Genomic DNA, 60,948 nt, shown 5'->3' with positions numbered 1-60,948 from the left:
TACATCTTGCAACATTCATTTCCATAGTTGGGGCTATTTTGGCACAGGTAATTTGCCTCGGGTCATCTTACTAATCGGATAATATGTCTTTTAAATTTTTTGATAACTTACTTTTTTCTTTACAGAATATTTTAAAAGTGAAGTCAATCGATCCAAAATGTCTATTTGTTTGATGGAGAAGCGGTCGAAAGGTCGCTTCTTTAAATTAGTTGTTGAAGAAGTTTACTTCTTTTACTTGCTTTGAATGAAAAACGAGACTCATTTCTAGAACTAATAATAATTGCCTACAGAACTTAATACTTTGATGTAAACTTTGTTGTAAGTGTGATAGATAGTTTTGATGAACTTCTCAAGCTTGTTAGTAGGGATCACTTCATTTTGTATGATATATTGTTGGTTATGCACTATTTTATACTTTATTGGTATTTTATAATTAAAACCTGACCTTACTCAAAAGAATAAAATAAGGTTGATTAGAAATATTTAAATCTTGAAAATCAAAGTAAAAGAAAAATCCCGTCATGAAAGTGCCTTAATGAGGTATCCTCTATAACCTCTCCGATGAGATCTTCCAAAGCTAGCATTATCACCCCTTAAACTATCAATTATTACCACGATGGTTATCCACAATTCAAATTTAGTGTCTATCCCTAGTACTATTACATGGAAAGCAACACAACTCACATCTATATCACTGAAAACTCCTGATAAAACAAAATAATAGATCTTAATTGCCCCCTAGAAACTTTTGTCCCCACTTTAAGGCTACTACACTTCTACATTCATATTCTGGCCCTAGTGTCATTCTACCATTTATGGCTTATCTATCTTAATTTACACTATCTCTTGGGTGACAATAAAACCCCAACATTTGATACATACTTTACCCCCTCAAGGATGCCATCTGAAAACAAAGTTTAGAGGAGGAGTTTGAGAACACATCCTAGTTGTCTCGAACGCATGATCAAATACAAATAAGTGTGCATTCTTTCACATCAGTGGACTCAAATGCACTAATAGGCTATCATAAGCCACGTGCGATCTCTTAAATTTTGGATGGCTTTCTCAGAGAATACAAGAATGATGTGAGTTTGATCTTTAATGCTTCTATCACCTAGAATATATGGCGTTTCGGGGGAATTTGAGCAATGCATGAATCTGGATAAATTTCTTATCGAATAGTTTTATTGCACGATTTAGAGTATGAAAAATTGAGAACATCTCTTAAATATCTTGTATAAGTGTGGTGCGCATCACACCCCTTAATTAGGACTTTACTAGACATGACTTCACAAACTCCCAAGGACACTTAAAACTCTGTGCTTTCATACCAAGTTTGTCACGCTCCGAGCCAAGGCACTATATGTGGCATGCACTCGATACTATTGCTAGTATAATCGAAAGTTCTGAAATATCACATGAGCTACTTCTAACATGATGAATAGAGTGGAAATAATATAAAATAAGATAAATCATGCCATATTGAATTTGCCTTTTTAAATAATGCGGTATTTAGTTAGATCGGGTAGAAATTAATGAGTGGATCCGAATTTAGGTTTAGGTTAATTAGTTTGGATTAATTATTTCTTTAATTAATACCACATTTTAATAAGAAATCTAATTAAATCAACTGATGGTGTCGTGTGTAATAAGGGTAACAAAAGGTCGTAAAAGTTGACTACAACTACATAGATCAATGGAGGGTATTATTATACCTATCTCAATAAATTTAACAATATTTTAGTCTTTTTCTATATTTTCAATTATTCATCTATGTAATACAAACTCCGTCCAACAATACTTGTTCACTTATATAAAAAACAGGTATACAATAATACTTGTCAAATTTAAAAAATCAATGAATAATTTATCCTTTTCTATCCATTTTATCCTTGCTATTAAACACAATTTATCACTAATGCATTAAATTTATTATATTAAAAGGGTAACATTATCAAATCACTCCTATTATTTATTAACCTGTGTGGCAAGTCCATAAAAAACAAGTATTGTTTGATGGAGAGTTCTAAAGCATCATTAATAAGATTAATTTAGTAAAATACACTCCTAATTAAAATATTTTTAAGGGTTGTGCCAAGTTAACAAGGGTGAGTAAAATGAAACGGAGAGAGTCCTACCTCCACTATAATTGGTGCTGCACATTATACCTAGCTAGAATGCAGATGATTTGTAATAACAAATACTGACTTAATAAGGTCTGCTTCACATGTAAAAGGCCTCGTAGAAGTAATAGTAAGTTGGGACCAAATTGGCTTTCTCATCGATAGATTGTTTGTCCATTAACCACACAATAAGTATACCTTCAAGGTAGACAAATATACTTAGCAAGAGGAGGGGAGAGGGAAAACCAACGGGAAAGAAAAACTGATAGTAGACATGTTTAGGGCATTGTTTCTTGGCCGTAAGAAGGCAGACTACCGGTTCTTTCTGCAGAAGAATAATAATGTGACTCGAGCTCCTTAAGGCTAGCAGCTGCCTCCTCTCCAATTCTAGATAACATGCATTCTGTTTTCTGTTTTCTCAGCCTGTTCCGTAAATTCTTCTGTTCTCTGCTCCACATGATCATTTGGGGATGCAAATCATGAAAACATAGCTGTTTGCTTCAACTCCGACACCAACTTAAGCAGTGAATCAGCTGCATGGACCTGTTGTTCATGCATCATTATATGACATAATAGGAGAAATACTGTGTTTTGAAAGTTCAGATTCAAGCACAATTTAAAAGCTTAAAATCTCCGTATTTTGGTGAATTTGGTCTTTGCATCAACTCAAAAAGGATAAAACGACATCAGTCTTGCTAGCAGACACAACAAGCTATGCCAAGGATGATAGATGACGGATACCCCAATAAAAAAATACCTACATCAAAATAATAAAAGTCAAATACTCTTCTTCAAAATCTACATTACATACTCTATTTCTACGAGATGCCGGGAATCCCTCAGCTTATAACCTAAACGTTTTGCTCAAATTGGAGATGCTTAAAAAACCAACGATGTTCTTTATTAGTTTGAGAAATCAAGTGTATCTACGATATAACCAGAAGTGGATACAACAACAACAATACACCCACGGTAATCCTACGAGTGGGGTCTGGAGAGGGTAGAGTGTACACAGACTTTACCCCTACCTCGTAGAGATAGCGAGGTTGTTTCCGATACACCCTTGGCTGAAATAAAACATTTCAAAGCAGTTTGAAAAAGAGACTACGGGAATGAAGGCAGTAACAACAACAAAATAAAGCGAAACGGAGAGCAGTACACAACATACATTCAGAAGAAAGAACAATAATGACAACTCGATAATGAGATAACTGAAGCAAAAAAATTACAAATGCTAACCGAAATCAAAGTACAAGAAACTACAAAGATAGTGCTCTTTCAAATGGTGATGGCCTTTGTTTCGATTGTTCAGCCATATTTCAATAATAAAGCACCAAATGATAAAAAGTTTTTGCAATATGTAAATCCAGGTCAGTGAGCCACTTTTCATGCATGAATACTGTTAATTTGTGATGTAAATCTCATTGAACATCAGACCTATGTAGAAATGGAAAAAGTCCTCATCATTCTAGATGCACGCATCTCCATCATAAATGCTTCTTGCGAATTTCTTACTGGTGGTTCATTGACCTATTATAAGGAGTTGTCATCAAGCAGAAACAAATACATTAACCATCTGCAAGAATATAAGCAAATATATCTCCTAGTTTCACTTCAGCAGTTCGAATCTAGCATAATGGCCTGTGCAGCTGCAATGGAACAAATGAGCAGCGAAATAAGTGTTCAAGACAAAGAAATTATACACTTCTTCCATTATCTCCTATTCATTTCATCTCAAAGTTTAATCCATTATTGTCAATGAAGTTCTCTGTAGAAGTTCGTTCATATCTGATAAAAGAACAACAACAACAACAACATACCAAGTGTATTCCCACATAGTGGTGTCTAGGGAGGGTAAAGTATACGCAGTCCATACCACTACCTCTGAAGAAGAAGAGAAGTTGTTTCCGATAGACCCTCGGCTTAGGACAAAAAAGACTGTAAACAAAGCCGTAATAAAACATGAAACAAGATGAAATAACAGAAATAAGACACCCACAAAGTAGTACTATACACTATTTAACCGAAAGCACACACCTCACCCAAACCCTCCTAACTAGAAACTCCAACCTACAAGCAAAACCCTAAGTCGTAGCACTAATCTAGGACAACCGTCATTGCCCCAAGCGTCTAGGAAGGGTTAGACGTACGCTATCCTTGCATTCCAAGTATAGTCAACAATAATTCCTACAATCAATAACTGGACAAAGACACATTGGTATGGGTTTGTTTGGTACAAGGGATAAGGTGGGATATCCCATAATTAAGTTTGAGATTAGCTTTATACCATGTTTAATGTACAAATTTATACCATCAATTGTCAACCAAACACAGTATAAATCTAATCCCAAACTTAATCCTGAAATATCCCACCTTATCCAATCTAACTACCTCCCAGATGGAATAATTTAGTACAGAAATTATAATCCCACGACTATGATCCCAAAATAAGTTAGTCTGAATACCAAACGACCCCTTAGTCTCAAAAATCGTGCAAGATTTAAATTGCCTTTAACCAGACCAAAACCACCACAACTTGAACACAGATTTATACACACCTTTTCGTACAAAAAATTGAATGAATGGGGAAAGGGGGCATACATACATACATACATACATATACAACAATATTTCCAATATCTGCATCCAACCTCTGCCGCAAACTCTTCTGCTTTTGAGCTGCCGCTACCGCCGCCGCAGCAGTCGGTCCGCCTCCGCCAACATTTCCTCCTTTATTCATTTAAATATTATAGCACTAATCAACAACGGGAAGGAACAGGCGCTTGGGGCAATGACGCAGCTAGTGAGGTTCTAAATGAGGCCCGTCTATTGCTGGTTGAAAACTATTTCCAAACCAATCAACAACACAGAGCTGCGGAATTGAAAGTGGTACTATAGAGTAAGTTATTTAAATTTTGTCATTTATTTAATTTAAATAAATAGGAATATATACTTTTAAAAAAACAGACAATATATCTTTACACTTAACACAACAAGTATATTCACAAAAAGAAAAACGCAACAAGTATCAAATAAGCAACTTAAAATTTTAATCAACAAATTAACATATTATCACCAAGTCAAGTCAAGCTAAGGAAAGATTTGACCAACAAAAACATAACTGAGGGGTATATTTGTTTGTACTTTTTTTTTTTTTTCAAGTTGAGTCAAGCGAATTAAACTAGTATATGTTTTATTTTTAGAAAATGAAATATTTGACATTGATTTAGATTTTTCAATTAACAAAAAGGTATATGTGAAAAGTTTTTTAATAATCAAGGTAAATTTGACGTCAAAGTATGACATTAAAGATAAAATGACCCCAAAATATGATAAATGATGTATTTAGTCAATTTTTTAAAGTAGAGGAATAAAACTGATCCTAAAGTATGATGGTAAAGACAAATATGACCCTAAAATATGATGAATGGTATGTTTATCCAATTTTTCAAAGTAGAGGAGTGAATTTGACCTTTTCCCAAATAAATATTACTTGCCCCTGACTTGGCATTTTCCTAAATAAAATATTTATTAGGTGTGGATTTTACTAACCTAGACTTACTAGTTATGATTGGAAGATATAAATTTGAGTTTTATCCTTTTGTTTGTCATTTAATGATATAGGTAGCATTTGAAAAATATGATAAACTTTACTTGAATTCATAAATTTGACAAATAAATTAAAATAACTATTTTTACTGATAGTGCTGAGTAAAAATGAAACGGAGGGAGCATTTATTTTACATTAGCTTTGTATTCATTTCTGGTTTCATAAATTGAAATCTCCTGGACTTACCTATAGATTTGACCATATCGAGGACTTCATATCCATAAGTTGGTATAGTATGATTATGACAATATATAAAGGACACTTGAATGGAATTTAAATATACATTTGAAGATGGTCACTAACTAGTTTATCTAATGTCAATTAGTACTTTGTTAGAGAAGTAGCCCATTCTTTACGCTTTCCTTTTACAAGTAGTAATATTTCAATTAGGGCTGCATATTGGTCGGTTCGGTTCGATTTTGAAGTTTATCGGTTTGACACATTGATTATCGGTTTGCAATAAAGCTAAATCATTAAGAACCATTAAGATATCGGTTATTGGATTAAACTGTTAACATTTAATTTTAAAATTTAAAGTATAATTTGAAGTTGAGGCAACAACTCTGGCAACATTCAGTTAAATTAACACTCATCTAAAAAGTGTGAACTTTGAACAGTTTTCATAGCATAAAAGATCTAAAAACAAACTCTGAAGAGGAGGAAACACAATTCCGTTCAACTCCAATATAAACCAAATACATATAAACTATCAATAAGGTACAACACCATCTAACAAAATGTGAACTTGAAACAGTTCCATTACCATAGCATCAAAAAGATCAAAAAACAAATCTTGAAGAGTTTTGTTCAACTTCAATATAAACCAAATACACATCAAACCAACAATAAAAGAACAAGACACATCTAACAAGATGTAAACTTTAAACGGTTTTATAGCATAAAAACATCAAAACACAGATCTTGAAGAGCTTAGTTCAACTCCAATATAAGCCAACTAAACAAGTTACTATCCATTTATTAAAATCAGCTATTCAAGTCTCAAGATGACAAGATCGAAGGACATGCAATGATGCAAGTGAGATAGTACTTAATTAGCATACTAAAATCGAGATTATATAGAAATTGAAGATGAAGGAGAAGACTATCAACAACAACAGAAATTGAACATGCAAATGAGATGTTTCAAAAATTGTTACCTGAATTTTTTTGACCTTCAATCTTCAGTAAAAAAATTTGACCTTCGATCTTCAGCAAGTTTTCGTCTTGTCAACAACAAGAAGTTACCAATTTCGAATTTTCGATCTTCAGTAAAATATCTACCTACTGGCCCAAGACCCAAGTCCACCAATTTCGATCTTGTCAACAACAAGATGTTTTCGTCTCTAGATTTTTGAATTTGAGCAACGTTTTCAATTTTGTGAATGTTGAATTATGACTGTGAGGGATCAGAGATGTGAGTATTGAGAGCTGACTGAGAGCCGAGAGGCGTGATGTAGTCACGTTAATTAAAATAATCGACCCGTTAACCCGACACTCGACCCGATAGTTAAAATAACCGACCCGTTAACCCGATAAACAAATTATCGATTCGGATTAACGGTTTGAACCAAAATTTGCACAGGCCTAATATAGTCAACTTTTACGACCTTTTATTACCCTTATTATACACGACCCCATCAATTGATAATTAGACTTCTTATTAAAATATGTTATTAATTAAAGAAATAATTAATCCAAACTAATTAACCTCAACCCAAATTCGAATCCACTCATTAATTTCTACCCGACCTACTTAAATACCGCATTATTTAAAGTATAAATAACACCAATACCAACCCTTTTATAACTAATTACACCCTATCTCACTTTTCTTAAAATCTTTACTCTCTCTCCCTTTTTAATATACATAACTTTCGATTAATATACATATAATACTATGTATATCTGATAATATTTCTGGCGTATAAAAATGAAATAACGGATTCCTTCCTTTAATTATGCTTTTAATTCAACAAATTAAATTAGTGGATTAATGTCTTCCTTAAATTATGTAACAACTGCTGATTTTGAAATTTTGAATTAGTCAAATACATTTTAAAAAGCTCATACGTAATTCACATATACAGAAAAAACCACAGATTTTGTTGATTCTGTTGAAAAAAAAAATTCTTCGACTTCAAGAAAAACAAATAACACTCAATTCACACAAAAAAAAAAAGTGCAGTCACTGTTTATGTTGATAGTGTTGAAGAAAAAAATTTGAATTCGACATCAAGAAGATGAATATTGCTATACTTTTGAGATACGCTGGTAAGTGGAGAACAGAAACGGAATATGTAAATTATAAAAGCGAAGGAATAGTTGTTGCGGAATCAGTAAGTTAAATGAAGTTGATTTCGTCAATTGCTACGGAATTAAACATTGATGAACTTCGAAAAACTATTGAGGTACGTTATGTAGTCGACGGCAATGCTTCACCTTTTCATATCTGTAATGACAATGGAGTACGGTTGTATGTCGAGTTGAAGAAAGTGCAACCAGCCTTCTTGATGTATCCATTGTGCATATCAACAATTGATAAGTCTTCCAATGAGATACAGTTTGATAGAGATACTGGAGCTGTTGTTTGCGTGGAGGGTGTTGAATCAGACACTATGGCTCTAGCAATTGCAGAGACGCATAATCAATATGCGTTGTATATTCTGGAATTCGATCTTGATAATTTTATTTGTGATAGTAAGAGCATTGATATAAAGGTGGAACAGATGTATAAGGATAAAAAGACGCTCGTTTCTGTGATGTCAAAGTATGTTGTGACACATGGATTCAATTCAAGAGCTAAACGTTCAGATAAAAAAAGGTAATAAATTTATTTTGTTGTGTTAGAAATATTTTTTGGTAAACTGTATAGATTATGTTAAGTTAGTTATGTTGTAATTTATTTATGGATTGAAATTGTTATGAACTGAAGCGGATATGTAATTGAAATTTTTTTATCGCATGAAGTGATTGATTGTAGGTTTAAGTAAACATTCTATATTGTTTGTTTATGTTAATGTGGTGTTGTAGTACTAGAACAATGAATAAAAGAATGTGCAGAAAGCAAGAAGCGTATGTAATTCTCAAATGTTTAACATATACATAATATTTCTTATGTATATGTATGTTTCTGATATCAACATTTTAAACATTCGAAATTAGTTTAGATGCATAAGTTTTTTTTTACATTTCAACTGATGACTTATAAAAAATGTCTATGTTGTAAATGTGGAATAAAATCAATGTTATTCGGGCATGTAATATATATTTTTTTCTAGTTTTGTTATAGTTTCTCTGAATAGTAACATTGAAATGTTACGAACATCCACAAAAACTTATTATAGTATATGTTACTGCATATTGCAACTATTTTCTCTGATGCCATAATGAGGATTGTGAATGGATGTTGGAAGCATCTAGCTATCAAAAAAACAGATGTTTTATCATCAGAGATTTAATCCAGAACATTTATGTCGTTTGAGTGATAGGGTTCTGAAGAATATTATGGCGACTACTGCTTTTGTGTGTGAATTCGCGGTTCCTAAATTAGTTAACTATGAATGAAAGTACACACCGGAAGACATCATGGAAGAAATGAAAGTTGTATATGGTGTTGATATAAACTATATGAAGGCATGACGTGCAAAGGAGCGCGCCATAGCGATGCTTAGAGGTAGTCCAACTATGGGTATAGACAGATGTCGAGATACATATACATGTTGAATAATGTCTATCCAAATTCTCACATTGCAATGCATAAGTCTTGGGATAATCGATTTATGTATCTTTTTATAGCGTTGCATCCAATGATAAGGGGTTTTGAGTTTTGTAGACCTGTTGTAGTTGTTAATGGTGCGCATTTAAGTGGACCATATCAAGGGACTTTCCTGTCAGCAAGTACATTCGACGGTGCAGGTATGATATTTTTCATTTATATTTGTTTAGAATTTGTATTTCATTGTAAAATATATGTTGTAGTCTAACAAATTAGTTTTGACAACTTATCAATATTAATATAGTTTATACGTAAATTAGGATGCATTTTACCGCTTGTGTATGGAGTTGTGGATACGGAAAATGACAGCTCATGGTCCTGGTTTTTCAACCAATTCAAAGCTGCTTTTGGAGAACGTGACAACATGTGTGTTGTCTCTGATCGAAATGAAAGTATCATCAAAGCAGTTAGTGTTGTATATCCAAATGTCTCACATCTTGCATGTATTTAGCATCTCTGAAAAAAATATTTGTAGTTACTTTCGAAAAAGCAAAGAAAATATTAGTGATTTGTATTATTCAATAGCCAAGGCTTATCGAAAAGAGGATTTTGACTACCTAGTGGCAAATATTGAAAAAGCTGATTCGAGAGTGAAAAAATATCTACAAGAAGCTGGATATGAAAAGTGGAGTAGGTGTCATTAACCGGTAAACTGAGTTCGGATGATGACTTCGAATATTGCTGAGTGTATTAATATGTGTTTGGTGGAGGCCAGAAAATTGTCAATATATGAAATCTTAGAAGAGGCACGAATTTTATTTGGATCTTGAAACTGTAAAAACAGTGAGATAGCTTCATATACAAGTACAACTTTGGGTCGTAGATTTGATGAAATCTTAACTCTCAATGGTATGAAAGCATTGAGGATGACGGTATGTATTAATTTTTGTGAGTTTTTACCATGCAGTTATATGTATTGAACTTATTGATCCTGTTGCTGTTTTATGAAAAAAAAATGGAAAAAATTGCAATGAATAAGGTGTTTTTGCCCAACTGTTTGATAAAAATATAAAATGTAGAGTAACAAATGATTATGTGTGAATGAGTTAGAAATGTTGATTAGACGGGCTTGTATGATGGGTACTATAGACTACAAACTTATGTATGTTATTAAAAATACATTACAGTGTTATGTATATAATGTACATAAACATAACTTTCGATTAATATACATATAATACTATGTACATCTGATAATGTTTCTGGCGTATCAATGGTACGAAAGCGATGAGGATGACGGTATGTATCAATTTTTGTGAGTTTTTACCATGCAGTTATATGTATTGTTATAATCAAATTAAACATTTTATTTTTTCAAAATGAAATAAAAATTACTGATAAAGTTCAATGCATGTATTTTTTATTCTCTTCAGGTTAAGGCGTCTTCACCGTATATATATTCAGTTTATGAATCTAGACGAAGATACATTATCGACCTTGAAAGTGAGTCATGCAGCTGTTGGAGGTTCCAAATAGACCAAATATCTTGTGCTCACGCTATTGCCGTATTGAAATCTAAACATGTAAAGGAATTTGGTCCATATTATTTTGAATACTACAAACCAGCTACTTTGGTGAAGACTTATGAAGTTTCAATCATTCCCATGCTAGATAGGACAGACTGGAATGTTCCTAATAGTGTACCTGAGGAAGAAGTGTTGCCCCCGATATTCAAAAGGCTTCCAGGAAGGCCGAAGAAAGGGCGGAAGAAAAAATATAGCGAAACACTTTCATCAAGCACAAATCGTTGCGGACGTTGTGGACATGAAGGACACAATACTCGTTCCTGCAATTTCTTCCCAAAAGAGAATTAAGTTTTAGTTTTTGTTGACTCTTGAAGATTAATCACTCGATTATTCTTTTTCTGTTTTTTAGAAATGAAGTTAATCAACAGTTTTTGTTTGCTATTTTAAAATTGAAATAAGTAAGATTTTTGTTCAATTTATGATTGATTTTGGTCAATTTATTGCTCCATTTTTTATGTGTATTTGTTTACTGGTATTAAGTATTTTTATTTTTTTGTAAGTATTTGTCTGCATAGTTAAACTCATCAATTTTTAGATTTAGTTTGAAATTTTAACATTCAAACTATCAAAAAGAAAGTTAAGTATTTGTTTACTGAGTTTCTATCAGATATAGTTTGCCATTTTTTGCTCACATTTTTTTGTGTATTTATTTTTATTTGTTGATAAATATGTCTTATTAATGACAAACAATGCATATTTAAATGTATGTAGCTTATAAGATTGTATGTATGTTAAAAGCTTATAAGATGGATATGTAAATTATGAGTTTGTTCTATGAATGAGTGGTGTTGAAAAATATTCTATGAACATTTCGAAATTTATAAAATTATTTAGACTAAATGCAGTGTAGTTGACATGTAAATGGATTCTAAAAATTATATTTAGGCATAAGAATGAAGGTATAAACAATATGTATATGTTGACATATACACACATTCAAGAAAAAATAAAATATGCTAAGTTGCTATATATAGGAATGAAGAAATATGTTTTGTAGTTTAGAGTACTGTGTATATTTTTACATATACACTCAATCAGGAAGCTAATTTGGTTTGTTCATTATAAGCATAGGATAGTGTTGTGTAGCTGTGTATATTACTACGTATACACTCAAACATGAAGCTAATTTGGTTTGTTCTTTTTAAGCATAAGATTGTGTTGTGTATATTACTACATATACACTCAATCAGGAAGTTAATTTGGTTTGTTCTTTATAAGCATAGGATAACAATTATACACACAACAAACAATACAATAGTTTAATAATGCAATAAGCGTATAATATACATATGACATCATCGGTATACAATATGTATATGTATACGTAGTCGTACATATTTAAAAGAATAAAAACATAAACTTAAATGATATGTTATTTGTATAAAAGAAATGTGGTTTGTAAGCATTTGTTTATCAATATTATTTAGTATACATATGTATATGTAGATTAGTTCATGAATATATATAGAACGACAAATCATGTTCACAAAAGAATAATAAGCAAAGAAATTTTTATCATTAATCCATAAACATTGCTTAAAAAACTGTTAAAACAAATTTATAATAAGAAAAAATTCTAAAGTTGTTGAAAATGCAACATTCCAAATAAAATCCATATTAGTAAGTATTTTGTAAATCATAATAAACTGTCCTCCTACCCAATTCTAACAATGACTATTTCATCAGGAATTAAGTGTTTTGTTCGCCTTGATCTTGGAGAGTCTTCATTCTCACTGACATAATCCTTTTTTGCTTTCTGAAAATCATAATTTTTTAGGAGAGATGTGTATCGCATAAGATGGTATGCCGCTTCAAAATCAACTGTTGGGACTGACATTCCTTCGCTTATGTATTCTGCATTTCCAGCAACAAAAACTTCGCAGTCTCTGTCACAAAAAAATAAACACATTATATAATTGTAACACATTGTAAAATAATATTTAAGAAAACACTAAGTGCAGATTACTTACAGACTATCACAATCTTGTTGAAAAATGTTTTGCACATACTCAACCTCAAATGTATTGGTATTCAGTAACTGCGTCATATCACTCAGTTTATCCCTATATGCATCAAGGTTTGGTCAGTCTGTACGGGATGTTTGTTCAAAAAATTCACTGTCAAACAAAAAGGTTGGGAGCATCATCGCCAAGTTCTGAATCTCGGCGGATGAGTCCATATTTCTTATGTTGGACAACGAATTATAGACGCGTATACGTCTATCCTTTAGAGCTATAACAACTAACACCCAGTGGAAATTCTGATTGCAGTTCATTGGAACATACACCTCATCAACAAGGTGCCAGGGCAACCCAGATGGTATTGAAAATCCCTTGATTATGTTGTTTACTAAATTTTCATTGTCGGCGACAACTACAGACTCAGCATAATCCTGTTGAGTAGAAAGTACCATGTCCGAATCATTAGGATAATATCTACGATATGTCTTCTCCACATAATTCTTGAAAAAATAGTTTGTTGTGGTAAATCGGTGTTCTTGATCAGTCTGTAATTTTGATTTCTTGCGCAAGTGATAAAATATCACATCAATATGCTACAAAATTAAAATACAAAGAAGAGACATTAGGTTGATGTACAATGTGAACATATTTATATATGTATACAAACAGTAAGAATAGGTAAAAAAAGTAAACATAATTGTGGAGTTTATATATATAACTTGCAGGCAGTTACGATAAAATATTTTAATCTGCACAGGTGTATAATGGATCTGCACATACGTATAGTTATTCATTGCAATTCTGCACATACATAGAATGAATCCTACATATACAAAGAATTCAGAGGAATATTTCTTTATCCGGTATTCCATACCTTATTGAACATGATAAACACATAATATGTGAGTCCATATGCTTAAAACATTTTATGTACGTTACAACTAGTAATTGCATTACACATCTAGTACATAGGTTGTATATGAACAATACATAAAAAATAATGAATATAAGCAAGAGATTTTATTACACAGTTAACGATATATATCAGTCATGTATTTGTTTGAAATATACTTAGGTAATGTCATTACCTTAACCAGATGGTACTATATGTATATATATTTAATATACAAATTATATATGTATATGTACATAATAATACACAGGATAACAAACAAATGTTAAATTTATGTATATGTTCTTCACATAAATATGTAATATTCCTTACCTGAAAAATAAATATTTAAAACAAAAGAACAAAGTATGTGTAGAACATATACATACTTACTAATACGTACAAACATAAGAAATGATGAATATAAGTAAGACATTTCATTTAACAGTTAGCGATATGAATGAGCTATGTATTTGTTTGAAATATACATGGGTAATGTTCATAACTTTAAACAGATGGTAATATATGTAAATATATTTACTATAAAAATGTTATATGTATATGTACATAACAATACACAATATAACAAACAAATATAATATTTATATATATGTTCTTCACATGTAGAACATGTGTATATGAACTACAAAGATCAATGTTTTCAAACTGTAACACATTCTTTGTAAGTGTAATATGAATAAGATGCCAATATAAGTATGTATGTATGAAAATTTTTAAAAAGTAATATTCACATTAAAAATACCTCATCATTCCAGCATGAATTTTTCTGCGACATCAAGTAAAATCAATTTTTAGAATGAGCATGAGCAACAACAAAATCATATTGCTGAACTTCAAGGGAAGATGCTTTTGCTTTGTAGTGTTCATTATTCATTTTTCTATAAAAATTTGAATAAATGTATTAAGAAAAATGTGTAAATTGTACATGCATATTCACGAAACAAAATAATATTTGTATTGTTATAACTCACTTTTTTGAATGAAACTTCAACAGACCCTCAAGAACTCATTTTTCGTACTGTTCAATGATAGAACTTGGCATATCGTCATATATTCCATAACCTTCAAATGCAAATGTCTGTTTGAATTCTGTGCTTTCATCCTCAAGGACCTTTGAACCAGATGCAAAGTCAGTTGTATATGGTGACTTGAAAATTCTTGACCTTGTCCTGGTTCGTTTAGCAGGAATTTTTACAGCTAGATGAGCCGCAACAACTGAATCAGGATAATTTGATGGAATCTGGCTATCAAATAGGGAATGCAAGTTAATTGTTTCATCCACCGATTTAGCAACTTCAAGCGGAATATCATCTATCGGTGCTATCAAACCTTGCATTATAGCATCGATCTCCAATTGAGCAGATTCTGAAAGGGTACTCAAGTATTAATCCTATATAAATAATTAGATGTATATAATGTAAGTTTTCTTTAAACAAGTTTGTAAAGAAAAAAAAATTGACTATAAATATTGACAGTGCAATTATGAAAAAAATTTACTTTATGTATTTACCGAATGATCTTTATGGATATTCTCAGGATTTTGTACATTAGAGTAATCCGAATTCTGATTTACAACTGCATCGACAAGAGCATTCAATGTGGCAGTTTTAATATCCTCCATTTCCTGATTCACCATTTCTTCGACATGCGCATTTAATGTGAAAGTTCCAACATCCGAACTAAATCCTTCAAAATCCTGTTATATATTAAAAAACATATACAAAACTAAATAAGTATATTTTTACGAAATAATAACTTTTATACTATGAGATATATCTAACCTTAAAAGGTTTTTATACATTTTATCACAAGCAATTTCTGGGTGCAATGAGTTATTACTGTATCCGAGAATCGAAAATATTTTAAATGTGCACGAAATGGTTATGATGATGTTTCCTTTTTTTGAGGCATTAGCTATGTATATTATAAACATATACATATAACAAATGACATATACAAACTAATAACAAATATAACTATAGAGAACATCAGTCAACGTACACAAGAAACAAATCTAAGTTTTATTTTAATTTTTTCTTTAATACAAAATTTGAAACTAACTATGTGAAACTGCCTTTTTTGTAAAAAATATCTTTTTTCATTTTTGTTCCTCTGTTGGAAAGAATTCTATATCAGCCTGCTCATTTGACGGAACATGTTCCTATTGTATACATTCCACATCATGATCTTGTTGATGCTATAGATGTTGTTTGGAAAAATACAATAAATAAATCATTATTGTTAAATAAGTTATAAAAATATACTACACAGTACTGTATGTTGTCAATTATACACAAAATATTTTTGTTATTTATAAAATACTAACTACATAGTTATGTATGATAAGTTGATATACATAACATAGTTATGTATGATAAGTTGATATACATAACATAGTTATGTATATTAAAAAATATCTATAACTTTAGTATTTAACATGTTTAATGTCCAAAACATAGATGAAATGTATTTGAATATATACATGACTGTGTGTGTATAGATTTTATATCAATATCTCACTTGAGAAAAAGTCATTTTGTAAAAAATACCTTTTTTCCTTTATCTTTCGAACTAGTGACGATATCCATGTCTTTGGAATTGTCTACTGATGGAACTCCCCCAGTTGTAAACCCTCCAAGTTCATCATCCTTGTGACATTAGGATTACATATGTGTAAGAACAACATCATCATAGGAAAAAATGCATAGTTATAAAAACTTATCATTTTTGCATTATCTGCATTAGTTGAAAAAAAATTCGTATGAACAACCTGTTCTTTTGATGGAACATCTTCCTTTTGTAAATATTCCACATCTTGAACTTGTTGATCCTGTTGCTATTTTATGAGAAAAAATGTGAAAAATATTGCAATGAATGAGGTGTTTTTGCCCAAATATTTGATAAAGATATAAAATGTAGAGTAACAAATGATTATGTGTGAATGAGTTAGAAATGTTGATAAGACGGGCTTGTATGATGGGTACTATAGACCACAAACTTATGTATGTTATTAAAAATACATTACAGTGTTATGTATATAATCTACATATACATACCATTGCAGTACTGTATGTTGTCAATTATACACAAAATATTTATGTTATTTATAAAATACTTACTACATAGTTATGTGTGATAAGTTGATATACATGACACAATTATATATATATATATATGTATATATATATATATATATAGCTTTATTATTTAACTTATTTAATGTACAAAACATATATGAAATGTATTTGAATATATACATGACTGTGTGTGTATAGATTTAATATCAATATATTACTTGAGAAAAAGTCATTTTGAAAAAAATACCTTTTTTCCTTTATCTTTCGAACTAGTGACGATATTCATCTCTTCGAAATTGTCTATTGATGGAACACCCCCAGGTGTAAACCCTCCAAGTTCATCATCCTTATGACATTAGGATTACATATGTGTAAGAACAACATCATCATAGGAAAAAAATGCATAGTTATAAAAACATATCATTTTTGCATTGTCTGCATTAGTTGAAAAGAAATTTGTATGAACAACCTGTTCTTTTGATGGAACATCTTCTTTTTGTAAACATTTCATATCTTGAACTTGTTGATCCTGTTGCGGAAAAAAAATATGAAAAAAAATTTGCAATGAATGAGGTGTTTTATACCCAAGTGTTTGATAAAGATATAAAATGTAGAGTAACAAATATAATATTGAATTCATCCGACATATATAATTGATTATGTGTGAATGAGTTAGAAATGTTGATAAGATGGGTTTGTATGATGGTTACTACAGACTACAAACTTATGTATGTTATTAAAAATACATTACAGTGTTATGTATATAATCTACATATACATATCAAGTTATGTATATTGAACAATACACATAATTTTGATGTACAAGATAGAGATGAAATATATTAGGATATATAAATGGCTGTGTGTTTGTATTTTATGTATATTTAGATATATACATAAGTGTGTGTATTTATTTTGTAACATCCATAATTGTATCGTATTAACACTACAAGTTTGATTAGTCAACAACCTGTTTATGTACAATGAAGTATTCTATGTAAGTGAACAATTTTCAACGAAATTAAAGTAAAAAATTCTATCAACAATTTATGTTGTATATCAATATTATAGAAAATTGTGATATATATAAAAAATGATAATGTCACGAATGTACTTCAATAGTTAAATACAAAAATCATTAATTGTGATAAGTAAAATTAGTTAAATTTACCTTCTCATAGGCGTGTTTGATGTGTTTCGGCATGCACATAAGTTTTGCGTGTTGTTTATTTCCTTTGTCATTTGATTCTTCATCTTGTTTAACCATTGCTTTGTGAAGGAAGGTGAATTTTTGATCAACCTGCAAATAAAAAAATAATAAATTTGATAATGTTTGTACAATTTAATTGTACATAGTGTTTGCTATATGCAGAAACTTACATAAGACTGTAAGAAGAACTTCAACTCATTCCACTTTTGGTCAAAACTGTCCTGATGACCTGACTTGTCGGATGATGATGGAGTTAGCATTGGTGCATCAAGATGCTCTGAATCAGAAGTCCGTGATTGATATATTGGCATACTTTTTTCTGAAACAGATGGTGGAGTTTTCTCGCTATCTTGCATAGGAACAGTTGTAGTATCAAATCGGACTGTCCTCCTTTTCTTCGTAGGTTGCGATGTGGATGCATGAGTACTCAGACCTGCCTTCATTAGGATTTCAGGTGGTGGAATAGTACTGAAATCTTCAAAACCTTGATGGTCCATGTCTGATTGAGTATGTATGTCGACAGCGTGTCTTTTATCACTACGATCTGGATAAGTATCATGTGATAAGGCAGATTCATCATTATTTAATTCAACCCCGTCGATTGTTGGCAAATCAAGCCTTTGTACTTCTTCATGAGTTGACCGTAAATTAGTGTACACAAACTGTTAAGCATTAAAAAATGGGTACATTAAGATTCACTGGAAAGTTAGCAGAGTGAAATACAAATTTAAACTCAAAATGTAGTACTAAGTGTTTATCTTGCTGAACATACCTGCCATGAACTTCTCATACTTAACCTTAATCCCAACTACCTTCCAGTTAAAAATTCTAGGAATTACATTACCGACACGCTCAGCTGTAGTACTGTCTACCTCAGAACAACATTCATACATCCAAACATTCAACACATGAGGCATTCCCCCAATAGAGTATAGCTGTTTTTGAACAAAAAACTCTTGTTTCCATGTTGCAATCAGCTTTTGAAAAGAAGCCTTTCCCCATGGAAATTGTTCATACCTGCTATCCTCCACCATCACAAAGTCCGATCGGCTAATAGTAGTATCACGTACTTGAGAAAACAAAAAGGTATGAATAAAGTATAGGATGGACATGTTCAAAGCATCGATATTGTTGTCGAAATTTTCCGCCTCGAATCGCTATACAAAAATACACTTTTTGACAGTATGTTTTGAACTTGGAAAGTACTTCGCCTTTAATACGGACTTAGATGAATGAGTATACAGGTGTTCCTCAATGTTCCCAGTACATTTAAGTTCAGATATTAAAGCAAACTCTGAAATAGTAAACTTCAGAATGGTTCCCTCGTAAACATGAATTTCATCCGAATTTCCTTGCTCTAACTCAACCATAAGTATACATTTGGAAATCTAACCCTGAAAATTACACTGGGGCATGTCCAGAAAGGACACGAAGATTGTTTGATGAAAAATATTGTAAGCTTCTTCACCAGTACAATTCTTTATATCTGAACCAACTACGCGGTTGCAATAACTATCGAAATGCAAAGAATGCGCAGGAATATTTTTTATCTAGTATTTCATACCCTATTGAAAATGAAGAACACATAATATGTGAGCCTATATGGTCAAAACATATACTGTACATAACAACTAGTCATTTCATTATACATCAAACAACATCTAACACATGAACGAATATATGGACATGACATAAAAAATCATGAATATAAACAAGGAATCTAATTACACATATAACAACACATGACATGTATGTGTTAGAAATATACATAGGTACTATTCATAACCATATACATCTAACATATATTTAATAGATGATTTTCTCCTACATCTTCTAACATTTGTATATTTAATAGATATTTAATACGTATGTATATCTATTAAATATACATATGTTCGATGTATATAAACACAACAATAAACAAGAAAATAAAATAAAATACAACTCTTTTGTATATGAATTACACATACAGATGTAATATTTGTTACCTCAAAAACAATATACACAACAAAAAACAACTCATACAGAAATATGATTTACATATACAAATGTAAATATTCAATGCATCAAAACACAGTACACAAAACACAGATAATAGAATGTATCTATATGTTCAACAACATAAAAAGAATAATGTATGTGTACAACACATACATACTTACTAATAGATACAAGCAGTAACTACATATGTATATGAACTACAAATATCAAGGTGTTCAAACCAATAGCATCAACAAAATGTATATGCAGAATATATAGACAGAGTAATTTTGTATTTGCACATTCAATTTTCACACTTAACTTCATACATACTTACTAATAGATACAAGTAGTAACCACATATGTATATGAACTACAAAAATCAAGGTGTTCAAACCAATAGCATCAACAAAAATGTATATGCAGAATATATACACAAAGTAACTTTGTATTTGCACATCCAATTTTCACACTTAACTTCACAACTCCAATAATCAATCACAACAGTTAAATACCATTTTCAAAAAACACAATATACCAATAACAAAAAATATTATAAAAGATGAAATACCTTTGGTAAACGAGGCCGACCATTATCCTTTTTTTCAATTTTCTTGATGATTCTCCAATTTCTTTTTTCGACCTTGAATTTGATGCTTTAGTAATCTTTTTCATCCTGATGGGGTCGTTAAGATTTTTTGATCCTTTTTTATAAAAGTTAGGTTCCTCATTAGCAAATAACAAGGGAACGACATCAACTAGTGAATTTTTTGTCTCGTTATTATCTAGCTGAGTTAGTCCTAAACTAAAGGAAGGAGAATCCTCCATTAACAAAGTACTAAGTTGCTACTTTGTTACTTCAAATAGAAGATTTTTTTTTAAAGAGAAGAAAAATGCAGATGATTAAACTATAATTTGGTAAAGTAGAAACCCATAAAATTAGTAAATCAAAACATGCAACAAAATCTTGTTTGAAAAATCTCGAAAATTTCAACTATTTTTTTTTTAAAAGGAAGAAAAATGCAGATGATTAAACTTTAATTTGGTAAAGTAGAAACCCATAAAATTAGTAAATCAATACATGCAACAAAATCTTGTTTGAAAATTCTCAAAAATTTCAACTAAGTAATGAAATTTTTTCTTAACAATAATCAAAAATTAAACATTTAGAATGTTAAAAGAAGATTCAGTTGAAACTGAAGAAGATTAAATTGAAATTGAATACCCTTGACTAGGAGTTGGACAGATACACGATTGATTTCAAACTTGGAACTGTCGCTTGATTGTAGCCGTACTTTTTGGGGAGAATTAGTGAACGTAAAAAGGGGGTTTAGCCGTACTTTGGGGGAAGATTTGGTGAAAGTAAAAAAGGGGTTTGTATGTATATGTAATTTATGAAGAGAAATTAAAAAAAGTGGTATAAATGTAGTATGTTTGGGGGATATGGGATCTTTTGTAATAAATGAAACATAATATGTGGGTTTATGTAGTTTTTAGTTATTTAAAAAGGCAAACTCAATATCGCAAGATTTATTTTATATTATTTCCACTCTATTCATTATGTTAGAAGTAAGCTCAAGTGATATTTCAGAACTTACGATCATACTAGCAATAGTATCGGGTGTATGCCACATCAAGTGCCTTGGCTCGGGGCGTGACAAACTTGGTATGAAAGCACAGAGTTTAAGTGTCCTTGGAAGTCTATGAAGTCATGTCTAGTAAAGTTCTAATTATGGGGTGTGATGCGCACCACACTTATAATCAGGAGGCTACAGGATATTTAAGAGATGTTCTCAATTTTTCACACTCTAAATCGTGCAATAGAGCTATTCGATAAGAAATTTTATCCAGATTCGTGCATTGCTCAAATTCCCCCGAAACGCCTTATATTCTAGGTGATAGAAGCATTAAAGATCAACTTCATATCATTCTTATATTTTCTGAGAAAGCCATCCAAAATTTAAGAGATCGCACGCGGCTTATGATAGCCTATTAGTGCATTTGAGTCCACTGATGTGAAAGAATGCACACTTATTTGTATTTGATCATGCGTTCGAGACAACTAGGATGTGTTCTCAAACTCCTCCTCTTATAAACTTTGTTTTCTGATGGCATCCTTGAGGGGGTAAAGTATGTATCAAATGTTGGGGTTTTATTGTCACCAAGAGATAGTGTAAATTAAGATAGATAAGCCAAAAGTGGTTGAATGACACTAGGGCCAGAATATGAATGTAGAAGTGTAGTAGCCTTAAAGTGGGGATAAAAGTCTCCAGGGGGCTATTAAGATCTATTATTTTGTTTTATCAGGAGTTTTCAGTGATATAGATGTGAGTTGTGTTGCTTTCCATGTAATAGTACTAGGCATAGACACTAAATTTGAATTGTGGATAACCATCGTGGTAATAATTGATAGTTTAAGGGGTGATAATGCTAGTTTTGGAAGATCCCATCGGAGAGGTTATAGAGGATACCTCAATAAGGCACTTTCATGACGGGATCTCTCTTTTAGTTTGATTTTCAGGATTTAAATATTTCTAATCAACCTTATTTTATTCTTTTGAGTAAGGTCAGGTTTTAATTATAAAATACCAAGTATAAAATAGTGCATAACCAACAATGTATCATACAAAATGAAGTGATCCCTACTAACAAGCTTGAGAAGTTCATATAGTGATCAAAACAATCTATCACACTTACACCAAAGTTTACACCAAAGTATTAAGAAATGAGTCTCGTTTTTCCGTCAAAGCAAGTAAAAGAAGTAAAATTCTTCAACAACTAATTTAAAGAAGCGACCTTTCGACCGCTTCTCCATAAAAAAGATAGATATTTTGGATCATTGACTTCACTTTTAAAATATTCTGCAAAGGAAAAAGTAAGTTATTAAAAAATTAAAGAGACATATTATCCTATTAGTAAGACGCCCGAGGCAAATTACTTGTGCCAAAATAGCCCCAACTATGGAATGATTGTTTCAAGCTGTAATTCCTAGAAGATTTTACAACTTGGCATTGGATGTATGATTATGGTTGAATTGCTGCATTTTTTTGGCTAAAAGGTTAATGACGAATCAAAAAATCAAACTTTATATGCGTAAAATCAACTACCTATTTATCACATAAAATGTTCTTAAATGTATTTAAATTTTGAAAATTGGTGGCACACAACTCTCCATTCCTCCTATGTGTTGATTCAAAATTATCAGCCACTGCAGGAAAGAAAAAAAGAGTGTGTATTTGATACAATATTCGTGTAATATTGTGAAATCGGTTGCTAAAAAAAAAATCTCTCACCGTTAAGAATATTCAACACTTATTCATTAAGTGTTTTGGACAATTCTTCGGTAAGTGTTTGCCAAGGAACTGCAATGACCTCCTCGAAACTACAGAAATGCATAATGCTCTTCAAATCTTGTCCAAATAATCTCTGCAAAGGAAGAAAAAGTATTATATGTACAACTTTAATCATTTCATCGGGAGGAGGGGTGGGTGGAGCGCAACTGATTTACCTCACATACTGTGTGACTTTTCAAATTCATAAATATATCAGCTAAAAATTCCCTGCATTATACACTGTAGAAGACTATATGATTTGTTAATTGTCGGCACCTTGAATTTACCTCTCTATGTTAGAAGGAGGAAATTATCACTTAGTTATATCAATCGGACAATACTTATTTACAAAAATCTAATTATCTCTTACTCGTTATCTCAGAGTAGGACTCATAACTATGGGTCTATCAAAAGTTAAAACCATTAAACATTTTTTTTATGTCCCCAAAAGTCAATCGCTCCCAAAATTTTTATTTTTATTATATACCTAGACTTTATTTTTATTATGTAATTAGTCACTATGCTTATTTATAGTTTATAACTTTATATGCCAATTTAAAGAACCAATTTCTTATTCTATAACTAGAATTTATTTTTATTACGAAAAAGGTATAAATATATTCCTGAATTATGATAAATGGTACTCCCTTCGTTTTAAAAAAATGACCTACTTTAACTTGACACAAAGTTTAAGAAAATAAACAAGACTTTTGAATCTTGTAGCCTTAAATTAAAGTTATGTTAAATGTACCAAAATATCCTTTAATCTTGTGGTCCTAAACATGTCATGTGAAAAGTTGAAATTAAAGTATTGTCAAAAAAGGAAAGGGGTCATTCTTTTTTAAACGGATTAAAAAAAAAAGCAAGTCATTCTTTTTGAAACGGAGGGAGTATATATATGCCCCTAGTTATACTTTGGTTACATTGATACCCTTCCCTTTAATGTTTAGGATTGTATATACCCCTGAACTTAACTGAGGAATACGTGTCCAAATCCTGGCGGCTGACCCATTTTTTAATTATATTTAACGTAAATAATTAAATTATTCAAATCAAATCTCCTATCCGGCCCACACCCGACCCGTTCCATGGAACATTCAGGAGAACCCCACAAAACTCACGCCACTCTCTCACTCTCCCACCCTCTCTTTCTCTAAATAAAAAAGGCAAAATGCTCTTCTGGATCCCTGTATTATGTCGGTTTTGTAAGTTGGACACTTCTACTTACATGTTTGTCATCTGGACCCTTGAACCCACTAAAAAGCAATATTTTAAACCCTATTTCGGTGTGTGTAACACACTTGCCTCCACGTCAGCTGCCACGTCATTTTTAAATATTATATTAAATTCCACATCAGCTTCCACATCATTTTCAATATTACATTAAATGCCACATAAGAAAATAAATATTTAAAAAATAAAAAACTAAATTAAGAATTAAAAAAAAATGGTGGGGGCTGGGCTTTCTCCTCCATCTCCATGGCTGCACCTGCCTCGACACCTTCCAAAACCTGTAAATTTTCACCACCACCACCACACAAACACAACACCATTGCAGAGGATCTCCCATTGCAGCCTCAAGTTGTTCCCATTGAAAAACAAATCACACACAACACGCCATACACACATAAGCTGATATATACACACAGCAATCCACACACATCCAATTCACAGATTCACACACACAAATTAAGCGAAAAAGGGAAGAAATCAGAGAAGACGCAAAAAGAATGGAGGGAGAATAGAGAAAAATCGATAAAGGAATTCAAAGAGGGAAAGAATTGAGAGAGAAAGAGGAAAAAACAAAAAAGAGTGACCGGAGAGAGACGCAAGAGAGAGAAAGCGCACGGAAGCTCCCCGTTTTCGATGAGTTCTCGCCAGAAAACCATGTCATCTGCTCCATCCCACCAAAAATCCGACCCAAAGCTCCATTAACGATCTCAAACCGCTAAATTCGACCACTATTGTCGATTCTGATGTATTATTAAGCTTTACTATGCTTCCAAAATAAATTAATTTATCATTCACAATGTGTGCCCACGAAATCCTTCAAAAAATTTATGTTGGCCAAATGTTTGTTGCTCCTTTTTCTTCAATTCCATTTAATTCTTCTAATTTTTTTTTCTAAGAAGGATAATTCTTCTAATATTTATGGTATAACTTGTTTCCGTATTAACTTTAATAGCTTTTGTGAAGGTGGTGGATGGGACGGTGGTGGTGGACGGGGACGGTGAAGAAGAGGGAGAAAAAGAATGTGTGGAAGAGAAGGAGGAGGGGAGGGGGGGTTAAGGGCTGACTGCCCTCTTTTAAAAAAATAAATAAATTAATATTACTTTTTTTAAAAAAATTATTTTTAATTTTTTAATATAAAATTAATTAAAAAATGACCCCACTCGCAGCTCATGCGCGTGTGATCACACACTTTATCCTAGTCAGTCATTTCAATGCCATATGGGCAAAGTCAACAGTCAAAGGATGTAAAATATTATTTTTTAGTAGGTTTAAGGGTGCAGATGACAAACATATAAGTAGAAATGTCCAACTTACAAAACCGATATAGTACAGGGATCCAGAAGAGCATTTTGCCAATAAAAAATAAAAAAAATCTTAATGAAAGCTTCTCCTTTTCATTACTCTTTTTCTTATTCAGAAAAAAATGTTTTCTTATTGTGAAAAATCGTAATAAATTGGGTGCATTTTTTATTTTCATCGAAACATCGAAGTTTCTAAAGAATTATTTTTTGAGTCTGAATTTAGGAGTTTGTTGTTGTTGATTCTGTGATTTGTGCTCAATCATCTAAATATTTGTTTCTCTTATCATCGTATAAATTCCAGGGATTAGATTACGTTATTGTTGAGGCAAGAAAGCATAAAATTCGATTAATCCTCAGCCTTGTAAACAATTTAAAAGCTTATGGTGGCATTGCTCAATATATGAGGTGGGCGCAAGAAGCAGGTACAAACGTGTCTTCATCAAGAGATGCATTCTTTACAAACCCAACGGTCAAAGCATATTACAAATCTTTTGTCAAGGTATGTTCAAATTTCAAAATTATAACATTTGGCAATGTTAATTGAATACACTTTGAAGAAGTTTTTTTCCCTTATTTCTAGCGATAGCCCTTTGCTTTCTTTTCTCATATTCTCAGTTGAATTACTAATATATGTTGTACATTTAGAAGGTTCAACACTGTTGTGAAAGTATCCAAGGTGGCATTTATAAAAGATTATAGCTTCTTAATAGTCTAAGTGTTTAACATAGATTTCTTAGTTAGCCAACTTCTTTTTATATATCTTAGTGTGATTAAATAAGCACATTATAATTCGTTACTCTTTTTTGGGCACGATAGGCTGTTGTCACAAGAAAAAACTCCATAATTGGAGTTAAATATTCATAAGAACCACCCATATTTGCGTGGGAACTCATAAATAAGCCTCGTTGTGAGTCCAGTAAATCAGCTTCTGCTCTCCAGGTTAGTTTTTGAATTATACGGTTTGCTAGTGAGATTTGGTCCTCTCAATGACACTAGAAAATCGGCAATTTTGAAGCAAGGAATATAAAGCATCTGGCATAGATTACTCACTAGCAATCATGTCACCCTGTAACTACAGTAACATTTATGACACTGTAGTTTGTATGTCAATAGACCTGGAACAATACATAAAGCAGTTTTAGTGGTAATTTCATGAACAAGAGTGGATAGCAGAGATGTCTGAATTTGTCAAAAGTTTGGATTAGAAGCATCTTGTGACTAATGGACTCGAAGGCTTTTACGTTGTGGAAAAACTCGGAAGCGTTGGATTGAACCCAGGGAAATGGGCAGCATCACTTGGAGTGGACTTCATTGAGAACTCTGCAATTGACAACATTGACTTTAATTCCGTTCATGCTTACCCCCACATTTGGTTAGTCAAGCTGAGTAAATTTACTTAAAATCAGATAAATTGTCAAGTAGTATATCTAGAAGCTTATGTTCGTTATGTCCTCTTGCAGGATCAAATATATAAATTCAGATACGAAAGTAGACTTTCTATCTCGTTGGATTGATTCTCACATTAGTGAAGCTGAAAAGATCCTTAAGAAGCCGGTTTTTTCACAGAAGCTGGTTTCCCTTCGAGTATACAGAAGAACAACAGAAATATTTTTCTGAAAATAGTCTTTGACAAGATTTACGGGTCAGCAAAGAAGAGGAAAACCGGTGCAGGAGCCTTAGTTTGGCAACTATTGGTGGAAGGAATGGAACGATATGATGACAAGTTCTCGTTTATAGCCTGAAACCATCCCTCGACCTATAAACTGATGGTACAACAATCTTGCAGACTACTCAATACATCTACTTAAGGTCTCACACAAAAAAAACTCAATTAAAAGCATCCTTGTTTGGCTAATACATTTTAAATATAAATGTCTTTTGAGTAGACGGACATTACAGGTGAAACAATGAAATGTGCTTTGGCTGGACCATCCTTCATATGTTAGCAACGAGCCAAACACGAGTTTGAAGTTCTAGATAAGTGTAAGAACAATTTTTTTTTTCAAGTATACATGTGAAATCAAAATTGTGTTGGTGTGTATTATGATCTCAGTTGTACATATATACTACAATAGCAATAGCAATGTGAGTGATCAGTTCATTTTCAATGAAATAATCAGATATTTTCCAAATTCTTGTGATTATTTTTCTGGTTTAGCAATCTTGTTAGTATTACTTAGTTATATTAATCCAGATTCCAGTTTTCTTCTATTCCAAACTAGTTGGATATCCTCACTATTCCATTTATGCTTAACTCATGTCAATTACGAACTGAGTATGAGAGAAATACACAAGTTTTAAGTTGATATCATTAGCACATAAACTAGAACATAGAGTTACAACTTATACCAGACCGTATAGGGTTGGTAATCAATCCTAAACAATGTAAAGCATTAAACATACAGATCAATATTTCTGTAAAATCAAAGGTACATTCTTTGTATATTTGAAACGGCAAGCCAAAAATTGCACTGTCATTATCATGAAGATTAGATGACATTGCACAATTGAAGTTAAGCATTATAGCTAAAAATTTGATTTTATCATTTGGCATAAATTATCATGTGTTAAGTCCGGAAATATATACAAACTAAATATTAATGAAAAGAATATAAATATAATATTAATGAGAAGAATATAAATATACCTTAAGTATAACGAAGAACATATATGTACCATTTATATAGTTCAGCAGTATATTTATATCTTTTTCGTTTTTATTATATAACTAGAATTTATTTTTATTATGTAACTAGTCACTATGCGTGTTTATAGTTTATAAACTATATCTCTATATGCCAATCTAAAGAACCAATTTCTTATTCTATAACTTGTGAAACATCCTTCAAGTTAATAAAACGGTGGTCATTTATTACAATACAATACCTTTGATTTTTGTTTAAAAAATATTACTAGTAGATAATAAGTTTGAAGTTATTTAATTCAAAGTTCTAAAATATTAAAAAAAATTAAAAAAATTACTATTCCCTCTTTTCTAATTTATGTGGCATTCCAAGATTCAAACAAGCTAAAGTTTAACATGAATTTGGACATGAAATTTTAAATTTTTGTGAAATAAAATTTATATATTTGAAAACTACGTAAAAAAGTATTATAATAAGTCACAGTAATTAACTATTCAAAATATTTGAAATGTATATAAAAAATTACGGTTAAACATAGACATATTTTAATCTTGAAAACTAAAATATGCCACATAAATTTAAATGAGGGAAGTATTATTTAACTCTAAACATAAAATTTGAAATTCTTTTTCTCAACATTACTAATGCAACTCTTAATTGCTGAAAGGCAGTATTAACATTAAAAAACGTCAATAAGTAAATAAATCATTATGACGGTATCAATAATTGAGAAGAGCACAACTGAAATCATAATAATAAACTATAATTCGGGTACATTGCAACCCATCTCGATGAGATTTGCATCTTTTGAAATGTATGCAGCATGGACTCATTTTATATAGTAGAGCAGTTATATATCACTTATTTGGCTATATATAAGGTACCAAACAAATACTCAAATCTGCCTTTAAAAGCCAAATTGGAGTCACTTCTTGCCAAATTTTTACAACAACAACATACTAGTGAATTCTCACAAGTGGAGTTTGGGGTGGTAGATTGTACGAAGACCTTACCACTACCTCGTGGATGCAGAGAGGCAAGTATTAGAATGAAACAGACGCTAGCAAAGAAGAACAAATGAATACATAATTTTTTATTTTTTTTTGGAATTAGATATTTATATAGCAGGGCCAAGTGATTTGGAGTAAAACAAATGTTACTCCTGTGTTTCTAGGACCCTGAACATTTTCAAATAGATGTAATATCGTGGGTTGGGCTTAAATTCTATGCACTGGCAGATAATTCACACACTTCTCATAGTAACCTAAGAATAAAACCTGCAATATCCAATTTGATTGCACTTAATAGTACATCTAAAATTTTTTGAAGATTAAATTTTAGGCGTCAAAGTAAAAGAACAATGTAACAAGTAAATCCAGAAGAGTTTCCGATTTTCGACTAGTAAACCAATACTGGAAGGACAACACGCTTAAGATTTTCTACCTAGTCTTAAAAACTAAAAATCAACCGCAGGTACACAACTAATGTCTCCTTGATTATCATTTTGGCAGGGAGGTCTTCATATGCACCGCGAATTCAACGGGACTTCACATACTCTTCGACAACATGTCACATGAAAATGCACATCAAGAGAACAAGTTGATAATATCACCCTCTTATGCAGCCAACTCCCACAAAAGCACCAACCAATACGCCTATATTTTTGGTAACTAAGAAATCCCCGGACTAATAGCACACAATTCAAAACTCAGTGAATAATGAGCTTGCCTCTCTACTCTTTCTCCACTTAAATAACAAGCTTTTGTCTCAGCAAGGCGTGTTCCTAACACACACAACATCATGTGCTGGGCTCGTACCACTAGACAATCAGTAGGTTTATTGGTGAGGCACTTTCATAACACACACATTCCAGTTCATTTCAAATCAGAAGGTAATAGTGGTAGTGTAGTAACCTGAACTTTCAGTAACAAGTAACACAGGTGAATTTTATTGAAACGAAACCAAAGATGAACGATACTAACTGATATAGTTACTACTGCTAGAAGAAGAGGGTAAAGATGAAAAAGGTTATAGAGAGAAAGAGAGGCGAGGACATGAGAATATGCTGCAACATAATACGATGATGCCCTACGTCTATCCTAGATACTGCATAACATACACGTGCCTCATCCCGGCTGCCATATATAATCCTTCAAAAGCCTATAGATTCTTCAGTTTGAACGGCTAGCCCATTTACTTCGTTGTCTGATATTGGTTCACTGGTTGGGTTCATAACATTACTCCCCCTGAAAGGAGAACCTTGTCCTCAAGATTCTGAGTAGTTGAATCTTGGAGCTTCAATTGAGTAATTTGTTGTTCGGGTTGTCCTCTACAGCGTTTGAGCAACGAAATATGAAACACCAGATGAATGCGAGCCTCCTCGAGTAGCTGGAGTTTATATGCCATCAGCCCAATTCGCTTGAGCACCTTGTATGGGCCAAAGTATTTCCTGCTCAGTTTATGTTGCTGGTTGCTTCGTAAGGATTGTTGTTTATACGGCTGCAACTTCACAAAGATCCAGTCACCTTCTTCAAAATGATCCTCAATTCGACCCTTATCAGTGTACTCTTTCATTCAATCTTGTGCCTTGGAGAGATTGAGCTTCAATAGATCCAAAACTTCATCCCGACGCAACATGTATTGCTCAACGAGATCATCAGAAGCACTAACAAGAATGTATCGAGCTATGTTAGGAGGTTCTCTCCCATATAAAGCTTGAAAAGGTGTCAACCCAGCTGATGTATGAAGTGCTGTATTATACCAAAATTCAGCCCATGGCAGCATAGATACCCATTCATGAGGGCTATCGGCTACAAACCATCGCAAGTACTGCTCAAAACATTTGTTCAACGCCTTAGATTGTCCATCTGTCTGTGGGTGATACGCCGTACTCATGGCCAAAACAGTCCCCTGTAATCTATTTATCTCTTTCCAAAAAGTATACAAGAAACAAGGGTCACGATCAGTTATGATTGTTCGCGGTGGGCCATGAAGCTTAATCACATGAATAACAAAAGCCGCAGCCAAAGTTTGACCATTAAAAGTTGCTGGGAGAGGAATAAAATGTCCATACTTGGACAGTCTATCAACCACAGTCATGATGGTAGCTTTCTCTTTAGAGCTCGGCAAACAAGTAATAAAGTCAATTGCTATCTCTTCAAAAACCATCTCCGGCACTGGTAATGGTTGTAAAAGACCTGCTGGCAATCGATTAATGTCCTTAGATCGCTGACAAGTCTGGCACGAAGCAATGTAAACCTTAACATCATTACGCATTGCTGGATAATAAAAATTCGAGTTTCAAACGATGAAAAGTACGAGCAACTCCAGCATGGCCCCCTATATTCTAATTAAGACTGTCAAGTGGGCCGGGCCGGGCCAACCCAGAACCGGCCCTTGTCATTTAACCAGTTTGTGGGCCGGTCTGGGTCCGGGTTGCGGTCTAAGTGGGCCGGACGGGGCCGGGCTCAATAGTAAAAAAATTAAAAACAATTCTAACCCGACCCTCTTAACCCAACCCTGTCAAACCCACCTAAACCCGGTTAAAAAACCGGTCAAACCCGGTCAAAAATATAACAAAAAACTTCTTTTCAGTATACATTATATATACCCACCTATATACATTATAAATATGTTAAATAATATATATACACTATATATATGGTATATACTACATTAGAATTTAAAAAATATATACACATATGCACAATTACACAAATACACATACATACGCACCATCCAGTATATATGTACTACTTTAAAGTTTAAATAAAATATACTACAATATATATGCATTACAATCTATATATATATAGTTATATACTAATTTATAAAACATATACACATGTATATGTTAAACATACACATCTATACTAATTTATAAAACATATACACATGTATACGTTAAATATACACGTCTATAGAAGATATATACACGTGTATACACACCATTCAAGGTATATATACTACTACTAATAAAATATACTACAATATATATAGATATAGTTATATACTAATTTATAAAACATATACACGTTAAATATACGTCTATAGAAGATATATACACATGTATACGCACCATTCAATGTATACGTACTACTTTAAATAAAATATACCATTATATATATATATATATATAGTTATATATAGTTATATACTAATTTAAAAAATATATACACATGTATATGTTAAAGGTACACGTCTATAGAAGATATATACACAAATATACAAAACATATGCTACTTAATATAATAAATTAATAATATTTGGTAGTAAATTAATAATATATTAGAAGTAAGTTTTTAATTCAAAGTAGAAAACTAGAATTTCAATTTAAAATTTTAAATCATTAAATGAAAAAATATAAAAAGTAAGGACTAAGGAGTGAATGAATTTGGGGAATTTTATTGATTGCAAAATGATCCAAAATTTATAATTTACATGAATGAAAAATCTACAAATTATGCATCATTTTTTCCAACTCATTCATGTTAATATTAACGGGAACTTTCATAGGATAGTCGAAGTCAACGGGCGAAAAACCATGCGTTGGACTTGATTCTGCTGAGTTCTCCCGTGAAGACATAATTTCTTCAAGTTTCAGCTCGTCGCTCGGCTCCAGTTCCATTCCTAGGTTTCTTCTTTCCGCTCTAATCCAATCTCTGAGGCAAACTAAAACATTCATTGCATTGCTTCCCAATGAGTGTCGGTTGTCTCCAACCTGCTGTCGTCCCTGACTAAAGGCGCTCTCTGATGCAACAGTTGACATTGGAACATTAAAGAAATCTCTAGCTAATCTTGAAAACACAGGATATTGTGTTTCATTACTCCTCCACCAATCCAACGTGTTGATCCATCGTCTGCGATCCTCTGGCAGCGACCGAAGATAATATTTCAGCTCTTCCCGATAAGTTAATGTGTAAGCTCTCTCATCAACACTGTTCCAACAAGTTAAATCATAAAAGGAATCAGGAAAACCACTATAAGCCGGCCTTTTAGAAGATGATGACTCATCGGGAGGATGAGGAGCGACAGTTGGAGTGATATTTGTAGGTACGGCTAAATCAAATAAATCAGCATAGTGGTTATATAATTTTTCTATGTATTCATTTGCATCACTCATAACCGTCCACAAATCAGGTTGTACTTGTTCAGAATCATTGTTAATATTTATTTCTAAGTTAGTATAAATAATCGTACTAAAGTGGCACATATTATTATATTTCATGCACGGATTTAGCATAGTACCAACCAAGTAAATAGGAGGAATCTGAAAAAAATATTTTTTAAATTTCGTAAACATGACACCAGCAGCTTCTTTATAACCTTCTTTATTTTTATATTCTTTGAGCAAACTAGAAATATCGGCTATATATGCCAAAATATTACAAACAGTAGGATAATAAGCACCGGAAAATTCAACCGTAGCTACATAAAATTTTTCTAAAAACTTAACAAGATCATTAATTACAACCCAATCAGAATCATGTAGCATGCAATCAACAGAATCAGCAAATGAACCACAATACTGGTTAAAAGCTAGTGTAATAGGAATTCTATATTTATAACAAGTTTTTAAAAAATCATACGCAGAATTCCATCTAATATCAATTTCCTCAGGCATCAATATCGGTGTAAGTCTATTTTCTTGACATTTAACTTTAAATTCTCTAATTCTAGATCTAGGATTATTTCCTTGAATAAAACCAACAGAAAGACAAATTTTTTCAATATAAAGCTCAAGACCATCTTTTACAATTAAATTATATATATGACATGCACACTTAATATGAAAAATTTCAGGCAACGGCGGAGATAGCGTAGATTTTTTTTTATAACAATTTTGTTTTTAGAAGCATTATCAAAAGAAATACACAAAATTTTATTTTCGATACCATAATATCCGGCAACTTTAACAATAGAATCAGCAATAAAATGTCCAGTATGTTTACGATCTTCATCATATAAAAAAGCAAGAATACATTTTTGTATCACAAAATTACTATCCATCTAGTGACAAGTAACAGTTAAATAATCATTTTTATTACGACCAAGATCAGAAGTTACGGACAATCTACATTGAAGATTTTTTAACAATGTTGATAAATAAAAATAATATTGTGAATGAAGTCTAAAAATATCAGTCCAACAAGTACGTCTAGGAGTACCATTAAACATAGGATTATAAATTTGTTGTATATAATGAATAAAGGCATCAGAAGAAGGAAAACTAAAAGGCAAACAACCCACAGCTACCATTTTAGCTATTTCTTCCCGGTCCCTCAATTTATTATACTTCTTTGTTACATGACTAGTTGCTGGGTCCATTCTAGTTTGCGTTGGCCCACCAACATCCTACCACCTCGTGCAATATTTAACTCTCTTTCGTGAGCTTCACCTATATGTCTCATTAACGTACCCGTACCCCCTTGCTTGCCTCCGCTTCTATGCTTATATATTTGTTGACAAATATTGCATTGCACCTCAGTATCTGATATACGTTCAAAAAATTGCCATGCAACACTAGTTGTTTTACGAGGTCTTGGGGAACGAGGATGATGGGGAAGGAGATTAACCTATTCAGATCTAACGTTAGCATTTTCTACTGCGGGTGTGTCACCAATATTTTCATTATCTTCGTCTAAATTAACAGCATCTACTTTATTTTCTTCTTCTATGCCGTAATTTTCCTGGGCTTCTACATAATCCATATCGTGAGCAACTACACCTATTTCTTCCTCAAAAGGTGTACCAAGCGATACCGGAGGCGAAGGGACACGGGTATATCTACGACTTGAGCTACCTCTACCGCTAGTAATTCGCTTTTTACTATCACTACCGCTTCCGGGACAATTTTTTAACACCTTTAGTAGCAAGATTTCTTAATTTATCCATAGTATAAATTAAATTAAACTAAAAAAATTCAAAATACACAAATATAATAAAATTAAATATTAAACAATTAATACAATAAATAAAAATTAAACGTAAGAGATGGAACGACAATACCAAATTTTAAAAGTATCTGAAGGTTGCGACTTTAGAAACTTCCGCTCGTACTTTGTAAATAAAAAATTTAAAAATTAAAGTGAACACTTTAAGAAATTAAATATATTGAATATTTGAGAATTGAGAATTGAGAGAGAATGAGATTTGAGAGAGTGAAAAATTGTGTGAAAAATGATTTGAAGGTGTAGGGTATTTATAGAATTTTTTTGGGGATTAAAAAATAATTTTTAATGTAATTTTTTTTCTTTTAAGAAATGGGCCCAAAATAGCCGTTTGGACCCAAAAACGGCTATATAGCCGTTAGGCCAACGACTAGTTTGGCCCAAAACCCTAAATTTTTTTTTTTAAAAAAAATAGCATTTCGGGCCGGGCCGGTTAACCAGCGGGCTTGATTCGGGCCAGGTTAACCGAGCCCAAATTTAAAAAATAACCGGCTCGGGACCCGAAACCCTAAACCCCTAGGGCTTACCGGGTCGGGTCCAATAGGGATGGGTTCTTTAAGTGGGCCGGGTAGACCCGACCAACTTGACAGGCTTATTCAGATCTAACGTTAGCATTTCCTACTGCGGGTGTCTCACCAATATTTTCATTATCTTCTTCTAAATTAACTGCATCTACTTCATTTTCTTCTTCTATACCGTAATTTTCCTGAGATTCTACATAATCTATATCGTGAGCACCTACACCTATTTCTTCCTCAAAAGGTGTACCAAGCGGTACTGGAAGCGAAGGTACACGGGTATATCTACTACTTGAACTACCTCTACCGCTAGTAATTCGTTTTTTACTACCACTACCGCTTCCGGAACAAAATTTTTTAACACCTTTAGTAGCGAGATTTCTTAATTTATCCATAGTATAAATTAAATTAAACTAAAAAATTCAAAATACACAAATATAATAAAATTAAATATTAAACAATTAATACAATAAATAAAAATTAAACGTAAGAGATGGAACGATAATTCCAAATTTTGAAAGTATCCGAAGGTTGCGACTTCAGAAACTTCCGCTCGTACTTTGTAAACGAAAAATTAAAAAATTAAAGTGAACACTTTAAGAAATTAAATATATTGAATATTTGAGAACTGAGAATTGAGATTTGAGAGAGTGAAAAATGATTTGAAGGTGTAGGGTATTTATAAAATTTTTTTGGGGATTAAAAAATAATTTTTAATGTAATTTTTTTTTTTAAGAAATGGGTCCAAACTAGCTGTTTGGACCCAAAAACGGCTATATAGTCGTTAGGCCAACGGCTAGTTTGGCCCCAAACCCTAAAATTAAAAAAAAAAAGCATTCCGGGCCGGGTTGGTTAACCGACGGGCTTGGACCGGGCATGGTCCTAGCCGGGTTAACCGGGCCCAAATTTAAAAAATAATAGGCCCGAAATCCTAAAGTCCTAGGGCTTACCGGGCCAGGTCCAACCAGGCCGAGTCCTTTAAGTGGCCCGGCCCACTTGAGAGGATTAATTCGAATCATGAAATTCTGAAAGTAACAATTGCTTCAAGGGAGAATCTCCTGGTATTACCAGACGTCCTTTGTAGAAGAGGAGCTCTTTGCGAAAAGTATAGTCAGCATATGCAGCAGGTTCGCTCCCCAACTCCTATTGAACGGACAACAATTCTGGATGACATTTATTCGCTTCTAACAGTTCCCCAAGCCACTCATAAGTGCGTTCTGAAATAGCAAACAACACTCCGGCATCAGGTGGTCTGGGCAAGGCATCAACGGCCTTGTTCTACTTTCCCGGTCGGTAACGTATCGTGAAATCATATCCCACCAGCTTTCCAAGCCACTTTTGTTGCTCCGGGGTTTGAATTACCTGATTAGTGAGGTTTTTGAGGGACTGCTGATCAGTGAAAATGATGAAACGTCGTCCCAACAAGTACTGCCTCCATTTTGCCACGGCTTGAGTAATTGCATATATCTCCCGATGGTAAGTGGAGGCTTTTTGCATTTGAGGGATTAACTTCTGACTATAGTAAGCAATCGGATGTCCCTTCAGTGAAAGAATAACGCCAATACCAACACCGGAAGCATCAGTTTCCACGTGAAAGTCATCATCAAAGTTGGGCAAGGCCAAGATAGGGGTGGAACTGAGTCGAATTTTCAATTCTTCAAAAGCTTGTTGGGTTTGAGCAGTCCACAGGAAGGCGTCCGTTCGTAGCAAATCAAACAAAGGACAAGCAATAATTGCAAAGTGATGAATGAATCGTCTGTAGTACCCAGCGAGGCCCAAAAAACTGCGTACCTCCTTCACTATCTTTGGTGCAGCCCACTGTTTAATAGTGGAAATTTTTGAAGGATCCACTGCCAGTCCATCAGGGGAGATCACATGGCCCAAATTGTGAAGCCCTGAGATACTTTAATGCTTATTAAAAATCTTGAAATTATATTTATTTGATGGAGATTATGTGGGAGAATTAGATTTCTAGGTTTCAAGATGATGTGAGTATGAAAATACATATTTGAACAGGTCAAAAGCATATTTAATTGAATTGGTGGAGTAATTATTGAATATATGTATAATGGGCATTAATTTATAAGTGAGAGTTTTAGTCATTATAATTAGGTAGCATGTTGTACGTGTTTAACTGGTCAGTTAAATAACATGAATTATTTATTTGAGAAAAAGAAATATATATGTGGGTCAAGCCTACAAAGTTGCTGCATACGACGTGTGCCTTCGTGGCTGCTAACAGAGAACGAAAAAAAAGGTTACAGGGGTTAGTTTTGCCATTTGTAACTTCTGTTGCTCTTGTCTCTGGAAAACAAAAGATTAAATTGTTGATTGTCATTGGAAAAGGTAGAAGTTAACCTTTCTAGCAGTGAAGAATCTTGAGGTGAGTTAAGACTTGCTCTTACTAAAGTCTTTTCTCACAAAATCATGTCTATAAGGTGTTTGACAAAATGCTTCTAAAATGATAATGTGAGTTTAATTGGAACGAGTGAGTTCACATTGCCTTTGTTGTGTTAGTTACCTTGTGCCCTCTGTTTTCTCTTTGGATTTATCAAATTAACGTGGTAATCACTACATTGCAGTAACTCATGTGCTGAAAATTAAGTTTCATAGTTGACAAACCAAAAGCGATGATATTCTTAAGTTTAATGTTCCAAAACAGTGACTGTTCTCTGGAAACATGATTGAGCAGAGAAAACATCTTCCATCTAAAATTTTGTGTGATTTTCTTTCATGTTGGTAATAACCATAATGTACTCCCTTAGATCATGATCAGAGTAAAGCAACTTGTTGAAACTTTAAAGCGAACTTAAATAACTTAGTAACCGTACAAAGGGTTACCAGTAGTCGTATAAAGGGTTACTGACTTGCCATGATTCGACATACCTGAATGGTGACCGTATAAAGGGTCACAAGCAGCCGTACAAAAGGGTTGCCACGATTGTCACAATGAGGCACAAATTTAGTGGTTGTATAAAGGGCCACGAGTAACCGTATAAAGAGTTACTAATTACCACAGTGGACATAATTAAAATGTTCAATCGACTGAATCGATTTAAAGAAAGCGAAAAGAATGAACTAATTAACTAAGCTATAAGTTTTGGTGATTGTTCTCTTGCTTTACTCTGTAATATGCTCCATAAGGCATGATGACTTGTTTTTTTTTTTTCATTTCCTTATCACATATATATGTTTTATACACGGTTTCGTTCCGATTTTAGTAATGGGGAATGTTGAGACTCAATGAGTACCGCTAGTGGTGTACTGACGTTCTCTTTGTGGAACCTATATTGACTTATGTCAATGTAGGTGCAGGTAATATAGACGGGCAGACTACAAGCTAGGCCGTTGTATTCTAGAAGCTGATTGGTGAGCTCCGCTCTTGATCGTGGAGTTTCCCTTCTTTCATCAACTTCATTCACTTAATTCTTTTTCAGTATTCGCTTTGGGGATTAGCTAGGAAATCTATGTCCTGTGCATTCCTCTTAGTACTCTAGTAGAGGCTTCATAGACGTAATTTTAGTTGGTTATGGTTGATCATGTTACTCTGAATTGTTTTAAGAATATTTGAACTGGTGTTCTAATAAAGATACTTATCATTTATTGTCTATGTGTGTGTGGTAGGTGACATGAGATTACATGTTAGAATAGTTAAGCCGGTTCGCTCGGTCAAGTAAGGCACCGGGTGCCGGTCATGACTTTGTTTAGAGAACGGGTCGTGACACAAATAATCAATAGTTCTCTTCCCAAATTGGCATTTACTGCGTTTAGCCACCAATTGATGTTGTTGGAGCAATTTGAAAACCAATTCTAGATGTTCCAAGTGTATCAACCACAACGTACTATAAATAAGAATATCATCGAAGAAGACCAACACAAACTTGCGAAGATATGGGCGAAATACGTCATTCATGGTCGCTTGAAAGGTGGAGGGGGCATTAGTTAAACCGAATGGCATGACCAAGAACTCGTAATGGCCGTCATGGTTCTTGAACGCAGTATTCGGGACATCAACAGGACGAACTCTGATTAGATGATAGCCAGACAGTAAGTCCAACTTGGAGAAAAATTGAGCCCTATACAGTTCATCAAATAGCTCATCAATAAAAGGAATCGGAAACCTATCTCGCACAGTGATGGCATTGAGAGCTCGATAATCGACACAAAAATGCCAAGAGCCATCTTTCTTGCGAACTAATAACACGGGTAATGAAAAGGGGCTTGTACTAGGCTAGATAATTCTATCCCTTAACATATCTAAAACTAATTGCTCTATAATTTGTTTTTGAAAATGTGGATAACGATAGGGCTTTACATTAATAGGCCCAACATTGGGAGTGATGTGAATGGCATGATCCGTAGCCCGAACAGGAGGCAACCCCTGTGGTTTGTTGAAAACTCCAGATTATGAATTCAATAATGCCCCTAAGTCAAGGGGTATATCTTTATCCTTCTCAATCCTAGTGCCCTCGTTCACCAAGAAAAGGAAAAAACATGAAGCAATTGCATCGATGGTCGAATAGCGGCATAGTGTTTTCAACTGAGCCTGTTGAAGATCGTCCGGTGAGTCACCTACCCATTGCACCTGCTTGCTGTCCAAATAGAATTCCATATGACGTTTGGAATGGTCAGTAAGAATAGGTCCTAGAGTGGTCAGCCAAGCCCCTCCAAGCACCACATCTGCCCTATGGAAGTCCAATACATGCAAGTCCATAGCAAGGTCAGTCCTTTGGACTGAGAATCGTACATCTCGAATCACCCCTTCACATCGGAGATGTTGTCCATTACCTACAACTACCGAAAAATTAGTAATGGGTGTAACCGTGAAGTTTAGGAACTTAGCAGCTCGAGTTTGAATGAAATTATGTGTACTTCCCCCATCAACCAAAATAGTGATTGGAGACCCCTGCATATGCCCTTTGAAACATAAAATAGTAGGAGAATGGCCTCCAGCCAAGGCATGGTATGAAATTGTGGATTGAGCTTGCAATTCCAAGCCTTGGAGCTCCTCAGTTAACAATTCCTCCATGGTGGTATCTCTAATGCCGAACTTAGGGGATCTGAATCATCTTCGAGTAGATGGATTTGAGGCAGATTTGGGTACCGATGATTAGCCACATATTTCTCATCACAATAATAACATAATCCTTTTTCCCGACGTTGTTGCATCTCAACCGGAGACAAACGTTTGATAGGAAACTTAGCAGAGGGAACACCCGTGTTTCTAGAGGGTGCTAGAGATCGAGACTGAAGGTTGGGTAGTAGAGGTTGGGTCCTAGCAAAAGATGGTTGCATTGGCCCTTTTTCTAGATTAAGATGCTGCTCATGGGTATGGGCCAAGGAAATAGCCTCATCGAGAGTGCTGGGTTTATGAACCAACACATTAGTTTTAATATCCAAACAAAGCCCAGATACAAATAACTTGACCATCAAGGTGTCTGGTATATCCGCAGTCTCATTAGCGAAAGCTTCAAACCTAGCCTGATAGTCAGCGACGGTGGAAGTTTGACGAAGTTTCGCTAGCCGGCCTTCTGGATCCTCCAATTCCCTTTTTCGAAATCGAATGAGTAGCTTAGAAGCAAAATGAGTCCAATCAACCAACTGCTTGTTTCAGAAGAGCCAGCGATACCATTCAAGAGCGGTCCCATCCAAATAAAAGGAAGCCAGAGATAATTGTTGCTCTGGGAGGATAGAGTAAAAAGTAAAATACCGTTCAACTTGAAATACCCAGGCATCCGGGTGTTCACCAGAAAACCTACTCAGCTCCACAGATGCTCGTTTGTGTCGGAGCATAACTGGGTTACCATCGTCGATGCGGGAAGACAGAATTACTTCGGCCGATTTCGAGCGAGAAGATTCTACCGATGGAGCTTTTAATTGAGAACCAAGCGGCGACACTTGATTACGAACTTCTTGCATCAATTTTTGCTGACCGTCGACTGCCAATCGAAATTCTGACATCTCTCGGGCCATGCCCATTTGTGCCTCTTCAAGTTGCTTGAGTCGAGTATCCACCATTGGAATTCAACAATGAAAGCACCAATGTAGTAACCTGAACTTAATTTTCTTGAAACGAAAGCAAAGATGAACGATACTAACTGATATAGTTACTACTGCTAGAAGAAGAGGGTAAAGATGAGAAAGGTTATAGAGAGAAAGAGAGGCGAGGACATGAGAATATGCTGCAACATAATACGATGATACCCTACGTCTATCCTAGATACTGCATAATATACACGTGCCTCATCCCGGTTGCCATATATAATCTTTCAAAAGCCTATTGACGTGTTTCTGCCTATTGCTCCTACGTGGCTGCTTCTTAGACCCAATTTCTTCAGTTTGAACGGCTAGCCCATTTACTTCGTTGTCTAATATTGGTTCACTGGTTGGGTTCATAACAGGTAGACAGTAAAACTAAGAGGGCCAGGGAACTAAAAGTAGAAAGTGACAACCTCAAGTAAACTTACGCCAGCCCATTCGCCAAGTGTTTTTGCATTCGAGACTGTTACAAACTGACATTATGATCAGCACAGAGTGCTTTGACCAATTTGACATAATCTGGCTGGTGACAGTCCTCTGCTAACACACAAAGATGTGCAGTATGCTTCTCAATTACCTGTGCACCTTCATGCAGTTCCCGAGAGAGGCCTCCATGAGCTCTGGACTTTTTCAACACCAGCTGCAAAGCAGTCATGATGTCCATGGGATCTCCAAGTGCTGGAGCAGGAGTCTCAGCAACAGCAACATCATCTCTACAGTCGAAGGGAATATTGAGTAGCGAAACCTCTGGCAAAAGTTAACTAAAAGAACAAAACTAATTAAGCATGGATCACTATCCAGTGTGGAATGAATACTGGAAATGTGAAAAAAACTAAATTCAGTTCCAGCGAAGGCAAACTGAAAGAGATATCCCCAACCATTAGTGCAACGTTCAATGAAACTTGGGAGACAGCTTAACTTAGGTATGAAATAGACACTTAAAATGTCTGATACCAGGTGAGAACTGTTATCGATCCTTGATATGTTCCTACACTAGGAATTTCCCATTTGTTCATTGAAGAAAGACAGCATTTTTCATCTGCATACTTCAACATATAAAATATTTCACCTAACTCAGCTTTACCACAAATCCAAATCCAAAAATCGGTCCATTTTCTCCAAGACAAACATGGTGAAGAATATGGAGAAAAGACCTGCTATACCTTTCACTTCTATATTAGGGGCAATGACAGCATGTTTTTGGTGGTTTGTCGGGAAGTACAGGCTTTATCAGGCAGGTGGTATTTGGTTCTGCTTTAATCAACTAACGCTAGCAATGCAGAAAAGTCCTACACGGTTCTGTTAAAAGAGTTCTTCTGAAGCTCTTATAGGAACGACGACAAACTAATGTGACATCGAGTGGAAAGTAGTTATTCATAGGAGGAAACCCTGGAAGAAAATGATCACTAATTCAAGGCAAAAATGAGAAGAATAGAGGAAGAAGAAAACAGAGGACTTGTATTATCATAAATGATTACTATTGTGGCTTACATGTCTATTTATACTACATGAATGAACTACTACAACAAGTAAAGGAGAAATCTTCAACTAACAAGAATCTAACCGAATAACTGCCTACTAACTAACAGTGAACAATAATACTAATTCTAGGACTGTGAACATAGTAACTGAAGTTCAAATCCCATTATCAGCTGCTTCACTCTTCTCGATTGATCAGCTTATCAGCTTTTTCCAGCTTCTTCTTTATCAGCAAACAATTTGAAGAATGGTCCCTTCAGCCACTTTCCCATCAAAATGATAGAAGTTATGGATTGGTTTTTGCTCTCCTAATTTAACCTTTAGAATATCCTGCAAAGGAAAAAGAGGCCCAGAAAATGCAAGATACATAAACTGATTTCAGGATGCTCACATTTTCAGACTAATATACAAAGTTTGTGCATACTCTTATAGTGTTCATTATATGAGATGGCAGCATGCTATAGTTTTCTAGTGCACTTTTAGCAATTAATAAGTCTCATAGTTACCAAAAAATTAAAAATACACATTAGCAGATTAATAAGATGCCCCAAGTAATACTTATTGACTTGCTTCTCATTGAAAGACGTAGCAAATGGAGGATTCCAATGTATTGTTCATGAAACAGGTAAACTATGATCTTTTGCAAGTGTCGTTCAATGGCAATAACCATGTGGCTATTACATTATATTACAACAAACATTTGGCAAATACAATAGTACATATGTAATGGCACTCCAAACCCCCCCGCCCCTCCCCCCCTCCAAAAAGGAGTGAAGACAGTACTGGTCATCATGTGTAAAGCTATGATAAGAGTTTGGTGTTGGTGTAAGTACGTGTATCATGCAAATGGGATGTACCATGTGCTTTGTTGCGGCGGGGACATCGCAATTTGTTGTTTTGGCTACGTGTCGAATAGATATGTAATATTACCTGTGCCAAAATAGCCCCAACTATGGAATGGATGTTGCAAGTTGTAATTCCTAGAAGTTTTTTGTTATGGATGCGTTTGTGGGCAAGACATATGTCCGTAGGAAGGAGAGTTAAATTAAGAGATTAATTTTATTATTAATAGCTTTATTATTATTCTAAAATAGGATTCATGCTAGCTGTCGTTATTAGTTTACAATAGGGTTTTGTGTTTCCAAATTTCATAAGGATTAGGCTTCTTATTTGCTGTAATAAAGACTCCTATTTAAGGGGAGAAAGAGAATAAAACTTACGCACAGAATCAAGAGATCGGAGTTCTCTCCCACTGAACTCTAAGGTTTCAGTCTCCCTTTTAACGAGCTGAATTTATATATCAAATATGGTTATACAAAATAGGTCGTTCTAGAAATTCTAACAAAAGCAAAGGGAAATCAAAGGCAATTGATTCAGATTTTCCTGTTAATCGTCCTGTGACTCGATCCTTTGCAAGAAATCATATCAATTTGGTATCAAAGCCTTTCACAATGGACGATGAGATCAATTCCAGATTCCAAGAAGAACGTGAGATTACAGAAACCCTAATAGACTCGAAAATTGCAGCTATGGAACAACGTCTCAGTGAAAGAATTATTCAAGTCATAAAGAATTATTCAAGTCATCCAAGAACAATTTTCGAGCATGGGAATCGGATCCACAAAACCGGAAACTCATGGAACTGAGTCGAGCAGCGCCCCGACGGCTGGGAAATCAACAAATTATGCTACTAAAGGCAATACTCCACCTATTCCAATCATGGGAGACCAAAACCATCAAACAAGTGGTAATTTCCATTCAACAATACCAAGGTATGAAAGGATGGACTTTTCTACTTATGATGGTACTGATGACCCATTAATTTGGGCACATCGTTGCGAACAATTTTTTGAAAATCAACACACAATCAAAACAGAAAAGGTTGGAGTGGCTGGGTTTCACATGTTGAGAGAAGCACAATTATGGTATTATTAGCTTAAACGAGCTAAGGGCCCAATGACTTGGGAAGAATTTCAAAATCATTGCTTGCAGCGATTTAGACCTCCTGAAAGTAGCAACCCGGTGGGAGAATTGGTCACCCTTCGGAAAAATAGTACAGTTGAAGCTTATCAACGTCAGTTTCAAGAAAATTTGGCTAGGGCTAGTCATCTTATTCTAGAACACTTGCACGTAGGAATATTTATGGCAGGGTTGGATAATTCAATTAGAATGGACGTGAAACTTCTCAAACCACATGAGTTATCGGCAACTATGAGTTTAGCTTGGGCTCTAGAACAGAAACAACAATTGCAGAAATTCAGTAATATCCGCAAGGTGGTATGGCATCAGCCCCTAACAAGTCTTGGCAGCACGATAAATTCAGCAAAGTCTGCTACTAGTTTAGTTGGTTCATCTACCTCGACTAGTACCCATACAAGCAACCAAATCCCTTTTGTCAAGCGATTAACTCGGACCGAGATGGCGGAGAGAAGAGCTAAGGGATTATGCTATAATTGTGACGAACAATATTCAGCCACTCACCAGTGCAAACGACTTTTCTGGCTGGAACTGGATGATTCAGTTGATAGCACGATACCAGATGCTCTGGAGGACTGCCTAGAAATTTCTTTACATGCTATTACAGGTCAAAGACATGCACAGACTATGGAATTGCCTGCAATCATTAACGGACTGCATGTGCTCAGTCTTATTGATTCTGGAAGTACCCATAACTTTATAAGTTCTACTGCTGCTAGTTGATTACTCTTTAATATTTTCTCCTTGCATAGCATCAGAATCTCCATTGCTAATGGAGAGAAGGTTCCGTGCTTGGGGTTCTGCACACGGGTAACAATTTCCATTGGTGACCATTGCTTTATTGTAGACTTTATGTTATTCCGTTGGACGGGTTTGATATTGTTTTGGGAGTTAAGTGGTTACAGACCTTGGGTCCTATACTTTGGGATTTTGCAGAACTTACTATGAGGTTTTCGTTGGAAGGTAAATCAATTTTGCTTCAGGGACAACAACAGTATTGTGATAAGGTTTTGCATCTGTTAGGAAAGGCAACTATGGATGAGCAATGACTGGAATACCTTTTGACCGAATTTGATGATTTGTTCTAGAAACCTACGAGTTTACCACCATTGCGATAATGTGATCATCGCATAAGTTTGTTGCCCGGTACAACACCTGTAGTTGTTCGTTCTTATCGATACCCTCATCGACAAAAAGATGAGATTGAGAAGCAATGTAACCAGACGTTGCAACAAGGATTTATATGACCAAACAAGTCCCCTTTTTCTTCACCTGTGTTATTGGTATCCAAGTAAGTGGATCTTGGCGCCTTTGCGTTGATTATTGTGAATTGAATGCTAAAACAGTAAAAGACAAGTTCCCGATTCCTGTTGTGGACGAGTGATACAACACAAATAAGAGGAACATGAAACAACCATAAAACAGTCTAATACACCCTCCAAAACAGTCCACAAATCACAACAAATCGTGGACCAAATGGATACCTCACTCGGATTCGACAAATACAACAAGAATACAAGAAACAAAGGTGTATTTGACACCCAAAACAGCCACAAATCGTGAAGAACAAAATGACAACAAGAACATAAATTTTCGGATTCAACAAGACACAAAAACAGTCCACTACAAGCAATAACAAGATTACAAGAATAAAAGGATAGATAGTGAGATATAGATTTGTTACAAGACTTAGGAACAAAGTGTGATTCAAACACTAAACCCCTAATTAATGTAACAACAACATCACACTCTTACGGTGACCGCCAAGGGAATCACTCACCTCAAGATCCACCGTTTCCAAGCAAAGAACAATATTGGCTTTTCCAAGCCCTATACTAAGGATGACTTTTTCAAGCCCTAACTAAGAACTATACTAAGGTGTTGCGCTCTCCAAAGAGAGAATAAGTCTTTCAAATGTTCATCATTCATTAACTAAAGAGAAATGACCTAAAATAGACTATATATAGTATATTACAAAAGAAAGATAAAATGACTCCAATGCCCTTAATGAGGTGGGTGGCAATGGAATGTCACTTAGACAAGGCTAAAAGACGAAAATGACCTTGAGGCTAAGTGACCAAAATGACCTTAATAAAAGGGGCCAAAATCGTGAACCATCAAATGTGGTCCAAATCTGTGAGTCCTTTAGTCTTCAAGGCTCCAAGCAATCTTCCACGCACGGGTTTGTTTGATGGCATGCTCAAAATAACCCCTACAAGTATGATCCTGTGCCCTCCATGGGAACAAAGCTTGATTATTTACATAGTGACTTTGAATGATGCCATCGAAAGCTAAGGCGGCCATTTCACTTGTATCATCCTCTCCTTCTTGAAAAGGATTTGACCTCGAATCCGTACCTTGCAAAATAAGATAAAGGACAAACAAGCACAACATCCTCATGGCATGAGGGTTAGGGTTAGCACAATAATAAACATCATCACGCCAAGGGGGTACATACTTGAAGTATAACCAAGAATCCTTTGAAGTGAGTATTAAAAACTCAATGAAAGATGTTCGAAGGATTTGGTTATGGGATACACCAAGAGTGATACTTTGCTTGTCATGTAGACCAAGCAACAAGTTGGGTGCACCAACATCACCATTTCTACATTTAGCACCGGGGTCAAATGGGAAAAGTGGCCATAGACACGGGTCTAGACAACACTCCCCTTTTCTGTGGTCTACTCCCAAACTAAACGACATACTCTCTATAATAGCATACATATCATCCAAAGAAAATAGAGAGTAGAGAATGGTATCACTCAAATCGACTTCTACCAAGGTTCCCTCATGTGTGTACTCCCTACTAGTTTCCCAATAATAACCATGAGTACTCTCAACAATAAAGTCACACAAAGTAAAAGAAGAAGTAGCTTCCGCAACCACACATTCCTTACCCCTAAGAGTACTCTGATCTTCCAAGAAGAGATTTCCATCTTTAGGAGGAATATTGTCACACCAAAGTGGGTTAGCATATAGGCTATAGCTTCCAAGGCAAGCTATACCATCATTTTCACCACTAGCTTTATTAGAAGTGTTTAAATCATCTTCAAACAAGACATTACACCTAAAGAGAGTGTGATATACCTCACGGATAGATTTGGAATAAGCAAGTTCCTCACACTCTAAATGATCAATATCAAGTTTCAAGGATGTTCCAAACACAAGATTACCCCAAGAAGAGATCTCGGGTTCACTCCCCCTTTGTTGACCAATATTTTCAAATACTTCACTCACTTGAGTTCTATTAAGCACATCATATACATACTCAAATGGGGGACAATTTTCACAAACAAGTTGATCAACACTAATTACACAAGACGATGTACTTCCGTTCAACATATAGGCTTCAACACTAGGTGGACATAAATCGATCTTACAAGAAGAGTCAATTTCATCATCAATAGGATCAACTAATGTATCCAAACTCATAATATGTACATCATCAACAAGAGGCAAGGAATCATTAGACTCATAAATAAGTAAGCTACTACTCACACTCAATGGCTTACTAGCCACACAATTGTCATTCACATGCACTAAAGTGTAAGAGTTAGCTATTTTACCTTTAAGATCTTGAGTAGACTCTTTCTTGCCGTGAGGTGAAGGTCCTCCATAAGCTTGGGTAGCAACTTTATTTTGGCATTGTTCGCCTTCGCTTTCCATGTTGGTACCTACACAAATGTCCTTAGAAATGGAAGCACAACCAATGTTAGCACGGTTTGGTGGTAATCCCCTCACTTCGCTCCACATATCCTCTCCTTTTCCACTCTCGAATTACCACCTTGCACTCCCTTACTCCTCTCAATCTTTTGTCTCTCATCATAAATTGGATTGGATTAGGTAAGCATTTCTTTTTGCGGTTTGGGTAGCAAGTACGTTATGAGGCGATTTCCCCATTGGTCTCTTACAACATTAGGCTAATTTTTCACATTAGGAACTTGATGTCATGTAAAACAATCGGCACCCAAGCTCATATGGCCATAGGTTAAGGAAAAAATATCGCACCACACCTCCTCATGGTAATCAAATTGGGAGAAGACAACTTTTACCCTCTCGGTAACCTTGAACTTGCCCAAGTAGTATGGAACAAGTAAAGGCTTTCGAAATAACCCCAAGTAGTCAACCATGGACTGAAGAATGTAGTTTCCATAGTACCTATCATTCAACACCATAAGGCAGCCCGGTATCCCACAAATAGTCACCTTTCCGGAGTGTACACTCTTCCTTGGATCAACATTGTAAGGCACACGAGTACCCATAGGTTTTGGAGATGCTTGCCCTCTTCTTCTCATGGGACAACCTCTACTATAGCTAATATGACCAATCACACCATGTTGACCTTGATAAGAAGTACTACAAAGTGAAGAATATGATCTTTCACACTCCACAACTCTCATCATAGCTCTCATAAGCTTTGCGAATGAAAGGGTTATACCTAACACCAAATATAGGTTCAGAGTGGGAAGTATAAGACTCCTCACATGCCCCAACTTCATCATAAAAACCATCACGAGGTCCTGCATCATCTTCAAATTCACCATAAGCACTAGGCACATCATTCCCCTCATTTTCTCCCCTAAACCTGAGACCCTCAAATCTGCCCAAACTTTGATCATGGCTATTTTCATAGTCCCCACAATCTCCCTCAACTTCATAGCCATAAAACCCCTCACTACAATCATAGTCTCCCATGTTGTAGTCACAATAATCCCCAGCTATCGAAGACATGTTCCCCTTATATCACCTTTGTACCTACATAATGAACAAACAAGATTAGTAGTAAAGCTTCTCACTAACACTCGTATACACTCATCTTTGTGATTCTCACAATTGAAGCAGTGAATATTGAAAGTTGCTTATACTCCGGTAGTCAATAGGATGTCAATTCTACTTGGTAGTCAAAATAAATTCTTGTTTGATTGACTCAAGACACAAAAATAAAATTTACTTACGAACTTGAAACAAAGAAGTTACTACGAGTTAAAATTGAGAAAAAGCACACGAATAACGAAGGCATGAAAGAAAAGGACTCAACAATTAATCTACAACTAAGTAGGTGATTACTAGTTGTTAATTAATTCTAGAATCAAGACAGGAAACTAAGGAAACAAGAAAGTGAAACTAATAATCTAAAATTTGAGCCAAAATTCAATGCGTGAACAATAACTTAATGACGTGGCAGCCACGTATTGGTTGCGGTTTCTAAAATTTTTATTTTCCAAAGCCCAAGTCTTGACCAATTTTAATTTGGATGAGTGAAATTTGTTTTAAGGAGGGAAGAATAAGTCTTGAGCCTTTTTTTCAAGTTTCAAATTTCAAGACTTGACTTTTGTAGTACTTTTTCTTAAAACATGGACCCTTGTTTTCTTGGAAAAGTGATTGAGATGTGATTGACTTGTTGGTGAGTGATGGTAAGTCTTTCAAGACTAACAAAGTTCTCACACTTTTTCCTTCACCTTTTTGGATCTAACTTTCACTTTATTTTAACAAGGTATGAAGGTTTCGAAGAACATCAAGAACACTTCAACAATCACCAAGAAAATCAACAACAATCTCCCAAGAACAACAATAATTACGCAACAATAAGGTCAACTACAAACTTTCAACAAACGGCCAAGTCCTTTAGTGTGGTATTTTGGTCTTAACAAGGGGTGAAGATTGGGATGAACAACAATAACACAACAACTTTTCAAGAATAATAACAATACCAAACACACGGCCAATCAAGTTTCTCAACAACAATGTCTACCACAATAATGTTCAACAACAATGGGCCAAGCTTATGTTCACAATAACAACATCAAAATACAAGCTCAAATCAAGATGTAGACTCAATGTGTTAGAAAGCAACAAAACTAACACTTACAGACAACAAAGACAAGTAAAAATCTTGGCTAAAACACAACAAAAAATACAATTTTCGGCCAAGAACACAAAAGGGACAGATTTTTCTTTTTCATGAATTTTCAGATTTCAATTTTTTTTTTTTGAATTTTCAAGCAAGCAAGCCCAAGATTGATCTTGTGGGAATAAAATAAAGTCATGCTTTGATACCAAATGATACGAGAAAGACAACGGAAGCAAAGGTGTATTTGACACCCAAAACAGCCACAAATCGTGAAGAACAAGATGACAACAAGAACACAAATTTTCGGATTCAACAAGACACAAAAATAGTCCACTACAAACAATAACAAGATTATAAGAATAAAAGGTAGATAGTGAGATATAGATTTGTTACAAGGCTTAGGAACAAAGTGTGATTCAAACACTAAACCCCTAATTAATGTAACAACAACACCACACTCTTATGATGACCGCCAAGGGAATCACTCACCTCAAGATCCACCATTTTCAAGCAAAGAACAATATTGGCTTTTCCAAGCCCTATACTAAGAATGAATTTTCCAAGCCCTAACTAAGAACTATACTAAGGTTTTGTACTCTCCAAAGAGAGAATAAGTCTTTCAAATGTTCATCATTCATTAACTAAAGAGAAATGACCTAAAATAGACTATATATAGTATATTACAAAAGAAAGATAAAATGACTCCAATGCCCTTAATGAGGTGGGTGGAAATGGAGTGTCACTTAGACAAGGCTAAAAGATGAAAATGACCTTGAGGCTAAGTGACCAAAATGACCTTAATAAAAGGGGTCAAAATCGTGAACCATCAAATGTGGTCCAAACCCGTGAGTCCTCTAGTCTTCAAGGCTCCAAGAAATCTTCCACACACGGGTTTGTTTGATGGCATGCTCAAAATAACCCCTACAAGTATGATCCCGTGCCCTCCATGGGACCAAAGTTTGATTCTTCACATAGTGACTTTGAATGATGCCATCGAAAGCTAAGATAGACATTTCACTTGTATCAACGAGCTACTTGACAAGTTACACGGGGCCAAGTACTTTACTAAATTGGATTTGAAGTATGGATACTATCAAGTACGCATGGCTCTTGCAGATGTGGAAAAGACAGCTTTTCAAACTCATCACGGGCACTTTGAGTTCCTTGTTATGCCGTTTAGGCTCACTAATGCCCCATCCACTTTTCAAACTTTAATGAATGAGGTATTTCATGAATACTTATGCCAATTTGTGTTGGTTTTCTTTGATGATATCTTAATTTATAGTTGTGGTTGGGAGGAACATTTGGTTCACGTGAGAAAAGTGTTTCTGTTATTGCATGCACATAGACTATATTAGAAATGATCTAAATGTAGCTTTGGTACAACTCAAGTATCTTATTTGGGGCATATTATTTCAGCTACAGGCATGGAGGTAGATAGGAGCAAGGTACATGCAATTTTAGACTGGCCTCAACCTCGGTCAATTACCTCTCTTTGTGGATTCTTGGGATTAGTGGGTTACTACCGTAAATTTATTCGTGACTATGGACAATTGGCAGCACCCTTGACTAGTCTATTTAAGAAAAATGCCTTCCAGTGGAACGACTCGACCCTAGCTGCATTCCAGAAGCTTCAACAAGCATTATCCTCAGCTCCAGTACTAAGGTTGTCTGACTTTGATATGAATTTCATTGTAGAATGTGATGCTTCAGGGGGTGGTGTAGGAGATGTTTTGAAATAGGGTGGTCAGCCCATAGCATTTTTCAGCCGACAATTGGCAGCTCGTCACCAAAAATTAGCTATATATGAAAGGGAGCTGATTGACCTTGCAAAAGCAGTCCAGCATTGGCGGCCATACTTATGGGGCACCCCTTTCTTATTCGAATGGATCATTACAGCCTAAAATACTTGTTAGAACAACAACTTACTACACTTCCTCAACAACACTGGTTGAGCAAACTCATGGGTTACGACTTCACAGTGGTCTACCGGGCTGGTTATCTCAATAAAGTTGCTGATGCTTTATCTAGAACTACACCTGAGGACCTTTCTTTGAATGTTATTAGCTACCCTAGTAGCATATTACTGGACACCATTCGTGAGGAGCTTGTGGGATCGGCAGAACTATCAGATTTGTATGATAAAGTCAAGCTAGGAGAGTTGGGTTCGAACTGGAAAGTTCAGGATAGGTTAATTTTGTTTAAAGGTCGCATCTACCTTTTACAAAATTCCCCTTTGCTACCTACTGTACAATCCACCTATCATGATAGTGCACATGAAGGGATACATAAAACATTGCATCGAATTCATGGGGATTTTTACTGGAAAGGTATGAAAACTGATATTGCCACATATGTTGCTACCTTCCCGATGTGTCAACGCAATAAATCAGAACATTTAAGTCCCGTAAAATTGTTACAACTTCTCCAACTACCGACTCAGATCTGGGCAGACATCTCAATGGATTTTATAGATGGCTTACCCAAGTCTTGGGGAAAGTCAGTCTTGTTTGTAGTAGTGGATCGTTTCTCAAAATATGTTCATTCATACCATTAGCTCATCCATACACGGCTGCACGGGTGGCTCAGGTATTCTTTGAGCAGATTGCTCGCTTACATGGGATACCGAAAACTATTACTTGTGATAGAGATGTGGTTTTTACTAGTACTTTTTGGAAGGAACTTTTTTGCTTGAACTAGTTGAAAGTTGTTGTTGTGAACAAGGTGTGGGCCGTGCCTTGTTGTTCTTGTTCTTAGCCGTGTGGACTTGTTGTTGTGGCTTTGGTTGGACGTTTTTGGTGTTGTTATTGTTCTTGAAAGGTTGTTGTAGTATTTTGAAGCTCATCACAACCTTCATCCCTTGTTAAAACCAAAAACACAACACGAAGGAGACTTGGCCGTTTGCTGGTGGATTTGTTGTTGGTTGTTCTTAGAGATTGTTGTTGTTCTTGGTGAATGTTGTTATTGTTCTTGTGTTCTTTGCTTCCATCATAAATTATAAAACATAAAGTGAAGTGTTAGACCCTAAAAGTGAAGGAACAAGGTGTAAGACTTGTTGGTCTTGAAGACTTTACAACCACCAAAGACATATCAATCACTTCTCAACCACTTTCCATGAAACAAGGGCCCATGTTTTAAGGAGAAAAGTCAAGTCGTGCTTTTTGAATTTGAAAGATGATTTCAAAACTTGTTTTCCCTCCTTAACCAATTCCCACCAATTTCAAATTACAATTGGACCAAGACTTGAATTGAAAAATAAAATTTGATAACAATTGCAACCAATACGTGGCTACCACATCATGTTTTTACTCTTCACTAACAATTTTTAAGCTCAAAATTTTGATCTTCTAGTTTTAATTTGTTGTTCTTTAGTCTCATTTGTTTATTCCATTACTAACTTACAAGCTAGAACTAGATTGTAAGTTAGTTTTGAAACCGTTCTTCGTGTTAACTTTCCTTTGTGTGTCTTAATCTTTTGAGTAATTGTAACTTCCTTTTTTTTTCCTTAATCTTTGGAGTCGTTTTCAACGTTGGATTCACCTCTCAACACCTCTCGGAGTACAAGCAAGCTTACAATACTTGTGAGATTGAGTGTGAGGGATCCGAGAGACACGAAATAAAACAGAGAGTGAGGATGTTTTGTATAACTAACGTATTTTCTATTTTGTAGGTACTCCTTTGCCACAATGAATACCATTTTGGCCCACCTTGATACTATTGCCCGAGAAATAGCTAAGGCGAATGCGGGTTTTGACAAATTGGGCTCGGATATGTCTACTATACTTGAGAGGTTGGATCGAGTGGAGAGTCGAAGGAATTCTCATGATTTTACTTCCGAAGCTTTACCTCAAACAATCAATCCTCCAAGACCACCACCAAATGACATAGACATAAGTCAAGCAACCAAATGTCCTCCAACCCGAGACCTACATAGGTCAATCCCTCCTCCATTTGATCAAGTCCAACAAAAAGGACTTGGAAGTCAAATCCCTCCCGTCCAAGCTCCCCAACCGAAGCTCCACTTTACCAAATTAATCCTCTCAACTGAAACTCCACTTCACCAAAGCCGACATATCCATGTAAAGAAGAATGGTAGAAAGGAACATGACGGATATGGAGTGTACGACGATGCTTGTATGATGGTAGGAGACTTGTTTCGGATGAGATTGAAGACAAGGATGAAGATGGAGAGAAAGCTGAGATTCAAAATAAAGATGTTGGCCGAAACTTGTGTTAATCTACTCTCGGGTTCCTCATGATTTTGCGGGCTATTTTTATGCCATCTCATGATTTTTGCGGACTGTTTTTGTGCCATCTCATGTTTTGCGGGCTGTTTTGAGTGGTTTATTTTGAAGTGGCTGATTGAACGACGTGAAGCCGTGAATTTGTGGGCAAATTCCTCTCAAGATGGAGAGGATGATACGGAAATAATCATAGATATGGACTTATGGGAGTGCATTTTGGGTCTGAGTTAAGTGATGGACACCTAAGTCTTTAAGAGGCCTTTTGGTCCTTTTTGCCTTTTATTTGTAATAGGATATAAATAGAACCATGTAGGATTTCTTTGATTAGTTTTTGATGATATTTGTGAGTCTTGAAAGACCAAAGAACACAATTCCTCTCTCCTTGAGGCACCAAAACCGAAACTACGATACAACAATAGGGTGGATTCTCTTTTGTTGTTGCTTGCTTGGAAACGTTGATGCTAGAGAGGTGCAATCCGATCTTGTGTCAAGTAAGAGATAGGTTTATTGTTGTGTGTAGTGTTAAGGGTCCAAGAGTGTCCATTCTTGGGTTCTTAAGATTATACCTTCATGTGGCCTATCTATCTATCCCTTTACTTTATTGTAATCTTGTTTTGTTCCTTTTGTTTTAGTGTAAGCCGTGTGGGTATTCTTGTTGTTGTTATTGTTCAACTTATTGTTTTTTCCAGCTTGTGATCTTCTTGTTAGTTTGCTGGTCACTGAAAAATAGGTGTCAATACACCTCAATATAGTGTTGTTATTGTGCCATATTGTGTTGTTGTGGTTGGCTGAGACTAGGTCTCAAAAGGGGCTCTCGATATTAGCCATTTTGTGGACTGTTTTGAGCTGATTTTGCATCTTCCATTGTTGTATCGTATCATACAGACAGCGGTCCACTCGGTTGAGTATTTACAATAAGTTGTCTCCCAAATTTTATGGTCCATTTCCGATCTTAAGTCGAATTGGACAGGTTGCATATACGCTGGATTTGCCAAGTGACAGTCGAATTCATAATGCTTTCCATCAGAATAAAACTTACGCAGAATTTCAATCAGAATCAAGAGATCGGAGTTCTCTCCCACTGAACTCTAAGGTTTCAGTCTCCCTTTTAACGAGCTGAACTTATATATCAAATATCGTTATACAAAATTGGTCGTTCTAGGAATTCTAACAAAAGCAAAGGGAAATCAAAGGCAATTGATTCAGATTTTCCTATTAATCGTCCTGTGACTCGATCCTTTGCAAGAAATCGTAACATTTTTCCAACGTAGCACTGGAAATATGATTGTGGTTGAATTGCTGCATTTTTTTGGCTAAAAAGTTAAGAGACAAGAACCAAAAAATCAAACTTTATATGCATAAAATAGACTACCTGTTTATCACATAAGACGTCCTTAAATGACTTTAAATGTTGGAAGTCGGTGGCAGACAGCTTTCTTACCTTCCTCCTGTGTGTTGCTTCAAAATTTTCATCAACTGCAAGAAAGAAAAAAAGAGTTCATATTTGATACAACATTCTTGTAATATTGTGAATCCGATTTCTAAAGAAAAACCTCTCATGGCTAAGAATATCTCCGACACTCCTTCGGTAAGTGTTTGCCAAGGAACTGCAATGGCCTTCTCGAAACTACAGAAATGCATAATGCTCTTCAAATCTTGTCCAAATAATCTCTGCAAATGAAGAAAAAGTATTATATGTACAACTTTAATCATTTCATCAGGGGGTTAGGTGGGTGGGGCTCAACTGGTTTACCTCATATACTGTGTGACTTTTCAAATCGACAAATATCTCAGCTAAAGATCCCCTGCATTGTACACTATGGAAGGCTATAGGATCTGTTAATTGTCGGCATCTTGAATTTACCTTTCTCTATTAGAATAAAGAAATTATCAGTTGGATTATGTCAATTGGACTATGCTTGCTTACAAAAAATCTTATTATCCCTTACTCTTTTTATCTCCGAGCAACAACTGATTATAACTGTATCGAACTTTTCAAAATCAGCGGCACTAAGGTTTAAGATATCTCCTAAAAAGTAATCCCATGAGAAATTGCAAGCAATACAATTGAAGAAACTGCAAGCAATATAGTTAAACCAAGTATAAAGAAAAGCTAATCTTGCAATACATGAATCGAAGCCTTGGAATTGAACTCGGTGAAACTCTTCATTTGGCTTGATTAATGAATTACCATACAGCAAATCTTGTGTGATCATTCTATCGCCATTCAAAGTTAAGGATTTCACTCCGGGAACCACAATGTGTTTACAAAACTGCAATAGAAGTTCATGAGTAATGCTAAAGCTAAGTCTCCCAACCAAACTGGAAACCGCCCAAAGTTCTACCCAGAAGATGACGTGAAAAAAACCCTTGTAAGCAAGCACTAACATTAGGAAGGAATTCAACTACTTTCTAATTAACCTTAACTAGAAAGACCTTTGCACATGTGTTGACAGTTACAAGCCTAGATGAGCCGCATTCCAGTCTACTGGAATAAACCGTGCAAGCAACACGAATATAAAGCTAACTTGTGGGTTAACTGAAACACAATGCATAAATACAAACAGAGAGTAATGCTTCACTATGCCTAATAAAACAGCAATACAAAACAAGTATGGTAAATAAAAATAAAAAACTTATAAAACAGTCAGAACAAAATAGTTTCAGTATGCGTAACAAAATAGAACCTTAGTTATTCCATTTATGGGATCCTTGATCCTTTCATTTGCCTCATAAGCATATGAATCGATCAATGCATCCCTCCACTGTGGTTCAACTCTATCATAGAACCTTTCAAACTGAGCAAGGCCAAATACTTGTTCGATATTTTTATATGTTTCATCTTTTAATTTTGTGGTGGGAGATGGTTCCGAAACTTGCATTTTGTTCCACATTTCTTTTTTTGTGAGTGGAAAACAGGGCAACTTTTACGAGTTCGCCGGAGATGAGTTCGCCGGAGATGAAAGTAAGTAAGGAAAAATTGATAGTATTACAAATTTTGGCGCGGCCAATATATCGTTGGGTCAAAAGCAGTTAAAACCCCAACCGATGTACTCTTTTCACAATTTCACCCCTTTTATTATCTATTCTATTTATTCTTAATTATAATTCTTTATTTTTCCTGTTACTCCTCTAAAAAAACAAATCATAATAATTTTCTTTTATAAAACTTATTTAATAAAATAAAATATTACTCCCTCCATCAAATAATACTTGTTCATTTTCACAAGTATTGTTGGACGGAGTTAGTTGGGGGTTTGGGCTACAGGTGACAAAAGAGTTTTAAAATGAGGTGTAGGTGACACAAGTCTTAATTATTAGTTGGAGGTGACAATTACTTTATTATGTATTAAGAAAGTTGGAAAGTTTTTAAAATAACCCACAAGTTTTTAAATTTACACTTTGATCTCAATGTATACCTAAAATAACGAAAAACGGAGGGAAAAAAAGGAGTCTTTCTCTCTCCTCTCATCCATTGTTGTTTTCTCTCTTAGCGATTTTTGTTGTTAATTGTTTCTGTTTCTGCTGCTTTATTCATCATCTTTTGCTTCATTTTTTTCTTGTCGATCATTTTTTGTTGTTGTTGTTATTGTAGGTACAGTGCTACTGCTGCGATCTGACCAATTTCTTAGGTCAAATTTTATTTACTACATCACGTTCCACTTTGGCATTACTTCATAGGTTACTTTGGTCAGTAAAATTATGATTTTTATTCGTATTTGTCATCTGGGTATACTTCTGTTTTTCCAACAACGGATAGAACCCCGATTATGAATCCAGCACAAGTGCCCACAATTTAAACAGATCAATAATCTGGTGCATCAGATGAGTAATCTGTTGCATCAGACTATTTATCTGTTGCATCATCGTATTATCTGTTGTATTAGGATGTTTATCTGTTGTACCAGACTAATTATCTGTTGCAACGAATGATTAATCTGTTTGAAACAACACAAATCAACCCCTGCCACAAACCCAACAAATAAATCTTGCTATTGCTACTGGATTCTAAATTATTCCTTTTTACTTTGAATCGTTGAAATATGTTTGTTGAGAAGATAATAGACAGAATGAAAATTAAATATGGATTAAAACATCAAAGATCAAACATAATTTATTTATTAAACAAATAAAAATATATATAATAGACTAAAAGAAAAATAATAGTCTAATTATTATTATTATTATCAGCATCATCATTTCCAGCCGACCAATCTTCAACCGAAAGTAGCAAGGCCCTTCTTAGCCTGCGTATCTCACGAAACATTCTTGATCTAACTCCTCCCAATTCCCATTGCAGATCACGAAGTTGATTTCGAAGTTCATTCACGGCGTCTTTCAGAAAAGCAACGTCCCACACTGGGTCAGCCATAATCTTATCTTCTAGAGTGTAATATGAAAGACGAGATACAATAAATAAATAGAGTGTGTATTTGAATGAACGATTGAGTAAGGACGGACCTATTTATAGAGGATTGAATTTGAATGAGAGGCAAAAAGGCGCGACTATTCACCTCTATACATTAATTAAATTATTGATTAAATTAAGAAAATAAATATTGTGATATAAGTCATGACTTTTTAGATTATTATTATTAATTAGCCTTTCGAAGAACCATTTTTATTGAGTTGTGGCAACACATTCTATATCTGTTGCATCATTAATAAATGGAGGTGAACATTTAGATTATATGTTGCATCAGATAACATATCTGTGACAACAGATATGTTATCTGATGCAACATATAATCTAAATGTTCACCTCCATTTATTAATTATATTTTTGATTAATGTGAAAAGTAATGAATTAATTAAATTAAGAAATATTGTGATAAGTCATGACTTTTCAGATTATTATTATTAATTAGTTCTTTCCAAGAACTGCTTTTATTGAGTTGTGACTCGATATAGGTCGCATCAGATAAATCATCTGTGACAACAGATATATCATCTGTTGCAACCATAGTGAACCTATTGCATCAGATAATTTAATTGTTGCAACATATAATCTACTTTTAAAAAAATAACTATATCATCATATCATTAATCCAAATTTGCGTACTTTTTAATTTTATAAATAAAAAAAATACCTTTTCAAATTCCTTAATAAAATAATAATCATTTTATTATATAATAAATAATTAAAAAAATAAATTCAAAAATAAAAATGGTGAAAAGTCACGATCAGTTATTAAAATTGTGGT

At 34.4% G+C, this 60,948-nt stretch overlaps 2 protein-coding genes and 3 pseudogenes across 2 annotated transcripts; 2 read left to right on the top strand and 3 right to left on the bottom strand.

The window, feature by feature from the left end:
• Positions 1-2,222: 2,222 nt before the first annotated feature.
• Positions 2,223-5,048, bottom strand: LOC107862369 (annotated as a pseudogene).
• LOC124897500 lies at positions 4,897-5,062 on the top strand (annotated as a pseudogene).
• Positions 5,063-14,692: 9,630 nt separating this feature from the next.
• Positions 14,693-19,565, bottom strand: LOC107864820. The gene is made up of 11 exons (XM_016711242.2): positions 19,367-19,565; positions 19,008-19,264; positions 18,366-18,857; positions 18,157-18,285; positions 17,455-17,514; positions 17,233-17,331; positions 16,679-16,744; positions 16,458-16,556; positions 15,419-15,604; positions 14,928-15,256; positions 14,693-14,786 (listed from the first exon to the last, which is right to left on the bottom strand). Exons 1-11 carry the CDS (start codon positions 19,563-19,565, stop codon positions 14,693-14,695), a joined length of 2,010 nt encoding a protein of 669 aa, XP_016566728.2.
• Positions 19,566-24,986: 5,421 nt separating this feature from the next.
• LOC107864821 lies at positions 24,987-27,906 on the top strand (annotated as a pseudogene).
• A 29,053-nt stretch (positions 27,907-56,959) lies between these two features.
• LOC107864823 (SUMO-activating enzyme subunit 1B-1-like) lies at positions 56,960-58,638 on the bottom strand. The gene is made up of 7 exons (XM_047408757.1): positions 58,432-58,638; positions 57,941-58,017; positions 57,694-57,820; positions 57,498-57,614; positions 57,298-57,415; positions 57,117-57,220; positions 56,960-57,043 (listed from the first exon to the last, which is right to left on the bottom strand). Exons 1-7 carry the CDS (start codon positions 58,636-58,638, stop codon positions 56,960-56,962), a joined length of 834 nt encoding a protein of 277 aa, XP_047264713.1.
• Between the last annotated feature and the right edge of the window lie 2,310 nt (positions 58,639-60,948).

Source organism: Capsicum annuum, chromosome 3 (genome assembly GCF_002878395.1).
Source record: "Capsicum annuum cultivar UCD-10X-F1 chromosome 3, UCD10Xv1.1, whole genome shotgun sequence".
In the NCBI taxonomy this organism is placed as follows: Eukaryota; Viridiplantae; Streptophyta; class Magnoliopsida; order Solanales; family Solanaceae; genus Capsicum; species Capsicum annuum.
The sequence above is the reverse complement of the archived record's forward strand: the minus strand, read 5'-3'. Positions and strand labels throughout refer to the sequence as shown.

What these genes read in the sequence shown, in the direction of transcription:
- LOC107864820 (XM_016711242.2), bottom strand. Translation starts at nt 19,565, where the DNA reads ATGGTTGAGTTAGAGCAAGGAAATTCGGATGAAATTCATGTTTACGAG. An exon ending in CTAGAATTTTTAACTGGAAG is followed by an intron (nt 18,858 to 19,007) that starts GTAGTTGGGATT and finishes AATGCTTAACAG; the next exon opens with TTTGTGTACACTAATTTACG. An exon ending in CGAAAGATAAAGGAAAAAAG is followed by an intron (nt 15,605 to 16,457) that starts GTATTTTTTACA and finishes AATATATAACAG; the next exon opens with GATTTTGAAGGATTTAGTTC.
- LOC107864823 (XM_047408757.1), bottom strand. Translation starts at nt 58,638, where the DNA reads ATGTGGAACAAAATGCAAGTTTCGGAACCATCTCCCACCACAAAATTA. An exon ending in ATGATCACACAAGATTTGCT is followed by an intron (nt 57,821 to 57,940) that starts GTATGGTAATTC and finishes TATTGCTTGCAG; the next exon opens with TTTCTTCAATTGTATTGCTT. An exon ending in AAAGTCACACAGTATATGAG is followed by an intron (nt 57,416 to 57,497) that starts GTAAACCAGTTG and finishes CTTCATTTGCAG; the next exon opens with AGATTATTTGGACAAGATTT.